This window comes from Myotis nattereri (assembly GCF_964212035.1).
Source record: "Myotis nattereri genome assembly, chromosome: 14".
In the NCBI taxonomy this organism is placed as follows: Eukaryota; Metazoa; Chordata; class Mammalia; order Chiroptera; family Vespertilionidae; genus Myotis; species Myotis nattereri.
Window position 1 is genome coordinate 58958667 of NC_138089.1, and position 60948 is coordinate 59019614.

Here is a 60948-nt window from a genome sequence, read left to right on the forward strand (position 1 = left end):
GGCAAACACATGTATAATTACATATTGTTTTTGTGATTAATCACCATGCTTTCATTATGTTCAATTTGTAACAATGAAAATACATCCTGCATGTCAGATATTTACATGACAATTCATAACAGTAGCAAAATTACAGTGACGAAGTAGCAACGAAAATAATTTTATGGTTGGGGGTCACCACAACGTGAGGAACTGTATTAAAGGGTCGCGGCATTAGGAAGGTTGAGAACCACTGCAGCCTACCCGGTGCTGCTTCCCCACTGACCAATCGGGGCTGCAGAATCCCCCAGCGGGGGCCGTGCAAGGGCAGAGTGGGGGGGGGGGGACAAGGGTCACTGGGGTTGTAAATCGGACAACTTGGACAGAGGAGGGAGGGGAAACGTGGGGTTCAGGGCCAGAGTCTGGAGCAGCATCCACCCCACCCAGCTCGCTTTCAAGATTGACGGAGGGCTTCCTGGAGGAGGCGGGGCTGGATTGCTCCAGGATGGAGTGGTCCTTGGGGTGATGTGCAGGGGACCGGATGCGGGGCCTCGCAGAGGGAGGAGCAGAAGCGGAAGGAGGCCCAGCTGTGGCACTTTCTAGTCCGAGATGAAGGGACTTAACCTGATACGCAGAAGGAACAGAGCTGGATGGAACCTGCACACTCCTCAACCCTGAGACCTGGGGTGGGGGCGCGGGGTCGGGGTGGAAGCACAGGGCCTGACACATAATTAGGGTTTGACACATATTAGTGATTTTTATTTTTCACTGTGGGCTGTCCAAAGTCCCTTGCTGGCTACCCTGGGCACCGGCTGGGTGGCTCGGACTCCAGCCCAAAGTTGGCTGTGCCTCTTTGGAGTGTCCCGCAGGCCACACCTGCAGGGTAGAGCTTGGCAAGCCTCTCTCAGGAATGCCAGTCTAGCCACCTTGCTCCACACCCTTCCCAGCTTCACTGAGGCTGCGTTGGTCTGGGCCTGCGCCAGGCTCAGAGGGGCTCTCCTCCACGCTCCGGAAAAGGACTCTCCAGCTTACTCAGCGCTCAGTGGGGCATTAACGAGAGGGTTAGAGCCCAGCGTGACAGTGGCCAAGCTGTGACCAGGCACTCATTCCCGCTCCCTGAGTCGCAGCGAAGGCCCCGGGGCCCGAGTGACACTGGGACCAGTGCAGGGGCCCAGGATGAAGGCTTTGGCCTGGGAGTTCAAGGCCCCGCTCTGACCCATCCTGCTGTGGGGCCCTGGGCAGTGCCCATCCGCTGGAGCGAGTCAAGGAAAAAGGTCAGCATTTGGACTCAGGCCCAGCCGGTGTGGCTCAGTGGTTGAGCGTCAACCTATGGACAGGGAGTCAGGGTTCAATTCCCAGTCAGGGCACATACAGGAGTTGTAAACTCGATTCCCAGTATGGGGTGTGCAGGAGGCAGCCCATCAGTGATTCTCTCTCATCACTGATGTTTCTCTTTCTCCCTCTCCCTTGCTCTCTGAGGTCAATAAAAATATATTTTTAAAAAAACACACACATTTGGACTCAGATCCAAGTACAGCTAGAAGTGAATGCAGGATAAAGATGGTGTTGAATGCTTTGCCCACCTCTGGGCCTCACTTTCCTCATCTGGGCTGTGGGATCATAACCCCTCTTCTGAGAGATCGGTCCCTGTTCTGAGAGATCGGAGGCAACGCTGAGCAGAGAGAGCTGGGGGGGTGGGGAGAGGGGGCTGGACCCGGCTCTGGCTCTGGCTCGGCCTCGGGCCGCCACCACCCCTCTCAGCTCGGTTTCCTCGTTGTCAAGCTCTCCCAGCCCTGGCACTTGTGGTTGGCAGGAGGGTCAGGTGAAGTCATGGATTTCACAGGCTTATTGTTTACACCAACAGGTCTCCAGGCCTCTGGGAGTTTCCTGTTTGATGGAGAGAAAGGTTGGGAAACAAAGAACTAGGATGTTGGAAACAAGTCCAGATGGAGGAGGAGGCTATTTCTTCAGTGACTCTAAAGGAGGGGCATCCCGGCTGCCAGGAAGTTTCCAGAGGGGTGTGCTGCCCGGAAGGGGGGCTGCAGGGTTGGGGAGCGGGTGGGTGAGGCCCGGAGTGGGAAAGGCCCCGGCGTCCCTTCCCTGTCCCGGGGGCGGTGTGACTCAGCCCCACAGCTGGCTGCAGGCGCCTTGGGGCCCGGAGGTCAGCCTAGGAGGTCCTGAAAGAGCCACAGAGCTTCCCCCCTCCCCAGGGCACGGGTGGACATGCCCACTCACGGGCCACACCCCTTCGGTTCTGACCCAGGAATCTGCGTTTTTGGTTTTTGGTGGTTTTTTAAAAATAATTTTTTTATTTTCAGAGAGGAAGGGAGAGGGAGAGAGAGATAGAAGCATCAATAATGAGAGAGAATCATTGATCGGCTGCCTCCTGCACGCCCCCCCACTGGGGGTGGAGCCCACAACCCAGGCCTGTGCCCTGACCGGGAATTGAACCGTGACCTCCTGATTCATAGGTTGATGCTCAACCCCTGAGCCCCGCCGGCCTGGCAGACGCTGCGCTTTAAGCAGGCCTCTCTCCTGCTAATGGGGGACGGGTACCTTGGGGTCACATTTAGGAAAGTGGTGTCCACTTGGAGAGCAGGAGAGGCAGCCGTGAGTTAGTCCTGGTGAGGCCGCCTTCTGCCTCTGGGATTGCGGGCAAATCACCCCGCGCCCTAAGCTTCGGTTTTTGCAAACGCCCTGAGTCAGGGTGGGCCCCATTCTGGCAGAGTTGTGAGCCCTCTACGGCAGCGGTTCTCAACCTGTGGGTCGCGACCCCTTTGGGAGTCCAACGACCCTTTCACAGGGGTCACCTAAGACCATTGGAAAACACAGATATAATTACGTATTGTTTTGTGATTAATCACTATGCTTTAATTATGTTTAATTTGTAACAATGAAATTGGGGGTCACCACAACATGAGGAACTGTATTAAAGGGGCGCGACATCAGGAAGGTTGAGAACCACTGCTGTACGGGCTTCATTCAGGCTTCTCTTACCCTCTCCCTCCTCCCTTTTCCCTTCCTTCCCTCCAGCCCTCCCTCCCTTTCCTCCCCTTCACTGGCCGCCGCCTCCTCAGAGCTGCAGTGCAAACTCATCTTATCACCCTGCGCTGGGCAGGGAAGGCCACGCTGCTGGACCCAGGCAAGGCCAGGCCCCATCTGGGGATGACACTGGGCCTGGCCTCCCCCTCTGCCCGCTCCAGTCTGCGTCATCTGCACCGTCCGTCCGTCAGGGCTGTTGCGCACAGCACCCCCCCAGCAGTCAAGGAGGACCGCAGACGTCAACCCCAGCCCGGATTCCATTCCGCCCCTTCTGGGACCAGGGGTTATTTTTAGCAGGCCCCGCTGTGAGGGTCAAGCAGCCGGGGGGCCTTGGGCAAGCTCACTGCTTTCCTCTGGGCCTCACCCTGCAGCCTTCCCCTCAGGGAGGCCTGGGTGGACATGGGACGTCTCCAAGACGGACACACCTCCCTCCCATGCTGCTGATGCTCCATATGGCTTTGGCCTCGGGCCAGCCCAGAGCCCCACCTGCTACCAACAATGTGATCATCAACCAAGGCCAAGCCTTCATTTCTTTTGTTTTTTAATATATTTTTATTGATTTCAGAGAGGAAGGGAGAGAGAGGTAGAAACATTAATGATGAGAGAGAATAATGGATCGGCTGCCTCCTGCACACCCCCTCCTGGGGATCGAACCCAAAACCCGGGCATGTGCCCTGACCAGGAATTGAACCGTGACCTCCTAGTTCATTGGTTGACACTCACCACTGAACCACACCGGCCAGGCCTGAATGCAGATCTTCTCTAGCTCTCACTGCCCCGTGAGTAGCTCCGGAGGTTCTGCAAGTGGAGGCAGGCTTGTGTCCGTGCGCGATTAACACCTACAACCAGCAAAGGAGATTTTCCTTGAGGATGTGGTGGGCGACATGCATTCAGCTGAAGGCCTCAAGCCAAACCGCCTCCAGGAAAGGACTCACCCGGACCAAGGCTCCAGCCTCCCGGCCCTTCCAGCCTCCACAATCATGTGAGCCCATTCCTAAAATACCCCTTAAAATCGGTTCTGGCCCGACCGGCATGGCTCAGGGGCTGAGCATCGACCTATGAATCAGGAGGTCACAGTTCGATTCCCAGGCAGGGCACATGCCCGGGTTGTGGGCTCCATCCCCAGTGGGGACTTGCAGGAGGCAGCCGATCCATGATTCTCTCTCATCATTGATGTTTCTATCTCTCCCTTCCTCTCTGAAATCAACAAAAAAAATATATTTTTAAAAAAATCAGTTCTCTTTCTCTGCAGAACTCTGGCTGATGCACTTTCTGTGCTGGAGGTGGGAGGTGGGCGTGGGGACCCTGAGACCTGGCGCTGGGCTGGGTGGGACCAGCACCGGAAGCGCAGGCAGGTGGTGTTAGCAGTGGCACCAGTGGGTGGAGGATGGATGCGGGAGCTGGGGCTTGGAAGTGACGCGTCCACGTTGAGGCAGAGCTGGAGTCGGCATTAGAGCTGCTCGCCCACCCTCCTCTCTCCGTGTCTCCTTGCCCGGCCACCCACCCCCTTGCCCTTGCCCTTGCCCTTGCCCTTGCCCAGACCCTCGGGTCCAGGTAGCCAAGGGGCCCCTGGCGCTCCCTCTCTCCAGGGTGCCCTCTGGGCCTAAAGCCCTGGAGCCGGGGTGGGGGAGGTGAGGCCAGAGCTGCGCTGGGGCCCCACTGGGACTGAGTTAACAGTTTCTTGTGCAAGACTCGGGCTTGTGACACGCCAACGTTCCCAGCCTCCGCGCCGCTGCGGTCTGGAGAACCTTGTGAGTGAAATCAGCCGGACCGATGGCCAAACAGCCACCCACACCTGGGGGAGCCTTCCCCACCCGCCCCCACCCCGCCCTGCACACCGCAGGCCCATCCCTGCAGCACTGGGCCCGGGCAGCAGGTGACCTGGTGAGGGGCAGCCACAGGGGCCAGGCCTTCTTCCCACTTTTCAAGGCAAGCCTCGCGTCCCGGTTCTTATGTGAGCACTTTGCATTCTGACTGTGTGGTTTGTTTTTTTTTTTAATAAGGAAAGCATATTTGAATAGATAATATTTGTACATGATAAAAACGCAAATCATATGTATGGCAGGGTAAACAAAGAAGTTCCCCTCATCTGGGTCTTGTTAGGTTAGGTGGCTCAGGAGGCGGCGCAAGAAATAGAGTCCAGTGAATCAGAAAAGAAAGGAAAGGAAAAGGTTTATTCTGCGTCCCCGGGAGACCCACGTACCCCAAGGACAGGGCACGTGGATTCACGCCAACAGGGAGGGGGGCGCTTTTTTTATACTGCGGTTGGGTGAGGGGCGGGGACATGAGCTGAGGAATTCTCTGCTGCAGGGAATGGGCGGAATATTCAGGACGAAGTTCTTAGCCACCTAACCTAACAGGTCTTTCCCAAGACAACCCTGCCGGCAGTTCTCCAGGCCCTTCCAGAAAGATCTCACTCATTACCTCGGGGTGGGTGGGGAGGGAGCTGAAGCCCTGCAAGCCCCCACGGGAGCCGCAGGGGCTGGTGTAGCTGGTGGGGGACCGTGAAGGGCAGCATCAGGCAGCTGGGCCAGCGGAGGAGCCCTGAGAGCCAGCCGAGAGAGGGACCCTGTTCTGCGGGTTTGGGATTGGGGGACAGCTCTGAAGCCTTGGGGCTCCCCCCAGCCGAGGCAGACCCCAGGCTTCAGGCAGGGTGACTGCCAGGCCCAGCCATGGGGGCCTGGGGTGGGGGCGGGGGAGCACAGCCGCGACATTTACCCAACCTCTGGCTCCCTGCAGCGGCCTGGTTGTGACACCAGCTCAGAGCTTCCCTCCAGCTAACGGCCGCCAGCCCCCCCCCCCCCCCAGCACCGGGTTCCTCTTTTCTGAGCCACCCATGTCGGGGTCCGTTGGGACTTTGCCTTCATCACTCTGACCTCGGGGGCTGGCGGGGGTCAGCAGCGCTGCTGGCTCACGGGAGGTGCCCTGAGCGTTTGAGGAAGGAAGGGGCGAGTGGACAGATGCGCAGGTGCGTGCACCCGTGAACGAGCGCTCACTGGGGTGACTGCACCCAGGCTCCCTGCACCGTGAATGCATATGCGGGCGGGCAGGGGGATGTCTCAGGCCCAGCGATGAGATGAGGCCGGCTGTGGGCAGGCTATCAGCGAAGTGGCAGGTGTGGGAAGCGGGAAGCAGAGGGCTGGTCAGCACACACCCACAGATGGGCAGGAATCCGAGCGAAGTCACTTCCGGCGCCGGCTGCTTGGGCACCGGTGGGAGCCTGCCCCAGGGAGGTCGGGGAGCGCCCACATCCGGGCACCCCACCACTGCTCCTCCTCCGTGTCCAGGCTCTCGTGGGCCGCCCCGGGGTCTGCGCAGCCTCCTCCACGCCTCCGTCCGTGCTCACCCCGGGGCTGCCGTCTCTGATCCCGGGCCTGGTCTGTGGACGGGGAGTGGGGGCGTGTGTCAGCACCCCACGGAGGCCCGTGCAGCTGCGCTGGGGTGGGGGCTCCGGGATGTGGTGGCACATCCCCCCCAACCCCCCCCCAGATTCCTCCTGCCCCCGTCCTCCGCTGCCTCCAGTGGTCAGCCATGGGAAGATGACAGGGATGTCCTCTGTCTGGGTAACACATGTGGAACATTGTCCCCCGCCCGCCGTGCCTCACAGAGAGAGAGCTGCTGACAGCTCTGACATGACCACTCCCGTTTAGGAGTTCCTTCGGCCAAGTTTCTGCTCACAGTCCTGGGCGCACACACTGGATGCTCCTCATTCACCCCTGGCCCCAGGCCCACAGGTGCCGGAGTCACCAACACCTCCTTGTGCACAGCCCATGCCCAGCAACACAGCAACACTCACACTCACAGCCGCCTGTAGCTGCAGTCACCGGGCTGCAGGTGGGCCACAAGGACGGTCATACACGGTGTCACACCCATGTGCAGGGTCACCCCTCATCCTTACTGCCAACCCCCCAACCAAGTGCTCACTAGCTTCCTGGGATGGGGCCTCCCTGCCGAGGTCGGGGCTGTTCTGAGCCCTGACGGTCCCGCCCTCCGCCCCCTGGTCTGTAGCCATCCTGCTCCAGGTGCCCGCTGAACTACCCACTGACCAGTGTGAGTCCAGAGAGTTCCCTGGGCATTACAGTCGAGCTGTGTGACTATACAGTCCCTTCTTCTCTCAGGGCCTCAGTTTCCCCGCCTGTCTAATGGGGGTGCAGACCTGTGGCTCCAAGTGTTTTTCTGGCACTTAGGATGGGGACAGATAGCTACACTCCTGTGGCCTCTCTGGCACTTCCTGGGCCCCGGGCTCCTGGGAGCAGGGCCATCTGGCCCCTGAGTCTCTATTCCGCCTTCTGGCTGGATGCCCCTTGCTGCTGACTGGGCCCCCAGCAAGGTTTCCTGGGAGCGAAGCCCAACCCAGCGATGCTTGAGGCCTCCAGGGGCCCTGAGCCGGGCCTGATGCCTGGCTGTCGGCAGGGTCAGAGGAGGGGCTGTCCAGCTTGGAGACCAGGCCTGCAGGACTGGCCGCCAGGGACCCACCCATGCCTCCAAGCAACACATTAGCCAAAAGAGCCTTCTGGAGAAACAGCCAGTAACTGCCGGAGGCCAGCTCAGGGGGCCCCCCCTCTCCCCTTCTTGTTCCTGATCCCCCCAGACTCCTGGGGTCCCAGGGCAGTTCAGGAGCGAGTCTGTCCCCCAGACCTCAGGAAAGGTCAACGGGTTTACATATCACCCCAGTCCAGTCAGTGCACTGGAGCTCCGTGCACTCCCCGTAGGGCAGTGGAATGGTGGCTTCCTGCCAGGTGGAATTTGGGGTGGGGGAGGGACGGGATGGGGGAAGAGGAAACCAGCCAAAGTGTGACCGAGTGGCCTTTGTCGTGCAGGGTGTTAACAGGTGATCTCTGAAAATAAATGCTCTGCGTCGGGCAAGGGGAGCGGATTATATAATCAGCTGGCGAGCAGCGGTGAACCTGTCTGGTTGGCAAGTCGGGCAGAGCCTTTCACAGGCCCTGTGATACCAGGGCCTTAGGGGTGCAGGGGGAGGGGAGGGCCAAGGATATGAGCTCATTTCCCACCCTCCACCCAGCTCTCTCCGCCCTGCCCCAGGTGGTGCCAGTGACCCCTGAGAGCTCTGAGCCCCATCCCAGGGTTCCAGACTCAGCAGGGCCCCAAGAACCTGCATTTCTCCAAGTTCTCAGGGCTGCCTGCCGGGACCACACACAGCGAACTCTTCATCTTATCGCCAGCAGCAAGAGGGAGCTTTTATTTTGTTAACGTAAAAAAACATTGAAACCTATAAAGAATTTTTGTGAGTTTATTTGAGCCAAACTGTCCACATATGCCGGGAAGCAGAACCTCAACGAATTGAGATAATGCTCCGGAGAATGGCGGGTTACATCTGTATTTATACATTGCAATCAAAGGAAAGGGATGTAGGTGGGCTACATGAAATCCATTGGTGATAGACTAGAGAGGCGGGAGAAAGCAAAGCCGGGGAACCCCTGGGATTGGATAAAAAAGTAAAATGATGGACACATACTTAGGTGGGTGCAGGAACAATTAACATAATAGTGAAAGAATCTGTGGTAGCTGTCTGGCCCCCAGCACATTAGGTTGCGCCCCAAGGGGTGTAGAAAAAGGGAAGTTACAAGTTACCCAGACATTTCACAGGGATGTTATCATAGATGCAAAAAGACAGACAGGCTCAGTTACGGTACAGGTTGACCTTGTCAGGGAAGATACCGGCCTAGGATGTAACTGCCCACCATCACTGCTTTTAGTTAAAGTTTAATTTCAGACCATCCTTTGTGGTGACTTTGAAGTGTGGTAGCAACCATCTCAGGTAGAAACTGTAATTTGACTCTAACCCTGCTGTTTGGCTTAACAATAGAAAAGTTATTTTGATTTTCTGAATTGTTTACATCATCCCATTCGATTGAATGACTGTCCCATTGATTGTTATCTCACTGGTTTTGGAAAGCACATTCTTCTGTACCTGGGAAACAGGACAGCACAATTATCCTAAATTGTCTTAGTGGACACAGATAATGCGTTCCAGTTGACTCAGTGGTCCCAAGACCAGGACAGCGCAATTACTCTAAATTGCCTCGATGGCTCTAGATAATGAATTCCTGACAACTCAGTGGTCTCGAGACCCGAGGGCTCTAGATAACGTGTTCCTGTCAACCCAGCGGTCCCAGATAATGTGTTTCTATCAACTCAGTGATCTGGAGACCCAAAACTGTAATTAACATGCTTAATTCTGCTTCTGTAAACTGCTTTTTTGCGAACCAGGTTCCTCATTCCAAACCCTGGGATGTAATCAATACCTTTGTGATTTTTGCCTATATAAACCTGGTTTTTCAACCATCTTGTTACTGTGAGATTTGGGAATGACCCCTCATAGTCCCGGATTGCAATAAATGTGACTCTTTAATTCGACTTCTTGAGGCGTCCTTCTGTGATTCGCGGGGTACGTTACAACAACTTTAGGCCTCTGAGTTTGTAAGACCGCCATGCAGGCCTCCCCTGAGCTTGTCAGGTCAGCATGTGGCCCCTTTCGTCCACTATTTATTTATTTATTGTTTCAGAGAGGAAGGGAGAGGGAGAGAGAGATAGAAACCTCAATGATGAGAGAAAAACATTGATCGACTGCCTCCTACACGCCCCCCACTAGGGATTGAGCCCGCAACCCGGGCATGTGCCCTGACTGGGAATCAAACTGACCTGGTCCGTAGGTCGATGCGCAATCACTAAGCCACGCTGGCTGGGGCTGGGCCAGAGCGAGTTTTTTTTTGTTGTTTTTTTTTTTTTTTTTAATATATATTTTATTGATTTTTTACAGAGAGGATGGGAGAGAGATAGTTAGAAACATCGATGAGAGAGAAACATCGATCAGCTGCCTCCTGCACATCTCCTACTGGGGATGTGCCCGCAACCCAGGTACATGCCCTTGACCGGAATCAAACCTGGGACCTTTCAGTCCGCAGGCCAACGCTCTATCCACTGAGCCAAACCGGTTTTGGCCAGAGCGAGTTTTTAAAGCAAAACCTGCCTGGCGTTCCTCTGCTCAAAGCCCTCCTGCTGCTCCCTCTCGCTGGGTAGGAGCCACGGGAGTCTGCAAGGCCCACCCACCCAGAGGACACCCAACACTTGCTTCTTCTGTCCCTTACACCCACCCAGCAGATCGCCAGCTCAGTCCTTGTGGTTGCTGTCCCCTCTACCCTGTGATGCTTCTGCCCCCGGTCTTGTGGGCAAGCCCGGCCTCCTACACCCTCCCTTCTCTCCCCAACCCGCCCTGCCAGCCCTGCCCTCCCGGAGGCCCTGCATCCAGACCGCTGAGGCCAGGGCCATGCCATCTTGTTCGCAGTGCTTGGCAAAGGTGGGAGAGGGAGATTTAGGGGTGCCCTTAAATGAAAGGAGCCTGGAGCCGCCCAGGGGCCTCCAGCGGGCCTGGAGCTTGGGCCTCCCAACCAGCCAGGCCTGAGCAGCTGGGGATCCTCACAGGGGGGCACAGAGTGGGGCTCTCTGGCCCGATGCCAGGTCTGGTGCCTGGGTGAGGGTGTGGAGGGGGGAAGGTGCCCGGGCAGAGCCCGGTGAGCAGCGGGGCTCTGGCCCTGGCTCCATGAGGCTTATCAGTGCCGACCTGTACCCTGTCCTGTGAGCACTCGATGTTGCTGACGCAAACCCAGAGGTCATGGTGGTGCAGGTAAGCTCCGCTCAGCCAGCTGCCCGCGTGACCCCGATGAGCTCAGAGGGTGTCTCGTGGCAGGGCCTGGCCTAGGGGTGACCCCCCTGGGCAACCCGGGGAAGGAGGGTTATCCCAGGCATGTCTGACTGTCAGGGGCACAGGAGTTATGGGGAGGGTGAGAGAGTGGCAGACCCTCTCTGACGTCCTCCTCTGAGAGGTGGGGGTGGCTGGCCAGCATCTGTACTGGGGTCCCCAGGCCTGATTCTGGGTCCTGCTTCCCCCCATCATGGCTGTGATGGCTGTACTCCGCCCCCCCGCCCCCCGCCCCCCACCCCCGCTGTCATGCCAAGGTCGTGGGTTTGAGCAGCCTTGGAGGTGGGGCCTATCGGCGAACGGCCATGATGTCAGTGGTGACCTTGTTCAGCATTCCCAAGGAATTTTCTGACGCGCACAGCTTTGTCGTTGGGGTCCTCCTGCCCGGGGGCTGCCCGGGAGCCCTGGACCCTGCACTGACAGCTCTGCCTGGCAGGGGCCTGCAGCCTGGGCCCCTGGGTCCCCTGCACCACCACGACCTCTGTGTTTGCGTCAGCTCAGAGGGTCCCCAGGTGTAACTCCTTGAGCGGGGTTTGACTTCCTGTGAACTCCTATCTACACATGTGTGTACGTGTATGTGGGCACCTGCAGGGAAAGTCCGCCACCCTGAGCTCCACAACCTCCCCCCACCTGCCCTTCTCTTCGTCTTCTTCTGTTTTAAAATATATTTTTATTGATTCCAGAGAGGAAGGGAGAGGGAGAGAGAAACATCAATGGTGAGAGAGAATTATTGATTGGCTGCCTCCTGCACGCCCTCTACTGGAGATCGAGCCCACAACCCCGGCATATGCCCTCGACTGGAATCAAATCAGGGGGCCTTCAGTCCGCAGGCCTACGCTCTATCCACTGAGCAAACCGGCCAGGGCCATATATGGCCTTTCTTACGTTGAGGTGTGGCTCTCCACCTTGCTGCGAGTTTTTATCCTAAACAGAGGCTGGATTTTGTCCGATGCTTCTTCTGCATCTATTGATAGGATCATGTGGTTTTTACCTTCATTTTGTTGGTGTGAGTCACTCCCCACACCAGCAGACCTGGTCCCACCGCTCCATCTGGGAGGGGTCTCCATGGCTCACCTCCGCCCTCGGAGGGGACGGGTGGCCCCTGCCCTTCGAGACTGGTCTGCATGCATGTTGTCTACCTTGGGCCTCACCATCCAGCCTTCCTCCTGAGCCCACCTGCCTGGACCCTGCTCCCCAGACACGATACGTTAGTCCTGTCGCCAGGCCTTTGCCTGGGCTGCTCCCTGCCTGGGAGCTGCCTCTCTCCGTCAACCTACACCTGTGCGCCTGGTGTGCTGAGGTCAGACCTCTGCTCCCTCAAAAAAGCTTTCTGTGACCTTCACCTCTCCCCCTTCCCTCCAGCGGGGAGCGAGTCCTGCCCATCACAGGCCCCACTGCAATCTATGGACAATCCTGTCATGACTCATTCATTTACTTGGCAAATATGTCCTGCGCCCTGCTCTGTCCAGGCCCTGTCCTGGGTGCAGCCATGTGCTCGCATCTGTTCCCCAGAGCTGCCGTTCTCAGGGGAGAAGTCCGCGAACCGACAGCCCAGCGTGTCCGGTGGCGATCTGTCGCTGGTGCAAGATAAAGCAGGGACAGGGGAAGGCGGTGGCATTTTCAGGAAGGGGTCGGGGAAGGCTGCACTGAGGAGGTGATGTTCGAACACAGTCCCGCTGGAAGCGATGGGTTGAGCTGAGTGGACGCTGGGACTATGGCCAGTGCAAGAGGCCTGAGATGGGAGTGTGCGGGCACCTTCTGTCCAGAGGACGGTGAGGACACCGCGGGGTGGGGGTGGGGGGCGGAGGCAGGGAGCGTGGGCCAGGTCTTCAGAGCGGAGGTGTGTGAGGCGGCTGAGGGCCCGTCAGGAGTCACCTGGATTCAGGGCCGCCCAACATCAGCTCTGGCTGACATAGCAGCGCATGGAATCCTTCCCCCGCTGTGGAGGGTTGTTGTGACTGATTTACAATTGAGGACACGGAGGCTGGAGCAGTGGTTCTCAACCTTCTGGCCCTTTAAATACAGTTCCTCATGTTGTGACCCAACCATAAAATTATTTTCGTTGCTACTTTCTAACTGTAATGTTGCTACTGTGATGAATCATCATGTAAATATCTGATATGCAGGATGGTCTTAGGCGACCCCTGTGAAAGGGTCGTTCGTCCGCTAAAGGGGTCGCGACCCACAGGTTGAGAACCGCTGGGCTGGAGGCTGGGAAGGGTGGGGTGACTCCTGCTAGATCACCCAGCCTAGAGGAGGCAGGGCCTGGACTCACCCTTAGGTCTGCCGGAGCCGGGCCCAGGCCTGCGCTGCCCTGCCCCCTGCAGGTGGTGCGGCCTGAGAGCAACAGACGCGGGAGGGGCGGGGGTGGGCTGGGCCACGTGGGCGGTGTCATCCCTGGCTTTCCTCCTGCTTTCTGGGCCCCACCCCCTGGTCGCCTTGGCCCTTGGGCAAGGCCTCTAGGAGTGATGACAGGGAAGGAGGCTCTCCTACTGGAGACTGACTGTGGGTTTTGTACCAGGACAGAGACCTCCCTGCCACAAGGGCGCTTGAAAAGAAGCTGTCTTCCAGGCCCCCCTCCCCATGGAGGTCCCTCCACATTGAGGTTCCTCCAACATGGAGCCCCCCCCAACGCGGAGTCCTTAGTCAGAAATGGAGTCCAGTCTGATGGAGGAGGCATGGGGTGGTGCTCAGTCAAAAAGTGGAGGCACCTCCTCAAAAAATTAAAAGTGGAACTCCCATTTGACCCAGTGATGCCACTTCTGGGAATATAGACCAAGAAATCAGAAACACCAATCAGAAAGGATACGTGCACCCCTTTGTTCATAGCAGCACAATTCACCATAGCTAAGATTTGGAAACAGCCCAAATGTCCATCAGCAGATGAGTGGATTAGAAAACCGTGGTACATCTACACAATGGAATACTACGCTGCTGTAAAAAAGAAGAAATTCTTACCATTTGCAACAGGATGGATGGACCTGGAGAGCATTATGCTAAGCGAAATAAGCCAGTCAGAGAAAGATAAATATCACATGATCTCACTCATTTGTGGAATATAGTGAACAACGTAAACTGATGAACAAAAATAGAGCCAGAGGAAAAAAATATTTTAGAAGTAATCCTGTTATTTGCAGATTTTTAATATTTCCTACAACTTTTTTTAATTAAATCTTTATTGTTCAGATTATTACAGTTGTTCCTCTTTTCCCCCCCATAGCTCCCCTCCACCCGGTTCCCACCCCACCCTCTGCCCTCAGACTCCCCCACTGTCCTCATCCATAGGTGCACGATTTTTGTCCAGTCTCTTCTGGCATCCCCCACACCCCTTTCCCCCCCAAGAATAGTCAGTCCACTCCCTTTCTATGCCCCTGTTTCTATTATAATCACCAGTTTATTCTGTTCATCAGATTATTTATTCACTTGATTTTTAGATTCACTTGTTGATAGATGTGTATTTGTTGTTCATAATTCGTATCTTTACCTTTTTCTTCTTCTTACTCTTCTTAAAGGATACCTTTCAGCATTTCATATAATCCTGGTTTGGTGGTGATGAACTCCTTTAGCTATTCCTTATCTATGAAGCTCATTATCTGACCTTCAATTCTGAATGATAGCTTTGCTGGATAAAGTAATCTTAGTTGTAGGTTCTTGGCATTCATCACTTTGAATATTTCTTGCCACTCCCTTCTGGCCTGCAAAGTTTCTGTTGAGAAATCAGCTGACAGTCGTATGGGTATTCCCTTGTAGGTAACTGACTCTTTTTCTCTTGCTGCTTTTAAGATTCTCTCTTTGTCTTTTGCTCTTGGCATTTTAATTATGATGTGTCTTGGTGTGGTCCTCTTTGGATTCCTTTTGTTTGGGGTTCTCTGCGCTTCCTGGACTTGTAAGTCTATTTCTTTCATCAGGTAGGGGAAGTTTTCTGTCATGATTTCTTCAAATAGGTTTTTTGTTTTTTTTTAAAATATATTTTTCACGGAGAGGAAGGGAGAGAGATAGAGTTAGAAACATCGATGAGAGAGAAACATTGATCAGCTGCCTCCTGCACATCCCCCACCGGGGATGTGCCTGCAACCCAGGTACATGCCCTTTACCGGAATCGAACCCGGGACCTCTCAGTCCGCAGGCTGACGCCCTATCCACTGAGCCAAACCGGTTTCGGCATTCAAATAGGTTTTCAATATCTTGCTCTCTCTCTTCTTCTGGCACCCCTATAATTCAGATGTTGGTACGCTTGAAGGTGTCCCAGAGGCTCCTTACACTATCTTCCTATTTTTGGATTCTTTTTTCATTTTGCTTTTCCGGTTGGGTGTTTTTTGCTTCTTCGTATTTCAAATCTTTGACTTGATTCTTGCTATTTCCTACAACTTTTGTGATATTATACTGTTAGTATAGTTTTGGTAATATTTAAAATCTTTTTTTTTCTTGAAATATTAATGTTTACTGCATGTGATATTATAAAATAGTTTTTCTTGAAATAGTGTTTATTGCATCTAACATTATTATATTTAAAATCATTTTTTCTTGAAATATTAATGTTTAATGCATGTAAATGGCTAATTCTTTTGTAAAAAAAAAAAAAAAAAAGAAGAAGAAGCAGAGGCACCAATCCTGGCCAATGCAGGGCGTGCCAGTGGCGGATCCTGCGTTGTCTGTGTGATGTTGGCAGAGTCAACCTCTGCATTTTTTGGAGAATAAATGAGCAAGAGAGGGTGGGGCGGCCCTGCTCCTCCACCCTGATGAGCAAGGACAGAAGGTGGTGGGACTCAGAAAATCTCCCGGTGCCTCTCCTCTGAGCAGGCCTGACGTTTGGAAAGCATCTTCCAGAAGGGTTCCCCGAAATTCAGCTTTGCAGGTTACAAGCTCCTGTAGGTGAGGGTGCTCCAGGGCGTGGACGTCATCCTTTGAATAGTGAACCACTTCAGGGTGTGAGTGATACTAAACGTGTTTTAAGGAGAATGCCATCGCATCTCAGTAAAATGAGCCTGGACATTTCCAGCACCCAGGCCCCAATTCCATGCCCCATCACAGTGAAGACTGGACCCCATGTGGCTCCGTTTCTTGTGTCTGGCCCTCGATCTTCCAGGTCCAAAGGAGACCTATTCCCCCACAGTCCAGCTCCGTGCACGTGCCAGTTTCTTTCTTTTTTTTTTTTTAAAATATATTTTATTGATTTTTTACAGAGAAGAAGGGAGAGGGATAGAGAGCCAGAAACATCGATGAGAGAGATCGATCAGCTGCCTTCTGCACGCCCCCGAGTGGGGATGTGCCCGCAACCAAGGTACATGCCCTTGACCGGAATCGAACCTGGGACCCCTGAGTCCGCAGTCCAACGCTCTATCCACAGAGCCAAACCGGTTCGGCATGCCAGTTTCTGAATGTATTGCATCGGGCTCTGGTTTGCAGGCCCAGTAAACACCATCTTAGGCCTCGGATGTGGTCAGAAACAATCAGGGCCTGGCTAGGTCCTAATCAGTGCCGGGATCTGGCCACGCCGGCCTGCCCAGAGGAAGTGATGGAAGTGTGAACAAAGGGGCTAAGTCATGAGCCTGACAAGCTATGGGGGAGGAAGGGCAACATGGAAGTCCTGACCACTTCAGCAACGGAACGAACCACACAGGATGGTCTGACCATAAATTCCCACCCGGGCAGGCCAGGGCAGGTAGTCACGTCCCAGGCCTACAGCTTCCTGAGCAAATGTCAGTCTTGGCCTTAAGTGAGCCTTTCCCTTGTTCTTATGCATCTAGGATAATAGACCTTTGAAATTATTTTTTTTAAATTTTATTTATTGATTTTAGAGAGAGAAAGGGGAACACCAATTTGTTGGTGACTTATTTATGCATTCATTGGTTGCTTCTTTTTTACATGTAAATATTTTTATTGAATTTTAGAGAGAGGGGAAGAAAGAGAAGCATCCACGTGAGAGCGGAACATCCATCAGCTGCCTCCTGCACGTCCCCTACAGAGAACTGAGCCCACAACCCGGGCATGTGCCCTGGGGCAATGGCACCAGCAACCTTTTGGTGCACAGGATGCCGCTCCAACCTACTGAGCCACCTGGCCAGGGCTTCAGAGTAATTTTCTTTTCCAGATCTCTGGAAGGCACAACTGCAGGTACCGGAGCACGGGCCCACCCGCCCTGCCATCTCGTGGCCTGCACACCATCCCCATTTACTGGGAAAGTGAATTACCTGTCCTGTACCCACCAATGTCAAAGAAGTGTGTGCTTCTGCATTTTCCTTTTTACCCAGTCCCAGAGATTTCCCTACTTTGCTTTCTCCCGCTTCTTTCATCTACCTCCAATGGAGTTCAGGTAACGTCTTCTCCTTTGACTCTGATGTATAAGCTAATCTAGCCGCAGTACTGCCATTCTCCGAGCATTTCCTCCATCCGCTGAGATTGTGCTTCCAGGCACGTCCTGGAACCTGGTGGCTCAAATAAACTCATAAACCTTTTCTGTAGGCGGGGCATTGTTGCGTCTGGAGAGGTTTCCTGAATCTTGCAGAACATCCCGTCCAGGTCAGTTCCAGGTGGGGAGATGCCGGCAGTGCGGAGCGGTAGGAAGGCCTGGCTTCCCCACAGCAGAAAGCGGGCAGCAACGGCCTCTGGCGGCCAGGCCCCTGGCCTGTCTCCGTCCCTTTTGAGCATGTAATTAATTTACAAAGGGCTTCGCAGGGCTGAAGAGTCCAGACAGGGCCAGGCGCACCACACTCCCTCACATTACAAGTGGGGAAACCGAGGCCCACAGAGCGCAGGTATTCCGCCCCCAGGTCACACACGAAGCACGGGGTGCACTGAGTACGGAACCCGGGTCTCTCCACTCCACGGGTGAGATTCCAAGCGACCGCTGTGTTTGTTAAATCGGCATTTGTTTTCAGCGCGTTCGGAGGAGCGAACCATTAAGGAATTCCCGGAGGGCGAAGAATTGGCTCTTAATAAGGTGCTGAGTGAAAACGCAGCCTACTTAGCGCTTTAGGAGGGTAAACAGACCAGAACTCACTTCCGGGATTCTTCCGGCTTTCGCCGCCGGTGGTTAATCCCGGGCTCTCAATCCCGCCCTCAAGGCATCTTGGGAAATGTAGTCCCAGTTTCCTCCAGACGTCAGGTGGCGGCCGTCTTGGAACTGCATTTCCCAGCAAGCTGTGCTCGCCGGCTCGGTAACCGGGCTACGGGCGGGTGGGGCGAACGCCTCGGCCAGGGCTTTGGAAATTCTCAGGGAGGATGAGCGTCAGTGGCCAGAGGCCTTGGGCGGCGCCGTCCACAGGCCGCCTGGCCTGGCAAAGGTTGGGGCGGAGGCCGTGGAGCCGGCCCTACAGCTCTGCTTCCGGTAGGGGAGCAAATAGCCGAGGCGCTGCGTCTCCTTTAACCGCGGTGGGCGGGGCGAAGGGACGCGACCGGCGTTGCTATTGGCGGCGGTTGGGGGCGCGGAAACTGAACGCGCCGCAACGGCAGCGGCTGCCTTCTCGGGCTCCTGCGGCGCCTCGGGCGCCCTGGGCCCCGCCATGGCCGCGCCCTGTGCGGTAAGTGCTTGCTGGCGGCAGCCGCCGGGCCTTCGTCTCCGCGCACGGACCATGGGTACCTGGCGGGGGCACTGGCTGTGGGGAACGAGGGCCTCCGGGCTCCGAGCCCGTCTCCACGGCCCCGGTTTCCCGCCTGCAGGGCGCGCTGGGTCGGGGCGCCTCCTGCGTGCCAGGCCCTGTGCGGGCGGCCGGGCGAACGTTCCCGCGGAGGCCAGAGGGGTTGTTTCGAACTTGCTGGCCCCCCGCTGGGTCGAGAGTCCGGGAGGCTGGGTGGTGGCCTGTTGGTCCTCGTGGGCACCTGGGGACTTACTTGAGCCGAGGGCCCCCGCATTTTGATCCCTAATCTAGTGCTCTCCCCGCAAGACCCCGCCCCGTCCCCAGTGAATACAAACCACCTTCGGGGGGATGGACCACAGAGTCATGGGGGTGGGGGAGAGGGTGTTGGAGATGCCAGGGGCCCCGGGTCAGGGGTGGGCCTGAACTTGTCTCTGCCCGCGGAGCCTAGAGGTGGGCACTGCCTTACGCTGGTTCTTCCCAGGGAGTCGGGTAGGGCAGTTGCGCTGTTGGGGGCCCTCCCCCAGCTGCCACTCCCTCTGTTGTTGAAAGGGGACGCGGGCAGGTGTGTTGGGGGCGGAGCTGGGCCCCGGGCCGTGGGGACCTTTGTTCTGGTTACAGCTCTGTCGGGTGGCGGTGACCCTGCTGGGCTCCCGGGTGGTACTTGGGGGTGAGGGGCGGTGGGGGGGGGGGGGAGGTGTTTACCTCAGTGCCGAGACGGGAGCTGCCCGGGAGGGAGAGGCTCCCACGTGGGCCTGCTCCACACTCCTGGTCGGATGATGCTCTGGGGGTCCTGACCGGGGGCCTGGCGCTGGGTGGGGTGGGGATGGTGGCTGCCACCAGGTGCCTTCTCGGGGTTGGGTTCACAGGCCGCTGCGCCGTGGGATTGAGCGCAAGGGGGTGCGATTCCTGGGATGCGGGGCTGCTGAAAGGCACCCGTTTTCTCTCTTTGGGTCTCAAAAAAAAAAAAAAATAACGATGAGACATTATTCACATACCATGAAATTCACCCTTCTAAAGTGTAAAACTCAGTGGTTTTTAGTGGCTTCACAGCGTTTATTATGCAACCATCATCACTGTCTCATTCCAGAACTTTTTTGTCAGCTCAGAAACCCCCATACCCAGTAAGCCGTCACCGCCTTCCTGTTTCGGGCTCTCCCCCAGCGCCTGGTAGACACTAACCTATTTTCTGTCTCCATTCTGCACATTGTGTATAAATGGAATCAGACAAAACGTGGCCTGTGTGCCTGGCTCTTTCACTAGGAATATGTTTTCTGGGTTCACCCGTGTTGTAGCGTGTAACGTGTGTCGGTGCTTCGTGCCTCCCATGGCTGAGTGACCTTCTGTCATGTGGGCAGACCCCATGTTGTTGACCCATTCGTCCAGTGAGGCATCCTGCCAGCGCTTCTCAACCTGTGGGTCGCAACCCCTTTGGGGGTCAAACGACCCTTTCACAGGGGTCGCCTAAGACCATCCTGCATATCAGATGTTTACATGACGATTCGTAACAGTAGCAACATGACAGTAATGAAGTAGCAGCGAAAATAATTTGATGGTTGGGGGTCACCACACCATGAGGAACTGTATTTAAAGGGCCAGAAGGTTGAGAACCACTGTGTTAGGCTGAAATGCTCGGAGCATTTGTGTGCCGGTGTTTGTGTGGGCGCCGTTCTCCGTTCTTTCAGGGGTTTGCCTTGAATTGCTGGGTCATTTGATAAATAAACTCCTTAATTTTTTTAGGAGCTGCCAAACTGCTGCTTACAGGGCTCATTTTTCTTGTGTTTTTTTTTAAAGATTTAAAAAAAGATTTTTTCTATTCTGGCTCTCACATTTTCATATGAATTTTAGGTCAACTTGTCAAATTCTGTAAAAAAAAAAAAAAGCCACCTGGGATTTTCATCGGGATTATGTCCAATCCGTGGAACAATTTGGGGGATATTACACCTTAAAAATATCAGGTTTCCCAAACTATGGGATATCTTTCCATTTACCTAATTGTTTTTTTTCCTAAATTTCTTTCAATAGTATTTTATACTTTTCACTGGATGCATCTTATACTTCTTTCGTTAAATTATTCCTATTTTACATCTTTAAAGTGTATCATAAATAGAATTGTTAGCTGACTTTTTCAGATTGTCCACTGGTAGGATACGGAAATACAATTGATTTTTATATGTTGATTTTGTATCCTACAACCTTACTGAACTTACTTGTCAGATCTGATGGTCTTCTAGTGGGTTCCTTAGGGTTTTATTTATGCAGGGCCCTGCTGTGAGTATTGTAACCACCCCGCCCCGCCTTCCCCCCCCCACCCCCCCACCCCCCGCCCACCCAGAAAGCCTCTTCCTCCTCCAGCTGTCCCACACTTGACCCTGGTCTCCCCAGGAGGACCCCTCGCTGGAGAGGCATTTTAAGGGCCACCGAGATGCAGTTACCTGTGTGGACTTCAGTCTCAACACGAAACATCTGGGTAAGAGGAGGCATCTTGTCCTGGGCACGAGCTGAGAAGGCCAGGCGTCCCCCGGGGGTGCGGCCTGGGGAGCAGGGCACTGTGAGGACCCACATGCTCCCTCTGGACCTGCGTCGCGCTTCGGGCAGCCCGCTCTCTGGGTGCTGGGCTTGGAGGTGTGAGCTCAGAGAGGCTGGGCGCCTTCCATAGAGTGAACACGGCCTTTGCGGGTGGGACTGGGATCTGTGGTCCCCCTCTTGGATCTGGCCTGTGGAGTGGGCCCACACAGCGGCTCCTTTTCCTCAGGCCCCCACTGAGTGTTGTCCACGGTGATGTGGGCGCGCCCAGGAGATGCCACCAGAGGGAAGGATGTGGAGCAGGCCCGGCACCCCCCCCCCCCCCCCCCCCCCGCCCTGTGCTGCAGCTGTGCCCGCGCGGGGCTTCGTGCGCTGCTGGCGTGGCTGTGTCTTGCTTGTTTCTTTGGGCGAGATTCCCTCTTCATCTCAGGGGCAAGCTCCCCGCCAGAGGCTGCTGGTCTTGGAAACTACAATCATTTTTGGTCCCTTTTGGGGACCTCCCTTGGCTTCTGAGTGGTCAAGGCCATTGGGTTGGACTTGCTTTCTAGTGCCCTCAGGGGGTGGGGTGTCTGGGAGACCTGCAGCCAGGGCTGGTGCAGGAAGGCGTCTCTGGTCCGGTTCCCATGCGGGCCTGCTTCACTCGCCTGGTCGGCATTCACTGGCGGTGTGGCCTGTTCCCGTGGGGCCAGGGGAGCTGCTGCTCTCCTGTCCCTGTCACCCCAAAGCCCTGCCGGAGACGCGAGGCCCAGCAGAGCCAAGGGTCAGGTGTCCCGCTCTCCCCAGCCAGCGGCTCCATGGACTCGTGCCTCATGGTCTGGCACATGAAGCCGCAGTCGCGTGCCTACCGCTTCGCGGGCCACAAGGACGCCATCACCTCTGTGAACTTCTCCCCTTCCGGACACCTGCTGGCCTCGGGCTCCCGCGACAAGACGGTGCGCCTCTGGGTACCCAATGTGTGAGTTCCGGACTGTGTGGTCCTTGTCTGAGCCTGGGCCCTGGGGCCAGCGCTGTCCCCACCCAGGTCCCTATTCTGGTCTGGACGGTCACCGTGGGACATCTCCCCACTCCCGAGGAGGTGCCATCAGAAGCTGAGGCTTCATGGGGGCCCTCCCATCAGGGTCGGGAGAGGAATTGGGGGCTGAGCCCGGCCATTGTGGAAACGACACGCCTGCTGCTGCTGCACGTGGGTGACGTGGGGGCTCTGGACGCTCAGGCCTGGGACTTAGGGACGGGCTCCCAAGGGGTAGGGCCAGCTTTGATGCCAGAGGCCCTCAGGTCGCTGATTCTGGATGCCTGTCCTCGCAGCAAAGGTGAGTCAACGGTGTTTCGTGCCCACACGGCCACAGTGAGGAGCGTCCATTTCTGCAGCGATGGCCAGTCCCTCGTGACAGCCTCCGACGACAAGACAGTCAAGGTGTGGTCGACCCATCGCCAGAAGTTCCTGTTCTCCCTGAGCCAGCACATCAACTGGGTTCGCTGTGCCAAGTGAGCGTCCTGCCCGAGACTCGGAGGCACCGGGGGTGGGGGGCACAGAGGGCCTGCCAGGTGCCAGCCAGCATTGTGACCTTGGGCACATTAGCCACTCTATAATCTTCCTGAACCTCAGCTTCCTTATCTAGGCGATGGAAACTACAGTACCTCTTCCACTGTAAGTTGTTGAACAGCTTCTCTGAGCTGATGAGTGACAAGTGAGTTATCTGGTTGTCATGGTGACCGACATCAGGGCTTAAACAGCCCAGGGCAAGATAACAGCTAAGACGTCAGCACTGCCACTGTCAGCACTGCCACTCTCCGCTTCCTCTGACTCCTCCTGGCAGCCCTGCGGGGGGTGGGGGTGTGGGGGTGTCACTCCAGTTGTGGATGAGGAAACAGGCTCAGAACAGGGCAGTATCTTGCCCCAGGGCACAGGGTGGGCGTGTGCAGAGCTGGGTTCAGCCCGTCCCTGGCACTGAGGTTGCCTCCTTTCCCAGGGGGGTCTGCTCCTCGGGTGGATTTTGTCCAGATCTGTGGGACGGGGCCAGGCGTCTTGCTGGCCTTCCCTTTGGTGTGGGGAGCGGTGCTGAGGGGTGGGGTGACCCTCAGGGCCTTTCAGAGGCCAAGGATTGCCAGCACATGTGTCTGCTTCAGCTTTTTCCTTCAACAGAGGTCTCCCCTATCAGGCCTCTGACCCAGTGGAGGAGGTTGGGGGTGTCTGCGACACTGGGAACCATGGTCAGGGACTGGCTGTGTTCTGGGGACCCCATGCAAGCTACATGTTCTCCAGGGCACCCGTTCCCTGTGCTGGGAGGTCCCTGAGGCTCTGAGGCCTCACCGTCAGGCTCCTGAGAAAGGAGGGGCCAGGCTAGCAGACAAGTGGCGGCGCCCCAGAACCCCCATGTTGTTGCTGGCAGCTGTGTGTTGCTGACCCACTCGGAGTCACAGAGACGGGACCTGGAGCACTGCGGGCTGTAGGCCACCTTCACACCAACAGCGCCAGCAGGCAGTGCGCACATCGCCCCTCCCGTGCCCGTGCCTGCCCCATCTCACAGAGGGGCTGCACGGCCCAGGGGCACTCGGGTCAGAGCGAGGCATGTAGCCTGCTGGTTCCTGGGGTCCGTAGTGGGCAGTGCAGGAGGGTGGCTGTGGGAGGTGGTGTGGCGCCCGTGGCGTCTGTCAGCCTGTGGTGTGTTTTGCCTCGCCTGATTCAGGTTCTCCCCCGACGGGCGGCTCATCGTGTCCGCCAGTGATGACAAGACTGTGAAGCTGTGGGACAAGACCAGCCGGGAGTGTGTGCACTCGTACTGCGAGCACGGCGGGTGAGTCCCCGCCGCCTCCGCCCGCGGTGCTGCAGAAAAGCAGGGCCTGGGCAGCCATCTCTGCCAAGCCCTGGCTCCAGCTTTCCTAGTGGCTGGCAGGTTCAGCCCCATCCCTACCAATAAGGGGGAAGCTTAACCCCTTGGGGCGAGCTCTACCCCAAGGCACGTCATTCTTGGGGCCCCTCTTCACTCTCTGCTCCTCAGAATTGTGACGTCTCTCTGAAAGCAGTTGAACCCACACCCTCCAAAAGCACGTAGGTGTGATGCCTGTGCGGTGGTGGCTTTATAAGTGAACGGGATCATGACCTTGTGGCGGGCGGTGGCTCTTCACACTGCATGTCATCGGGAGCGGGAGGGGCCTGCAGCTCAGCAGGACTCCCCTGTTCTGGGTTCCTAAATGCACCCGAGCTTCGGCCTCCTCAGTGAGAGCCCCGCTGAGAGCTGGCCACGCCACCCACCTGGGGTTCCGCCCGGGCACATTGAGGGCCCCAGGCCCTGCTGGCCTTCGCGTGCGCCTCTGCGGCAGGCCTGCCTGCCTCCAGCCCCGGCGAGGGCGCCCTCTGCCTCGGAGCCCCAGCAGCCGCTGACCTCCGGCCTGAAGGCTGCTTTCTTCCTCGTATTTAGATGTGGGTGCTGGGCCTTGTTCAGGTTTCTCTCACCGCTCCTCCTCGCTCCCCTTGGCCACCTGCTACAGAGACGTGGGGGGAGGGCTCTGGGACAGCATGAGCAGATGAGGGGGGGCGGCGCCAGCACAGGCCTCTGTGACGTGACAGCCCTGTCTCTCCAGCTTCGTCACCTACGTGGACTTCCACCCCAGTGGCACGTGCATTGCGGCCGCCGGCATGGACAACACGGTGAAGCTGTGGGACGTGCGGACCCACCGGCTCCTGCAGCACTATCAGCGTGAGTGTCCTGCGCCCGGAGCCTGCGGGCGGCCCTTTCGGTAGGAGGCGCCTGGTCCTCCAGGATCTCCGGGGCGGCAGCCTCGGCCAGGAGATGGACCATGGCACGGCCTGGTGTCCACCAAGCCCTTTGTCCCACTTATGAGGGCCGGATGGGGAGCCCTTGCTGGGTCAGGGCTCCTCTCTGGGGGCACCCCAGGCGCTGCCGGTGCCACTGCCTCCCCCTGTATTAGAGGCTCTGCCCTCCAGGGCCGCGCTGGCAGCCCTGGACCTGCACAGGGGACTAAGTTTAAAGTTCATGGGCTCACTTCCAGAATTCAAACCTGAACACGGGAAGGACACGTCTGGACAAGGTGTGGGCGTGGGGTTCAGAGCAACACCCCACAAGCCTTCCTCGCGGATTCTCGGATGCTTGAGGACAGCACTTTCTTGGGGTCATCAAAGTGACAGGCCTCCAAGAAGGGGGAGCGGGTGGTCTTAAAAGCACGTGGTGGAGGGGGCTCTGCACCCACGTCAGTGTCCTAGCTGCGTGACTTGGGTGGGTCGTGTCCCCTCTGGGCTTCCTGGGGCAACGATGGGGCCTCTCGCAGGTGGTGCTGGGAGGATAGAATGGGTCCATGGAAGAGCTTGGAAAGTGCCAGGCCTTAAGCGGGAGCCAGGGAAGTCCGAGTGACCATGACAATGATGCTGCTGATGCTGGGTCTCAGTCTGGAGTTAGGTCTGGTGTCCTTGCAGGCCAGCCTCCGTGGTCAACACCTGCAGTACCCTGCACGGCCACCAGGTGGCAGGGCCAGCCACAGGAATCGATTATTTTCTCCACAGAGCCCTGGGGTTTGTCACTGAGGATGCCCATTTCAGAGGCGTCTAGAACAGAACTGCAGCGGGGGTCTGCCCTCTACTTGGCGGCCACGCCTCTCCCCCCTCCAGGCTTAGAGGCCTTTCTTCTGCTCCAGGCGACGTTGGGGAAGGTGGGCTGGCACAGAGGAGCCCTGGACGGGGAGAGTGGGGAGGTGCCGGTTGTGCAGGCTGCCCCGTCTGTGAAGGGGTGGCCACAGTGCCCTCGGTACGGGGTCCTGAGGATGGTCATGCAGTGCTGGCAGCATGGCTGGGGAGGCCGGGCCCACCTCTGATGGGTCGAGCCTGGTGGTAGGGGCAGCAGTGGGCATCCATTGGGGAAGACCTTGAATGCCATGCACTGGCCCAGTTCCAAAGGTGCAGGCTGGCTGCAGCGCTGGAACCCGCGTCCCTGGAGTGAGGGATGAGAGGCACGTGAGGACCAGTGCTGAGAGCTGCGTGGCAGGAAGCAGTGAGCCTGGGTGGCAGGCAGGTGGGCTGCCCGTGCCCGATGTCCGAGTGGGGGCCGAGCATCAGTGGAGCAGGGTCAGGCCGGGCTGGGTTTGGAGCAGAGGTAGGAGCCAGTGCTGTGGGTGGAGGGGCCAGCTGGGCCCGGGGATCTAGCATGAAGAGAGCCGAGGCCCCATCCTGGGCCCCTGCAATTGTGGGGCCACGGAAGAAAAAGGCCCACAAAGCACCCAGAGGAAGGGGTGCGAGCCCCTCTCCCAGCAGGAGGGCTGAGGAGGCAGAGCCAGGGGAAGCAAGCGGGGTGTGCAGCGGGCGGTCAGGAGGGGGTGGCGCAGAGCAGTCGGGGAAGGTGGAGGGTGCTGTGGAGAGGTCCCTGGGTCCTAGGGAGCAGGCTTGGTGGTGGGGGTGGGGGAGGTCAGCGACTGGCAGGGCTGGGGACTCGGGTGGCCTCAGGGGCCCAGGCCCGAGGGACCCTGTGGGGAGGTTTCAGCCGGGCTCTGCTGCTGCCCTTCCCTCTTGTACCAGCGCCACTTGGGGAGCCCAGCATTGTGTCCCCTGCCGCCTACTGTGGGTCAGAGGCTCCGGGGAGCTTGGGGTACCCCGCAAACAACCGAATTCCCTTGGAGCTTTGGGCAGGGTACGTGGTGATGTTCACAGGGCAGCGAGCCCATCCCCCCACCCTAAGCGCCAGGAGAGCCTGGGGGTTGGGGGGCCACCCTCTGTGTTGCTGGAGGGACCTGGCCAAGCAGCCCCCAGACAGCCCCCGTGGCAGCACCTTCTCCCGAGAGGCTCTCTCCTGCCCAGAGGGAGGCTGATTCCCTAAGAGGGACTCCTGGTGCCTGGCAGCAGCCACCTGCGCGGTGCTGTCCCTGATGCCAAGGAAACCCTGGGGGAGGTTTTAAGAACACAGTGACAGCCAGGGCACCCCGGTGACGGGGGAACACTAGGCGCTCCTGAGTGGGCTTTGGGCCCGTGAGGATGTTGACTCTATTGGGAGAATTCCGTTCACGACACTGTGTGGCCAGCTGTCCCATGGTCATGCTCCCCGCAGGGCATGTCGGGCCGCCGGGTGGATGGCCCTTTGGCTGGAGGAGGGGGCTGGTGTGTTTGTCTCGGGCGAGGGGCTGTTGGCTGCAGCCGCTCTGGTTCCCAGCTCAGCAGGGAGTCGGCAGGTGCCGGGCCTGGGAGCGCCCGTCCTGCGGAGGTGGGCGAGGCCCATATGTGCAGCCCACACTAGCTGTTCAGACATGTGGCCCGCAGTCCCTGCCCCAGAGCCACAGTGTGCTTTGTGGCTTCCAGGCACGTGCAGGTCCATCACCCCGTGACAGGCTTGGGGGTCAGCAGAGCAGGGCTGCTCCCCGTCTCACAGGGGGCTTGCCCACGGCCAAGCAGCGCGAAGCTGTGAATCTGGGTCTGCGACTCAGGGCCCTGAGTCTGGCTTCTGTCCATCCCACGCTGGGCTCCTGGCACCAAGTTGATTCTAGTCATCGGCTTGCCCAGGCCACTGAGGGCTTGGCCTGCCCTCGCTGGAAGCGTGAGCTAGAGCTCCGAGTCCCCGTTCTCTGTCCCCTGGGCCTCAGCCCCCCCAGGTGTGGTCACGGGGTTTTACCGCAGCTGTGCAGCCAGCTGTGCCCCTTGGCTTGGCCTCTGAGACCGAAAGGGCTGGTCAGAGGCAGTGCAGTCTCCCCGCTCCAGCCAGCTTGTGGGCCCTTCCCCACCAGCCCTGTGAGGCGTCCACAGGACATTCACGGGTCGAGCAGCTGTCCTGGAAGGCCGATGGGGCTCCCCAGAGCTCCTCTGAGCGGGGCACCCCGGGCCAGCCTCGGTGGCCCTGATTGGCCCTGATGGCCCGTCCTCAAGCCTCAGCAGGGCCCCGGGGCCTCCCAGCCACGCCTGACGAGTGTCCCTTCCCCAGTGCACAGCGCTGCTGTGAACGCCCTCTCCTTCCACCCGTCGGGAAACTACCTGATCACAGCCTCCAGCGACTCGACCCTGAAGATCCTGGACCTCATGGAGGGCCGGCTTCTCTACACGCTCCATGGGCACCAGGTGAGGGCCTGCGCAGCGTGGAGTGGGGCCGATTGAGGCGGCAGTTTCTGTGGTCCCCTCGCTGCCTGGGCAGTGGGGTGAGACGCAGGAACGGGTTTGCTCCCATCAGACCTATGACCCCCATCAGAGTGCTGGGCCTGGCCTGCAGCTGAGTAGGGACTCGACTCGGGAGCTCAGTGGGGTGGGAGGGGCAGGTGGCATCTGGACGTGGTTGTCAGACACCACCTGGGCTGGTTGAGTGCCGCTGTCCCCTCAGGACCTCAGGCATTTCTGTCCCACTGGAGTGGCGCCTGGAGCCGCTGCCCTGCTGGCCTCGGGGTCTCTGGGGTCTCCAGGCTCTTCAGGCACCACTGCCCTGGGAGACTCAAACAGCAAGCGGGAGGGAGACCTGCACATCCGTGTGGGAGCACCTGGGCTCGCGGGCGGCTGTGCGGGAACTCCTGGGCTCCAGGGTGGCTGTGCGGGCGGCTGTGCGGGAACTCCTGGGCTCCAGGGCGGCTGTGCGGGCGGCTGTGCGGGAACTCCTGGGCTCCAGGGTGGCTGTGTGGGGTGGTTGTGCGGGCGGCTGTGCGGGAACTCCTGGCTTCCAGGGTGGCTGTGTGGGGGCGACTGTGTGGGGTGGCTGTGCGGGCGGCTGTGCGGGAACTCCTGGGCTCCAGGGTGGCTGTGTGGGGCAACTGTGTGGGGTGGGCTCCATACCTGAGTGGGGTTTTGCCCGGGATCTGCAGGTCTGCTTGCAGTGCCCCTAGTAGCCCCACCCATCAGGTCTCCTTCCCCAGGGCCTGAGTCCCAGAGGCCAGGCCTGGTATCCGAGGGCCCCGGGCTGGCTGGGGGTGCAGTGCCCTCTCTGAGCTCTGCAGTCTTCTTGTGCCACCTGCCTGGGCCCTGCCAGAGAACAGGAGGAAAGGGAGTCCCTGTTCCTTGCTGTGTCCAGGACAGACGTGGGGCCAGGACTGCCCAGGAGCCTCCTCCCCCAGCTCCCCTCGCTGCAGCAGGAAAAGCCCGAGAGGGAGGGCTCCCACCCACCGCGCTGCCCTCCGAAGCCGTGTCCCCGAGCCAGGCCCTGGAGCCGTGTGGCACGCGGGGAGGCAGTGCCCTTGAAATCGAGGCTTATTTTTCTGTATTTTCTGAAGCATCTCATTTGGTTTAGGTCCCAGAGCTATTTGGGAGAGGGTGGTGGGCGGGGTGTGGGTGGAGTTAAATCTGGTGTTTGTGGCTGTGCAGTTGGTGTTCGTGTCGCTGTGGAGTGACTGAGTGGCACAGGGACCAGTGGCATATGGTTCCACGCGCCCCAGCTGGCCCACGGTGCGGGCAGGCAGCCGTCGCTGAGCCCGGACCCCACCCAGGGCTGCTGTCTGTGCTCGGAAGCTTGGTCGTGGTGCAATCACAGGCTCAGATACAGACCCACCGATGTTCCTGCAGCGTGTGCACACGGCCTCGCTGGGCTGGGCAGTGGCCACCAGGGGCCTGGCCTGCGGGGGGTGAGGCCGCAGTGTGACTGGCCTGGGGCATGTGGGCCGCCTGGGCTGCTCCAGTGGGAGGGGGGTCACACCTCCTGGCTTGGATAACCAAGCGGGGGAACAGCCCTGGCTGGTTTCCCTACAGACCCGAGGGTTGCAGGTTCAGTCCCTGGCCCCAGTCGGGGCAAGTGTGGGAGACAACCAGTCAATATGGCTCTCACCTCTCTGTCTCCCTCCCTCCCTGCTTCTCTTCTCCCCCCACCTGCCCCCCGTCTCTTTCCCTTCTCTCTCTAAAAATCGATGGGAAAAATATCCTCTTGGTGAGGATTAAAAAAGGGGGCGGCGGGACAGCTCATTAGTTTCAACATCACCCAGCTGTCGGCCTGGCCTCTGTCACCGGCCTGCAGCCCACGGTGAGGCCGGGAGCGGATGTTCTTGCCATGGCCAGGGGAGAGCCTCTGCGTTCTAGGGCAGCTGCTCCGCCCAGAGGTCCTCCTTGCTGACAGGGCCACCCCGGGACACACAGCCACTAAGCAGACGCTGGCGAGCCAGTGCCGGAGCCTCCCGGGGGGTCGGTAGGAGGAGGGTCTGAGTGCGGGTCGGAGGCCAGAGCACCCGCCGCCCGGGCCGGGATCAGTCGCTGCCTCTCGGGCTGCTGGCCTCCGTGGGAAGTGGGGACAGTGGTGCCAGCCCAGCGTGGCTGCCAGGGTGGGCTGTCCTGCTCATTCCGCAGTCTGTGACCTGCCTTTGTCCTGGCAGAGGTCTTAGGGTGGCACTCATGCCCGGGTTGGGGAGCGAGGCCGAATGAGGCCTTCAGCCCTTTGTCCCGTGGCTGCGGTCGCTCAGCTCCAGGTTTCTTGCGGTGCTTCTGGAATCTAGGTGACCTTTGCGTGTGTGCTTTCTCTCTTGTTTGCAGGGTCCGGCCACCACTGTCGCCTTCTCCAGGACAGGGGAGTACTTCGCTTCTGGCGGCTCCGACGAGCAGGTGCGTAAGGAGCGGCCTGGGTCTCGCCGCTGCTGACCCACGGGCGGAGCTGTCCCACGGGTGGTGCTGACCCACGGGCGGAGCTGACCCACGGGCGGTGCTGACCCACGGGCGGTGCTGACCTATGGGCGGTGCTGTCCCACGGGTGGTGCTGATCCACGGGCGGTGCTGTCCCACGGGTGGTGCTGTCCCACGGGCGGTGCTGTCCCACGGGCGGTGCTGACCCACGGGCGGAGCTGTCCCACGGGCGGTGCTGACCCACGGGCGGTGCTGACCTATGGGCGGTGCTGTCCCACGGGCGGTGCTGTCCCACGGGCGGTGCCACGGGCGGTGCTGTCCCACGGGCGGTGCTGACCTATGGGCGGTGCTGATCCACGGGCGGTGCTGACCTATGGGCGGAGCTGATCCACGGGCGGTGCTGATCCACGGGCGGTGCTGACCCACGGGCGGTGCTGACCCACGGGCGGTGCTGACCCACGGGCGGCTGAGGCGGCTCGGGAGGCGGGGCCAGCGCTCCTGGTGGCTTTCAGTGGCCACCAAGGCCGGGGCTGGGGCGGGTGCTCAGACCCAGGGCCCTCACCTCCCCACAGCAGGTGCCGGCCCCGTGGCAGGGTCTCAGAACGCTCACCGCCCACACCAGCCTGGGGGCCTGGCTGCTGCCACGGAAGAGCTAAAGCAAAGCTTTAAACCACGTCTTTCTCCTGATCATGTGTGAATAATGAGGTCATTAGTGGGTGCTTACTGCGAGCCGGGCGCGGAGGCCATGTGGCCGGAGCTCTGCCTCACTTAGTCCGCACGGCAGCCTGTGGGCGGCCCGCTCATCCCCCATCCTGTGTGTGGCAAGGAAACAGTTTCAGCAGAGCTGGGGTGCCCTGGGGCCCCCACTCCGTGGTCGGCGCCCTTGCCTCCTGGCCCGCCTGCGTGCTGTTGGCGGGGGAGGGCGGGGGATGTCAGCATTTTCAGACTCCAAGGCTGCAGAGGGCACGTGTGAGGGGGGCCTGGCCTACTTGTCACCCTGTGAGCTGAGGCCCTGGGGTCCGGCCCAGGCCTGGCACCTGGGAGGCCTCGGGGGCCATTGATGACTCCGCCCGTGGGAAACCCCTCCAGGTTCCCGGGTGGCTGGCTGTCCAGGGAGGAAGGCGGCCATTCTGAGCCACTCCTCACCTGGTGGGTTGCCCAGGAGGCCTCTCTGATGCCAGCCTCAGCTCTGACCATTCAGCCACCCTCCCAGGGAGCCCAGCTCCAGCCCCGTGGACCGGTGTTGGTTGTGTCTCTGCCAGGAAATGGGGGTTGGTGCAGGGGGACTTCCAGCACAGCTCAGGTAGGGACGGCAGGCGTCTTCCCAGACCTGCACTAGTGCCTGTGCGAATCTCGAGGAGGAGGAAAGCAGAGGGGACCCCGAGCCTTCCCTGGGCGGGGAGGCCTGGCTCGTTGCATGGGAGGCAGGAAACCAGGCCAGTAAATTCACGGCACACGGCAAGTCCTGGTGAGGATGGCACCGGTCCAGGAGGCAGCCGGTAGCACTCAGGGCTTCTGTCCACACTGGCCCATTCCCGGGCAGCTGCTGCCTCCCTGGTCGGTTCTGAGAGCCTCAGGGTGACCTCTGCCAGCATCCCTTCCTGTCCTGGTGGCCCTTTTGCTGCTGGAATTGGCTCAGCAGTGGGTTGCCCGGGGCACGTTGAGTTTGCATCTTATGTGGATACTGTGGGCGCTGTCCTGGAAGTGGGCCTACCCGAGGGCAGCCACACGAGGCTGACACCCTCCAGCAGGGGGCGCCCTTGCTGCCCAGGAGCCTCTAGTCATGAAGGTCCTCGCAGTGAGAGGTGAGCTAGAGCGGGTGTTACCGACTTCTCCCTGGTGCCAGTGTCTGTGCTGAGCTGTGAGCCTCCTTGCAGCCCTTGAGGTGGGAACTGGGATCGTGCCCTTTTCACAGATGAGGAAACTGAGGCACAGAGGGTTGAGTCCCTTGCCTAGAGTTGGGTAGAACCGGGATCTTCACTCCCTGTGGTCCGGGCTGGAGTCCACATGCCCACCACTTCTCATGGCCGCAGGCCAGGCCACCGCCCTTGGAACCGCTGTTTTAGTGGGGAGACACGATGAGGAAAAGGGGCAGATTAAGCAGCGACGCTGGTGCCCTGAAGGAAGTCGGGGCCCTGGTGAGAATTAGCAGCGGCCAGGACGCCCAGGCAGGGGACCAGCAAGTGCAGAGGCCTCGTGGTGGCCCGCCCAGGTTCCCGCCAGGCCTGTCCAAAAGGCCTGCTCTCTGTGGAGGTGGGGCAGGTCCCAGAGTTGAGTTGGGGTGTCAGGTGGGGATCACTGTCCTGCTTCTGGCCCAGAGCTATGGGGGTGGCCTGTGGGCCCATCTTCTCCAGGAAGGAGTGGCGAGGGTGTCTCCCCTAATTCTGTGTGCTTGTCTCGGCAGGTGATGGTCTGGAAGAGCAACTTTGATGTTGTGGATTATGGAGACGTCGCGAAAGGGCAGAGGCCTCCGGCCGCGCTGGCCAGCTCCTCCAGGAACCTGGTAAGTGGCCTGCAGGCGGGTTTGAGCCTGGCGGCCTGGGTCTCGGTGAACTGCATTGGGCTCGGAGACGGTGGGGGTCAGAGGCTGGTCACGGACGGGACTAGTAAGACTTGTCATTTAGCGAATACACTTCAGCCCTCGTGGTGTTGCTTTGTTTCAGATCTGGGGTGAGCAGCCAAGCGGGAGGGCTGCAGAGCAGGCCGGCTGCTGGGGCCCGGGCCTGGGACTGGGCAGCCCACTTGGCAGGGTGTTGCCATGGCACCCACTCCTGTGGGGGTGAGGCCTGAGGCACGAGACCACGGCACCCCCGGTTCCTGGAGGGTGCGGGCTGAAGCCACAGCTGGGCCCTGTGGTTCTCACTTCCTTTTGTTTAAACCACGGAAAGGAAGTTCCTCAGCTACAAGCCATTTCAGCACCGTGGTTGGTAAGAGGGCATTCCGTGTTCCTGAGTTAAAATAGGCAATGCTATTTGGGGGAAACTGATAGCTGATAAGCCTCACTGAGTAAGGTGCATTCAGCTTTGGCTGAACCCACGCTGAAGCTGAGGTTGCGAGCCGGGGGGTCTCGGGCTCCAGTGGCCGCAGGCCGGGAGCTCCTCCTGGCCCTGGAGGCAGCGTGGCCTCTCCCACCCCCGGAAACTGGCCTGGACAACAGGAAGCAGCTTGTCCAAGGCCCAGCGAGCCAAGGCTGCCCAGAATAGAACCGGGAGGCCTGGTCCCTCCCGCCTTGGGCTCCGCTAGGGACCCCTCTTCCCACACTCCTGCCCTTCCCCGCCCAGCAAGGGAAGGACCCCACACCCCTCTTCTTGGACAAGCTGCGGGGCCTCTCGTCCTTCAGTCCTGGCTCAGAGATGAGATGGGCTCCCTTGCTTCCCAGAATGGTGGGGCCTGGTCATCTGGGAAGAGGCCTGTGGGCAGGGAGCCAGCAGGACACGGCAGGGTGGGCCTCCCCACGGGGGGCTCAAGTGGAGGGAAGCATGTGGGCTCTGGGTCTGAACCCTGCAGTGTGGTTCCAGGCAAAGCCCCCCTTCCCTGGCCTGGGTTTACGGTGAATAACAAACAGGACCTCTAGGAACTGGTGTTTTTCAGTGAAGATCTCGCTCCAGCCCACAGACCAGAGATTGTCCTTGCGCTTCCCGACGGTGGGCTCGGCTGCATGGGGTCAGGCCTAGTGAGTGGTGTGGCTGCCAGGGGCTTGGCTTCTCGGGAGCCCATGAGCACCATCGCTGTGCCCCCTTCCCCCCCAGCTCTCGGATCTGTGACCCCGCCCCCAGCTCTGCGTACTCCAGGCCTTGGCCCTGAAGCCGCATGAGTCACGCCCGGGCATTTGAGGACTGTAGGAAGCCCATCGGGCCAGGTGCTGGGTCTTGACTTCCTGACGGTGGGCTTGTTAGAGTGTGGCAGTTAGAAGCCAGGGAGGCAGACAGGGCGGGGCAGCCCCCCCGAGCCCGGGGCAGCCCCCCGGCCCGGACCCCCGCCCAGGACCTGGCTCTGAGGCGTTCAGCTCCTGTTGGAACCAAGGCCGTCTCTGAGCCTGCTCTGAACGGGGCCCTGTTCACTGTGGAGCTATTTTCAACCTCGGGGGAAATTCACAGCTTATTTTTAGGCGCTTTCCATGTTGAAAAGCAAAAGCCATTTCCCAGCCCTTCAGAATGTGAATAATGGGTCTCACTTTCTCCCTTTTCTTGGCCGAGTTGTGGTGAGGGTTTCTTTGCTGTGGTTGGGGAGCTCTCTCTGCTTGGGGGGCTGCAGAGGAAGGGCTGAGGGTGGGCAGGAAGTTGTGAGGCTGGAGCGAGGTTGGAGGGTTCCGAGCAGGAGGCCTCCGGAGGGGCTGTGGGGCCCGCGCGCATCCGTGCAGCCGGTCCTCGCCGCTCACGCCCTCCTGCTGTCTGCTTTGGGGCCTGTCCCTGAGGCCTAAGGACCACATGTCTTGGCTGACCGTGGCTTTGGCACCTGCCCCTCAAGTCCCAGCTGCCACAGGACTGATTCTGCCTCAACCACGGAAGCATTTAAAAATCACTTCGAGTAGCAAAGTCTCGTCTATTCCGATTTGTTCTCGCCCTCCCTCCACGCATCTCTGAGCCCATTATGCAACTGGGGAGGAAGGCTGTGGGCGGGGGGAGTATGGAATTCTGGGTAATTCAGGAAAACTGAACACCCACTCGGTAAGTGCTTGGGGCTGGCTGTCCTCCAGTGCAGACAGCAACCTCAACTTCTAGGGCGAGGCCCTGTCTCCTCACCTCACGTGGGGGAGGCCAGGCCCTCCCTGCTGACCTCCCACCCGGTGGCCCATGCCAGCGGCCGTGGCCCCGTGCCTGGCACCTGGCAAGGGCTCAGCATTAGCTATTTTTAAAATGTCCCTTTTCCTTCCTCCGTCCCATCAAGAGCGGATGACTCCTCCCCTCAGTCAGGGTGACTGTGTTCACACCTAGGGGAGACCCACAGGCCGCTGCTCCTCCTGCCCAGGACGCCTCCGGGCAGGTGCTGAGGACCGGGCCTCAGGCAGAGCCAGCCCTGGAGGAGGAGGCCTCCGCCTCCCTGAGGATGGTCTGTTTCTGCTTTGGCTCCTCTGGTTCTGAGGGTGGAGGCTCAGCCACGCCTGCACCCTCACTTCAGCTCCCGCGCTTTGTTTTGGGGTGCTGCACAGGGCTGGGCCTGACGTAGGGTTCTTGGGCCCGGACCTGCCTGTGCCGAGGCTCTGGGGTCCGAGGAGTTGGCGTCGAGGTGAGGGGAAGGCCCGCTTCCTGCTGCCGCGTAGACCTGCTTCCTCCGGGAGCGTGGTGGACGTGGGTCCCTTACTGACAACGGAGGGTTCTGGCTGGGGTTGCTGTCCATGGAGAGAAGTGGGTCTGAGGGAGCGCTTGGCAGGGAGGGGCGGTGGGTGTTGGGAGCAGGAATGAACCCCGGTTTACATGTCTTAGGAGCCGCTCCTTCCTCCCCGCACTCCTGTTCTCCGCGTTTCTCAGACTGTTCAAGGGGCTCTTGGCAGCAGGTGCGGCAGAGGGAGCCACGCGCACGGGCATCTTGGGAAAGTGTTGGTGTCACGGGCCCAGACTCCAGCACAGCACCTGCCTCTGCGCCTGGGCTCGGCCTCTGGGGCCGAGATGGGCCTCTTACGTGCTGGGCTCTGGCTGAGGAGCGGCCTGCCAGTGCCCTGGTCCCTGGGAACGCGAGCCTGGTGAGAAGCAGTGGCCCCCGCGCTTCAGCGCAAGTCCCCTTGGCGGCTTGTTAGAGCCCAGTCAGCTCAGTGAGGAGTCCGTCTCTAACAGGCGTCCACTGCCAGCCACGGCTGCTAGAAGGCAGCCTGCCCACTGTGACGTGATGCAGAGGCAGAGGGTGGGCAGGTCACTGGCACCTGAGTCTCCTTCCCTCCGTCCTCTCTCCCTGCCCCCCCCCCCCCCCCCGGCCTTCCTTCTGTCCTCCTCCATGCTACTTTTTCAGACCCAGAAACCTGAAGATGGAAGAACGGATCCACAAGTGGAAGAGCCCCGGTTGCTTAAGTCTCACTGATTCTTTGGGCCGTCTTCCTGTTCCCCATCCTTTCCAGGTGGCACCTCCTCCGTGCAGTCTTCCCAGGATGGCCAGCAGCTGGGAATCCACCCCACCCCACCCCCAGGCACTCTGCTCGCTGGGGCGGCCCCTCTCTCTGGAGGCAGTGACTCACAAGCCTCCCTCGTGTCCTGGGGGCGGGCGCTCGCTCTCCTGTGGTGCCCAGCACGTGTCTGGAACAGGATGGTCAGGACGTCAGTTCCGTGGACACGGGCCTGAGGGCAGCGTGGGGCAGCGTGAGGCTAGGGGCGGCTCTGGCTCTATCCTTTGGCATTTTGAGGGTCCCCTGACTGAATGAACTTTCTTGCCTGGTTTGTTGGGGAGGGGGTGGCATGGGGTGGTCTGGGCAATGGAGGGTGGTGGAATATGCGTTTCTGGAAGTTTCCGTCCTTTTCGTTGTCAGTGGGGATAAGCCCTTTGCAGCTTCTGTCTTCCAGATTGGATGGCAGGCTGGCCCGTGTGGTGTAGGGTGCTGGGTAATTCTCGTGTTCATGTTCTCACTGGTTACCATGGAAAAATCAGAGTAGACAGTTTCCATGGAGATTATCTTTAACTTAGTTTCTTGGAAGGTGCAGACATGGCTGCGGGTTCACTGGACGCTCAGGTGCCCTCGGGGCTTTCTCTGTGGCCATGTCTGGGCTGCTCTGAACACGCGTGGATTCGGGCAGATCTGCCTCCTGTGCTTGAAGAGGCCAGGACGAGCGGGGGTGACCCTGTGCCTCAGCTTCCTCTTGGGGATCCCACTGCGCCAGCTCAGCTCTGCAACCATTCAGATTGCCCGGGAGCCTTTTTTATTTTTATCAAAACAAAGCAAAAAACCACATTGTGGAGATTCCTGAGCGAGCACAGTGGAGAGAGCAGTGTTAGGAACCCCATGCACCCATCTCTAGCTGCAGCACTTCACCATGCATTTCGTCACCTCCCGCGTTTTAGGAGAGTTGCAGTATTTTCATTTGGTCCCAGATAGATTATTTTACCCCAAATAAAGGCATTTCTTGGTTATATAACTGCAGTGCTCTTATCACCTCCAACAAAATTACTAATTCCTTAGGACCAGGGCCTAGTCCATATTCACATTTTCACATTGTGTCACATAGGAGGTGGGAGACCTCGAGAACACCCGCTCCCTCCCCACCGAGGTCGTGGTGGTCAGAGATGCGCTGTCCTGGCTTAGGGCGTGGTTGGGCTGGGGGCTGGGGAAGCTTCAGGGTCCCCCCCCCCACCCCCCTAACCCCGTCCTCCAGGACAGTTGTGACTGTGAGCCCCAGGAGCCCTTGTTCTAGCGAAGATGTGCCCGCAGGTGGCCAGCTCCTGCCAGCTGTCGACGGGGGCGGCATCCGCTGGGGGCGCTGTTTCTCTTCGCTGCCTGCGGGGGAGGATGGAGAGGTGATGTAACCTGAGTTCACCCAGCTTTGTGCTGCTTTATTTTCTAGGACAGGGAGGCTGTGAGACCCGGGGATGCCCTCCAGCAGCGGGAGCGAGGCTCTGGCTCCTCTGCGGCCCACGTCTCTGCAGGGGAGGCAGGGCCAGTGGGTTATCTGTCTTGGCAGGCTTTGCTCGCGTCCTGAGATGCTGCACAAAATAGGAATTGCCAAGCTTGGGAGCAATGCCCGGTGTGGTCAGTGCCTCTATCCGCTCTCCATTGAACTAAGTGCAAGGAGGGTTTAAAATAGCCAGCCTTTGTTCCCGAGGTTTTAACAGTTCAACTCCAGCAGTTCCACTGAGCTGTCTTCAAGTGGGTCTATGAATAAATGCCACTGCTCCCCTCTGTCCCCGAGAGCTCCCCTCGGCGTCTCCCAGAGAGGCCGCTCTGCTGCTCATCTTCGCGAGACGCCTCCTCTGCGGGCAGCCGCACATTCCCGTCCAGAGCCACAGACCCTGAATGAACCACACGGAGGTGTGACCCAGCAGGGGGTCACCGCAGAGGTCAGCGCCCCTGTCAGGTCAGCGCCATGCAGAGCCAGGCCTGTTGGCACGAGCCGCCTCCGTGGTGTCCCTGGCAACCACGCATAACCTCACCCCACTTGTGAGAAAACGCCAGGCAGACCCAGATGAAGGCACATGGGGCCATACAGCTGATCAGTACTCTCCCAAAGCGCCAAGGTCACAGGACAAGGTCACGGAGGAACTGACATTGCGGCAGGCGGAGGAGAAGCCGCTGAGCGCAGCCTGAGGGCCTGGTCGGGTTCTGGGCCAGCGGGATCCAAGGACGTTCGTAGGAAAGCTGGGGGAGTCCAGTGGGGCCCTCGGTTTGGCTGATGCCATTGACCCGGTGTTGATTTCCTAGGTGACCATTGTCCTGATGGTTATGTGAGATGTTAATACGGGGGACACCTGCCCAGCCAGCATGGCTCAGTGGCTGAGCATTAGCCTATGAACCAGGAGGTCACGGTTCTATTCCTGGTCGGAACACATGCCCGAGTTGTGGGCTCAATCCCCAGTAGGGTGTGTGCAGGGGGCAGCCGATCAATGATTCTCTCTCATCGTTGACTTCTATTCTATCTCTTTCTCCCTCTCCCTCTGAAATCGATAAAAAAAATATTTTTTTTAAAAACTGGGGGAACCTAGGAGAAGAATAGATGACAATTCTTTACCACCTTTTGCAACTTTTTCCTAAGCCTAACATTAGTTTAAAGGGGTTTAATTTTTTAAAAAACCTACAGTCAACACATGGGCCTGATCAGAAGCCTTGAGCTCCTAGTGTGGCGGCCTCAGCCTCGATGGGGGACCGAGGTGCTTAGCGCCAGCGGCAAGGCCCTCGGGCATGTGTGTAACTGAGCCGCGCAAGGGCCGCCCTCACGGAACAGGTGGTGGTCCGCGGGAAGCACCCTGCACAGCTGTGCACTCACTCAGCCAGCAGGCTGGCTCCGGAGGACACGAGCAAGGTCGCCAAGCAAGTTGAAGGTTTAAAGAAACCAGAATCTGTCTTGGGTTCAGGGCTATGTTTAGAACCAGAAGTTTCCTCTTGTTGGACTCCAGGCCGGAACCTTAAATTATAGGGCAAACAAGGCTGCCGTAAATCTAGTCCACAAGTCTGTGGGGCTACAGCACCAGTGTTCCTTCAAGCTCGGAGTTGAGAAAAGAGCCGTGTGTTTTCCCGTGAGACGCTGGAGGTGAGGGGGAGCCCAAGTGAGTGCTCTGCACCCCGCTCCCTCGCCAGAGCCCGAGGAGTGAGCAGGGAGGCGGCCAAACGGGCGCCATTAACTTTCCATGAGGGCGATTGCCAAGGGCCTGGGCCCGGGGTGCCGACTGGGAAAGGCCTGGCCTCGAGCCTCTGTGCCCTCACTTAGACTGACGGTCGAAAGACTCCCTGGAAAAGGTCTCATCATGGGAGGGGTGTGTGTGTGTGTGTGTCCATGTCTTCCTGTTCTGCTTTGGAAAGAATGACCTGCTTTGGTGTTCTAAGTGGGCAGTGGCCAGGCTCTCCCCACCTGGTCTCTGAAGGAGGTGGCACCAGTGAGACGGCCCAGATCTCAGGCCTGGGCCCCTCCCTGTCCTCTCCGTGTCCCACACTCAAGCCGTGGACCTGTGCCTGGTACAGAGCTTGTTTCTGGAGCGGCCGGGCAGGGCAAGGTCCAGGGCGAGGGATTAAGAGAAGAGCCGTTTCTGCCTGGGGCAGGTGTTAATTACCACCCACCCGCCAGAGGGGTTCTGTCCGGTCAGCTCATGGCATCTCCATAGGGAGCTCCGGCCGCTCCTGGCTGCTGGCCAGGTGTGTGGCCCCTAAGCGGCTGAGGCCTGACACCCACAGACCAGAGAGCCCCTGCTGGGACCTCCTCCCGGGACACCTGCTCCCCTGATGACTGGGGAGGCGAGGCTTTGGGAACCAGAAGCTCTGAAGTGTGAGCTGGCTCTGCTTTGGGAAACTGTACCCCAGGCCCGTGTGGCCCTCACGGGCCTCCCCCTGCTCCTCAGCGTGGGCCTTGCCCACTGGTGCTGGCGTGTGAAGAGGTGATGGGCACTCGGTACAGAGTGGCAGTGGGCGGTGTCGTGTCCTGTCATGTGGCCGGCAGATCGGGCTCCCAGGGGCGTTTCAGTTGTAACTGCATTTTTTGAAAAGCCAGGCTTAGTAACATGTGAAGAATCACAGCCACCATGTTAAAAAGTGAGCACATAGGCATGTGATCACCACATGTCGGGGCTAGAGTGACTCCATCCCCAAAGTTCCCTTGTGCCTCCTGTGGCCCATCCACTGCCCCCTCTGCAGCCGCCGCAGCTCCTGCTGTCACAGGCCAGTGTGCGTTTCCAGCGCCGCGTACACAGGTCACACGGGTACGTCTCTGGGTCTGCTCCTTTCCCTTTTGAGAGTCACCTGTGTTGTTACCAGTATCGGCCACTCCTCTCTCTGCGGAGTAGCACACCCTCGCCTTCCTCTGCCTGTCGCTGCAGCTCCACAGGTGTGTGCACGTGGGTTCGTGTGATTTTAGTCGCGACAGGCGCCACCGGGCAAGGCCCCTCCTACCCTTTGACTTCAACAGGGCGCTGATGCAGTTTCCCTGATAGGGTGTCTTCCTGCTCTTGCCCATCTCATCTCTGCTTTATCGCCTGTTTGCTAAGCTCTTGGGGAAATGCCACGTCTGTGCTGGAGTGCAGGTGCGAGGCCATGCTCCCGGCGGGGCTGCAGGCCCTTCGCCTGGGAGGTGTCACCGCACAGGCACGCCGCTGGGGGCTTGGCTGTCGGAAGTGTGAGTGTTCGTGAAGGGCCTGTGCTGTGCTCAGCCCTGTGCCTGGCTGGCATTCTAGGGGGTCGGGGGGGAGTGACCCAGAATGTTAGACCCAGGGGCTGGGTGTAAGAGCAGCTGGGCCCATGGAAGCAAAACTGCCTGGTGTTCAGGAACTGCCTGTATTTGGGGTTCGGACCCCAGCTCTGTCATTTCCTGGGTGACTTAGAGCAAGTTATTCACCCTCCCTGAGCCTGCTTCCCCACCTGAGAAATACGGGTCCCGATGCCTGCTGTGAGGGGCCCTTGGACAGGTGGAATGAGGTGACGTGTGTGCATCGTGCCCCATCGCTGGCAAGTTCACAGCAGCGAGTGCCTCTTCCCGTGCAGGCGGCCTGCGCTCAGGCTGTGGTGTCTGCGGAGCGTGGACGGGAAGCAGAGACAGGCCGAGTCCCGCTGAAGGGGAGACGGGGACGGGGTAGCGTGGTCAGAGGAGAAGCCAGCTGCAGGACCTGGGACTTGGGAGTGAGGCTTGAGGCTGGCGCCTCCCCACAGCCATGTCCTGTCTGAGCCTCAGTTTCCTTTGTTGTGAAAGCTCGGAGTAGACGGGAACATGGTTCCCGCAGGCTGTCCCCCGACCCCAACAGGCCTGGGCCACCCCACCCGCTCCCGTCGTCCCCCCACCCCAACAGGCCTGGGCCATCCCACCCGCTCCCATCGTCCCCCCACTGTGCCTCCAGCAGCCAGTGCAGCCAGGTCTGGGCCATTCTGCAGAAACACTCAGAACTTCACTCCTCCCCACGCAGCGGAGTGCCGCCTGAGCGCTCCTCGAAGACACCAGCTGTCGGAGCAGGGGGACGGCTCCCACTCTTCCTCTCGCGGCCCTTCCCGAGGGAGCCACGGGCCTCGTGACGGGACTTGGGCCCCGGGCGAGGTGGCCCAGGCCTGTTGTGCCTGGAGATGAGCACTGCTCACAGCCCAGCCCAGAGGCAGGGTGGCCCCCATTTCACAGACAAGAAGGTGGAGGCCCCGTGGCCTGTCAGTATGAGCTCGCGTGTCGCCAGGCTCTTCCTGGAAAACCGCCTGGGTCTGAGGGCCGTGGCTGAGGTGAAGGCCCGTCGAGGCTTCTGGGATGAGGCCTGGCGTTCAGGTCTGAGTGCACCGACCCCCGGAGGCGGGAACGGCCCGGCCCGGCCCCGTGGGCTGAGGTCTCACTGCGGGCACGGCGCCCTCGCGGGCGTGCAGGTCGCGGGCGTTGGACACAGTGCCCCTCCGTTTTCAAGAATCCCCCCGGCTTGTGTCTCACATTTAAGTTTTCTTGAACCACCAGGGCCTGCATTTTCCAAGTTCAAATCCATATGCTCTCAAGAGTTTGTTATCTATGAGGTTAGGAGGCGTTCCTAATAAAGGAAAACACGCAGAAGGGGGAGGGGGTGGGGGGCCAGGTGTGCGGGAGCTCAGAGCGCTTCTGATCTGGGGTGCGGGGCTGCAAAGGGATGGAGGGGGGCTGCTCAGAGCAGGGAAGGGTTGTGGGCCCTCCCCACACAGACGCCCTCAGAGCTGGGTGTGAGGGTGCAGAGGCAGAGGGGAGCTGCGGGACGAGGCAGGCCCGCGCAGGGTGCCTTGTCGGGGGCTGGAGTTTGCTTCCTGAGGCGGCGGAGCCCTGGAGGACTGGCGAAGTGTCCTGACATGGCAGCGTTTGGATGCCCCCCGAGCCCAGCATGGCTGCCTCAGTGGGTTGCTGGGGCAGCCGAGAGGGTGAGCCTCATCGAGCACGTCCCTCCCACAGGGGGCAAGTCCACAGAGGGACTGTGGGTTCCCAGACTGCAGTGTCCGCGGGACAGTGGCTCGGGGCCACCCTGTGGACCGGCACGAGTCTCCTGAAGCCACTTGCCCGAGTGTGTGGGGTTGGGGATGGCGTCTTCCGCATTTGGGGTCTGAAGGATCTTCGGCAGAAACCCCAGTCCCGTCAGGAGCAGCCCAGGGCCTCCAGCACCTGAGGGCGCTCTCCGGCCCACCTGCTCCCCTCCTGCCCCTCAAGCCTCCTCGTTGGTGGTCGCTGCTCAGAAGGGGAGGCGACAGGGTGCGCCCGCGGTGGGGCCCCGCCTGTGGCCGGTCCTCCTGAGCACTGGGATTCGTTCCTCCGTTTGCTGGTGGTCCCAGCCCTTCGGACGGGCGACCCTCGCTCAGTGTTCCCTCCACGCTCAGCCAGGACTGAGGGCTCCCCTCCTTTCGTTGTCTTTAGCCGGAAGTGGACTTCCACGTCCCGGGCAGAGCCAGGAGCCAGGAGTCGGTGCAGAGCGCGCCGAGGGAGCCCGCCAGCACGCCGCAGGCGCTGACCAGCACGCTGGAGCACATCGTGGGCCAGCTGGACGTCCTCACCCAGGTAGGCCACGCCACCGCCACGTCCGCACTCGGCCGCAGTCAAGGTGGGGAGCCCCGGCTCTGGTTCGAACTGGCACTGCCCTTACCCTCGGAGCCACCTGGTGTGTCTGTGAGGGGCGTGGTCGTGGGCTCTGCCTCCCGTGTCCGTGGTGAGCATTGAAGGAGGTGAGCCCGTGGGAGGTGTTGGCCTGTGCCTGGCCCTGGCGCGCTGTGGCACTGACCACCCTCATCATAGGACAGACGCGGGCCTGCCCTGTGGAGCGTGCGTGGGTCCGGCAGCTCCTAACAGCCTGTAGGGCAGTAGCATCGGTACAGGCCCTGACGAGGTGGCGGCCAGCAGTGCAGAGGCCAGCGGGGCAGCTCATCCTGGGGAGCAGCGTCCTGGCCGAGGGAGCAGCCCGCCTGCAGGCTGGGGGCCCTGAGCACGTCCAGGCCACGAGCCAAGCCCCGTGTGGCAGGTGTGGGTCAGATAGGGGTGGGGGTGGACAAGGCAAGGTTTAAAGGACCAAGCTCAGGCCCCTTCCCCCCTTGGCTTCGGGTGCAGACCCCTCTCTCTTGGTTCAGCTTGGGTAGAGTGAGGGTGTGGGAGGGACGCAAAGGACCCTTGAGTCTGTGACGAAATGGACACAGGGCCACGGCCTCATTCCTGCCTCTGGGCCTGGAGCGAGGGAGGAAGCCCCCTTGTGTCATGGCCCCCAGCGTGTCCCAGTGTCCCAGCTGGACTGCACACCTGGACCCATGGAAGGAAGGGCAGGAGGGCAAGGCTGGTGTCGGTGGCGTCGGTGGGTGGGCGGGCCTGCGCTCATCGTCAGACATCTGGAGCCGGTAAGCCTGAGAAGGCCCGTGCCCGGAGGGGAGCAGGCGCTGAGACTGAACAGGCCCCGACCTGTCCTGTCAGAGCTGCGCTGCCACGTGCTCCCTGCAGCCTCGTCGAGGGAGCGGCCGGGACTCCATTAGGACCTCGGAGGACAGACTTCGGAACTTCGAAGTCTGAGAAGATGGTTAAAAATAGTGCCCTTGGATCCAGAGGAGTAAAATGCTAAAAATGCTCCCGTCGCAGTTTTTGGGGTGCGCGTGGAAGGCTCGTTACGTGTTGGCAGTTGGAATGGTCGTAATTGAGAAGCTGGCTCCGGGAGTTGGCGAGGGTGGCCCGTTTGCTTCGAGACACCATGACCCCCCTCCCCACCCCCATGGTCCTGGCCGTTCCCTATTTGATGGGCTACTCAGGCGAGGCGTCTCGTCCACACTGGTGGAAGGTGGCCAAGCTCAGTCCTCCAGGTGTGCCCAGACCAGCTTGTTGGGAAGGGATAGCGTGAGTCATCCACCCCCTGCCCCCGATGGTCCCCATGTCGTGTGTGTGCGCGCGCGCGCGTGCGTGTGTGTGCGTGCATGTGCGTGCAGACTCTGCCTCACTTGCAGGCGGCAGGGTCACAGGCAGGGTGGTGGGTGCTGTTTGCACAGGAGCGGCCTCCACATGAGCACATGTGGCCACCTGCCCGGCCGTCCTCCCTCCCCCACGGATAGGGCTCCCTCCCTCAGTCAGGAGAGACTCCTCTGTCAGAGCTGCTCCCGGGAGCAGGGACTCGGCGTCTGACTCCAGCAGGTCCCAGCCCTGTCTCTTTGTGGCAGTTTATCCGCAGGCTCCCCTGGCTTTGCACATGCAGAAGCGCTGGGGGCTGGGTGGCAGCTCTGGCTTCCATCGTCTGCGTCGTGACAGAAAGCCCCCCTCCCAGACAAGCTGCAGCGCAACGGCCCCGCCCTCCTGATGGGCTGGTGATGGCTGCTGTTACCTCTGGGGCCTGGGAATGGTCAGGCATCTCTGAGATTCTCCTGTGCGCCCCAGCAGGCCTGGGGCTGGGGAGGGAGGAGGGGAGCGGGGACTCCAGGAGATTCGCTCTCACTCTCCTGGGGACCCCATGCCCTCCAAGGAAGGGCCAAGCCCAGGCATGGGAAGGGGCTGTGTGAGTACTGTGGTGAGACAGGCAGCCCTAAGCGGGCCTGCATGGCTCTGAGCTGGTCCGGGAGACAGCTGCGGGCGGGCCTGCCGCCTTCCCGCTCTGCAGAGGGCTGTCCAGGCTGGCCTGACCCACAGTAGCCACAGCTGGTGGAGAAGCAGCAGAAGGGAGCTTTGAACGTGGGAGGACATGGCATTTGGGAGAGCTGTCGGGGCCCAGCTGGTGTGTCCAGAAAACTGGCCACGGGAGGCCGTTTCCCGCCAGTGGTTCACGGGGTCACAGCCTGGCCTGTCTGCTGCGCCACCTCTCCCAGGTCCAAGGAGCCACCACGTGTGTCTCTGACTCAGGACCGTTGTGTTTTATGAGGTCCTGGAAAATGAAGCCTCGATACGGATGGTTGGACAGGTCAGCCTCTGAAGAAATAGATGCAGAGGTGGCCACGGCCAAGGTTCCCACATGCGCAGCCCTGCTGGGACTCGCCTTGGCGTCAGAGCACAGCAGAGCCTGTGGCTGAGCAGTGACCAGTGCCCCCCACCCTGGGGCCTGCCCATCAGGCACTTGGCTCCCTGGGGGCCTGCGTGCGGCTGACACAGAGAGGAGCTTGAATGCAGCCAGTGTCGGTGGCATGGGGCTCAGGTCCTCCTGGTGCACAGCGCCCCACGGGTCCCGGAGCATCCAGTTTTCTAGGGTGGGGGGAGTGAACCCACTTTTTATAGCTTCTCCTGTGGGGATGATGTGGAAAAGCCTGTGTTTATTTAAAAGGAGTTGCTGTAAGGCCATGAGGAAGGTAAATTAGTCAAGGTTCCCTAATCCCGTGGCTAATCCGCAATAGAAGATGGCGTCTCACTGCTTCCCGCAGAGCTGACCTCCGCAGAGGTGGGGCAGGGATGCAGGCATGCAGAGAAGCCCTGTGCCCTGAGATCACGTGGGGCTCCAGGGACAGGTTCGTTGTGTGTTGTTAGCAGCAGACTGTGGGGCAAAGGGGCCCGTTAAAAAGACAGTTGTTGAGCCCAGAGAGATGAGGAGGAATTGCTTTAGAGGAGGAATCGGTTTTCTGTGCAGCAGCTGTGAGATCCTGGGCAAGGGAGCGTGTCAGGCGTCAGCACGCGGGGAGTCTCCACTCCTTCCCTGGGAAGTGGAGGCCTCGGAGCATTTAGTCCTCAAGTCAGTTCTGAGGTGGGAGGGGAGGAACTGGACTCCTGCCCCCCGGGGTGCACCCCCTTCCTGCGGAGGCCAGGAGTTTCCTCCCTCCCAGGCCAGCTGGCGGGGCCCCTCCAGCCCGCCAGGTCCCAGACCCCAGCTGGGGGCGTATTCTTCCCCAGCCAGGCGAAGCCGACGAGGGCTGCCCTTGGGCCTGGGCAGCTGGTTCAGGGCCTGCCCTGTGTCCCCAGGGCTCAGGCACTCAGCACTCAGCACTCAGCGTGCACCTATCGTGGAGGGAGCTGGGCCAGTGGGGAGCAAGGAAACCCGCCCTGTGCTGCCGCCATCAGGCAGCGGCCGGAGGCTGGAGGGCTGGCCTTTGCCCCTGGGCTGGAGACCATAGTGGCCCGGCTGAGGCTGAGGCAGTGGGCCAGCCCTGCTCGTGCACGCGCACAAGCACAGACACGCAGTGAGCGGCGGAGCCGGAGCAGCCGGAGCCGGGCAGGCGCTGGGCCCAGCAGCCCCTTTGTTTTGATAGCTCACTGGGCCCCCCAGCAGAGAGAGCCCCTTTTATTGCATCTGTTTTAGATTTTTAGAATCCTAGTGAAGTCAAGCCATGCTGCAGGGGAGATTAATTCCACATTTTCCCATTTTTGCAATGAAACCAGAGGAAAGTTCGGCATTCTGTGTGGCATAGTCGAGACGGGCGTTGAGCCAGTGACTGGCCCCAGGGTGTTTCTCTGGCCTCGCACCAGTGCCTGGTGATGCGGCTGAGTGTGCCCTCTCCTTGAGACCCAGGACACCTGGGACCCTCTGTCCCCCTGGGTGCACCCCCTTCTGGCTCCTGTGTTGGGGGGCTAGGAGGAGCACACATCAACTGCAAGCCTGGAAATGATTAAAGGGAACTTTCCGTCACAGAAGCAGCCAGACCACACGTGCCCCAGTGGTTCCAGCCCTCCCAGGCCTGACCACAAGCTGGCGTGTTCCGGGCCTCATCACGCCCCATCGGGGCCCAGAGCTCCCCCAAGAGCCCAGCTCAGCCATGGCCCTCGTGAGGTTAAGAGGTGGGGGAGCCATGTTGCAGCCCTGTGCCCAGCCTGGCACAGACAAGTGCCACGTAAATATTGGCTGTTAGTAAAGGATCACAGTGCCCTACGAGTGGACAGATGAGGGATCTGAAGCCGAGTCCACTCAGCAAGTTAGTGGTCAGGTTCAGATTCGAACCCTGGCTCTATAGTTCTGGAACCTGTGGCTCGCCAGACATGACTCGATGGGGACTAGGAGACACCCTGACAGCACTTCCCAAGGACCCACCGCCGCACTACACCCGGGATGTGCTGGGAGGTGCAGCAAGCTCCTGTGGCTGGGGCTGCGACCTGCAGGGCTTCTCGGGCAGGGGGACTGGAGTAGGGTCCAGGTGGGCGGGATTTGGGCAGGAAGAACACAGCCACAGGCAGCACAGGCCTTGAGTGCCAGGTGAATGCCACCATCCGAATGCCAGAGCTTTCAGAAGGGCAAGGACATGGCAGAGCAATGTGGAGGCCCCAGGAATCACCAGGAAGGCGAGGTGTCAGGATGGGGACTGGGGGCCGCCTGGGGCAGGAGGAGCCAGCTGGGGCAGAGGTGTCCTGCCGGACACGGCGGCCAGAGGGTCTTGAATGGGGTCTGACCGTGGTATTGTTTTCACCCCCGTCAGCCCCTGCTGAGCTCCCCATCTCCCTGGCCTCTGCCCAGCTACTGCCTCTGCCCAACACACTTCTCTCAATCTGGGCTTCTGCCCACACGTGGCCCTGGCACCTTCCAGGGCAGTCTCGGTTCCCCTCACCACTGTGCCCCCGGCCCAGCAGGTGCCTGTGGACGGAGGTGCATGTGGACGGAGGGCGGCCCTGTGCCTCTATCGTCATCCGGCCCAGCCGCCCTGTCCGCCTCTGTGTCGCCTGTGCCCATGCTCCGGGAGGGCACTTGGTCCATAGAACCAGTGCTAATCTAAGGGTCTCGGCGGTTCCCACGCAGGGCCCTGCTTGGAGCAGGGTGTGGGCGCGGAGAAGTCCCGAGGTGGCGGGATTAGGCGTCAGGGGGAGCTGGGAGCCAGGCTGCACCCGCAGAAGCATTTTGTCAGGCCCTGGCCAGAGATCTGGGAGACGCAGACAGAGTGGCTGGCTGACCATCATTCTGTCCTCCTTCCTGTGTGAGTCCTGGGGGAGCAGCCCTGCCACAGCCAGCCCAGACAGGACCAATCCTGTGGCCGCGCCAGGGCCTGGGAGCCATGGGAGCCAGTCGCTGCTGCACGTGGCAGGCACCTGAGAGGCGGGTGGGGTGGGTGACGTCGGGGCCCGTGGGTGGTCCGTGGCCCCTCAGGCTTTTGTAGAAGTGACGGCTCCAGTTCTCCCACTACATCCGCTCGTGGGGGACACGCAGGAGGTGATGGCCGTGGCTGTGGGAGGAGGAGCAGCTGCTGGAAGGACCTGGCTTGGAGGGCACGCCCTTGGTCAGCGTGGAAGTGCCTGTTCACTCACTGCCGAGGGTGGGACTGGGCAGCCTGGTCATCCCAGGCCAAGCCCCTTCCCCAGAGCTCACTCCGGAGCCAGCGCTCCAAAAACTGGCCACCGGCCTGCAGGACACCGTCCTCCCTGGCTCCGCCTGCTCAGACCTGAGCTGGTCGGAGCTCTCCTTCCAGGGCTGCCAGCGGGGCATCCGCCCCAGAGCAGGAGGTCATGCCAGGGGCCCAGGCTCTCCTCGGAGCCCAGTTCCCATGGCCAGACTGACACCCTGCACCCCAAACAGCCATTCATGAAAAGGGGGTGAGAAAGAGGCCTGAACAGGAAGTGGAAGTGAGAACTGAGCAAGAGCTGCCAGAGGATGAGGACAGACCCACCTCCAGAGGAAGCCGGCGGGCGAGAGGCAGTGGGGGCTGGGAAACAGGCCCAGAGGAGGCGGGGCACGAAGGGAAGGCGGCCCAGCCCAGGGAGAGCGCCACGGCGGCTGGACAGGGACAGGGTGGCATAAAGGGCCTTGGCCGCTCCCTCTCCCGACTGGGGTCCTCCTCAGGGCACACCTGACTCCCTCCCTACACCCCAGGAGCCCAGGGAGAATCCTGGCGACAGCCACGCCCCTGAGCCCCTCACAGCTCGGCCCTGCACCCCACGGGGCCTCCCAGCACCTGATGTCCAGAGTCGCCCACACACACCTGAGTCCCTGTCACACACGCCAGGAGTGGCAGCTCGCCCTCAGTTACTTGGAGGCCAACAGAGACCCACACCCAGGCCCTGGCCCGCACAGGGCATCCGGACTGGCCAATGTGAGCCGTTGGTGGGTGTGGGGGACTGTGGGAGCAGGGCTCCCCTGTTCTGAGTCCCAGAGCCCCGAGGACCCTGAGCCCGTCGGGGCAGACTCCTGGAAACTCCATGGCCAGAGAGAAGAGGCCGAGAGGCCCGGAGCAGGGTCCGCCGGACCCCTGCCTTGCGCTTCCCACTCGGGAGTCGGGCCTGATGCCGACAGCCGCTGAGGACGGGCGTTGTGGCAGCTGCTTTGGGCCTCGCTGTGGCTCTTTGGGGACTAACAGTAAACAGTTATTTTTGTGCTGCACTCGGAGGCCCTTCAGGTGTCAGAGGAAGCGTCTGACGCACCTTGAGCTGTGAGGGAGGAGCCCGGGGCCTGGTAACGCCGCCCCAAAGCGGACAGAGGACAGCGCTCCCCTCAGACGTCCTGGCAGCCTCTCCCAGGATTTCCCTGGGGGTCATGCTGGACACCCCTGGCTCATGATCTTGGTTTTGGTCCCCACTGCCTCCCTCAGTACCCCCCCACCTTTGTGGCCCGGCATCCACTGCCTCCACGTGTGCAAAGTGGGTCCGTGTAGGGAGGGCCAGGGAAGGAGAGGCAGGCTGGCTCCCCGGTGTGGCCTGGAGTCGGGGCTGTCGGAAAAAGTCTGGATGAAGAATGATTCTGAAGCTTGGCTCACTGAGTGTCTCAGCAGCCAGTGGAAACTTGAGGAATGCGGGTTGGTCTGGACCAGCCGGGGGCTGTTTCCGCCACATTTACGAGATGCAGACCCTCCCCCGCCGCCGCTCGGAGCGAGTGACGCCTCAGTTCAGCTCTGCCTCTCAGGGTCGCCTCACAGTCCACGGCAGCGCTTCTCAGGCCTGCCCTGCGGCCGGGGGTGCGGGCCCCTGAGGCCCGGGGTGCGGGCCCTGGGAGGATTCACAGCAGCCTGAGTGGGACGCTCCCTCCCAGAGGTCTCGGCGCTTCATTAAGCGAAGGGACTGGACCAAGGCCCAGTGCCTCTCGGAGCCCTCGGGGAAGGTGGCGAAACCTCTTGGGAAAGCCACAAACAGGGAAAATTCATAGAAAGTCCTGCTTCTTATCTGACCCATTTCGATGCCTGCCCGCAGTAGACTGGCCAGTGCTGGGTGTGGGCTTGGCACGCACAGGCTCTCTCAGTGGGGGCGCAGACGTGGCCGGCCGGGGTCGGGGTCGGGCTGAGCAGGGCTGGGTGCGGTGACAGGTGGGGCAGGCCCTCTGGGGAGCACACCGGCACTCAGACCCACTGTCCCTCTGCCGACACTCCTGAGCCAGAGTGGGTCCGTGAGTCTTATTTTTTTATTTCTAGAGAGAGAGGAAGGGAAAGATACATATAAACATCCATCGGCTGCCTCCTGCACGGCCCCCCTGGGGATGGAGCCTGCAACCTGGGCATGTGCCCTGACCAGGAATTGAATGGGCGACCTCCTGGTTCATGGGTTGATGCTCAACCACTGAGCCACGCCAGCCGGGCCACGTCTGCAAGACTGGCCCTGGCCCACGAAGGACGCGCAGCCCCAGCAGCTGTGGGCGCTGGAGGCCAGCCATCGTGCCAGGCATGCTGGGAGCAAGGGCTGAGCCTCCGGAAGCCGTCGTGGTGACAGGCCTTGTGGGCCAAGCCAACAGCTGGCCCCGTGCTGTCACCTCAGGCTCCAGGACTGCTGTGAGCTCAGCGCCACCCTCCCGTCATCGCGGAGCAAACGGCTCAGAGATGAGTTAGAGCCTCCCCAAGGCGGCCCCTTCCTGCACTGGTCCCGGGCCTGAGGGGTGGGTGGCCCCGGTGCGGGAGCCTTCGTTTGTGGGCACCGGGCCCTCACCTTTGGAATGAAGGTGGTGGCTGGTGTCCGGTTGTTCATGGACAGCTGGTCCCAGTGAGGCGGTGGCTCTGCCCCAGACTCCAGTCTAAACGCCAGGCACCAGGGCCAGGGATTCCTGCCCTTGGTTGTCTGGGGAGTGACAAGGGCTGTGGGGCCCGCTCCCTCCTTTCCCTCGCGTGTCTTGCCCGGCCCACAACATCAGAGAACAGCCATCCAGAGCCGGGAGGGGTGGGCAGGAGGGCAGGACCCTGGGTGGGCAGAGCGGACAGCTGGCCAGGACAGCGGCGGGGTTGGCTGTGGGGTCCCGGTCAGCCGGTGGCTGCGCCCCCTGAGCCTGCTCCCTGTTGTCTTGCAGACGGTCTGCATCCTGGAGCAGCGGCTGACGCTGACGGAGGACAAGCTGAAGCAGTGCCTGGAGAACCAGCAGCTAATCATGCAGAGAGTGACACCGTGATCTGATCGGGGGTGGAATCAGGAGCCGGTTGATTCGGGGGATGGTGGGCCGGGGTTTGTACTGTGGGACTCGGGTAAACAAATGGGGTTCAGCTGCAGGAATCAGGTCCGCCCAAGCCCAGGGTCGTGCCTCTGCCCGCCCTGCTGCCCGCCCTGGAGGCCCCGCCTGGCCATGGACGCCCATCGACCCGGCGCAGTGCCCAGGCATGAGGGACACGTCGGGTCCGTGGAGGAGCCACTGGAAATGTTTGCCGCTTCGGAGTTGCGTCCTGAGAGCCCAGCTCCCTGAGGAGTGGCCCCAAGCCCCCCGGCTCCCTCGGCTTACGGGGCCTTGTCCTCTCTGCCATGTGCCCACTGTTCCCGCCATCAGCCCAGGCGTGGTGGATCCTGGGTGGGTGAGCCTGAGTCTTCTCTGACTCGGACGGACGCCTGTGCGGGCCCATCTGACGCAGCGGGTCCAGGGACAAGCACGCTGGCCTCGCGGTGGCTTTGATTTCTCCCTCTGTGTGCACCAGGGCAAATGAATCTGAAAATTAAAACGGACTTTATTGAGGTTGTTGAAGAAATGGCTCATTCTAAGTAAGGCCTCAGCCCCCCCATCCCAGGGCCCAGACGGCAAAAATGGCCCTGGGGCGTCCCTGCAGGAGTCCCTCTGAGGCCAGAACACCCTTGTTTGCCGCCGTTCCGGGTGCTGGGGAGCAAGGACAGTGGGAGACCCTGCACACCACCCCTCCCCGGCTGCCCCCCAGCTTCCTGCCCCCACCTCAGGCACCTGATTCCCATTGGCTCCCAGGGTTTCCAGAGGCCCCGCCCTCTGCCTCTGTGGGAAAGCCGGGCCAGTGTTTCCTGTGCCTGATGTCCATGCCTTCAGCACTGGGCTTGGGGCCCAGCCAGCCCGGGAGGGTTTCATCCTCCCACACCCCTGCCCTTGGTGGGGTGGGGGTGTCAGAGCCACTGAGCTAGTGAGGTCCAGGTGGGAGCTGAGCGACAAGATGAGGCAGCTGCCGCCTCCAGCTGAGTGGGGAGCCGAGGCTGGCTCTGGCTCCAGCCAGCTCTGCCCCTGCCTTTGGCCGGCTGTGTGACCTCCACGTGACAGCATGACCTCTCTGAGCCTCAGGTTCTTGTGGTAAGTGGCGGTGATGAGCCCCCTGCAGGTGGCTACAAGCTGGGTGCTGCCTCACCGGCCTGGCAGGTGCTGTGGGAGGCCCCCACCCCACCCCCACCGGCCCCAGTAGGATGGGCTACTGTTATGAGGTGCTCCTGCAAGCAGTGGGTGGGGAGGAGGCTGGGGTCCTGGGGGGGGCGGGTGACCTGCCAGTGGGCAGGTCAGAGCCTTCAGCCGTGCGGCGGTCACGGCCTCCCCATCCCTGGAGGCTTTCGCAGGGAGTCTGGGCAACCCCAAGTCTGCTCAGAGGACACGCAGTGTGGGGCCAGCCTTGTCATCCCCTCCATGTGGCTGTCCTGACCCTGACGAGCCCACTGCTCTCCACATAGCAGCCTGAGTCTGTGAGATTAAAACACACTAAAAAGAAAGCTTGTGGGACAGCTCATGACATCCCTGCTTGATGCCTTCCAGCAGCCTCAGCACCCACCACAGCCATGACACCTCCTGGATCCCCACCCCCGTCTCCAACCACCGGCCACTCCCCTCATGTCCCTCCAGCCACAGCAGGCCAGTTCCAACCTCAGGGCCTTTGCACCTGCCATTCCCACTGCCAAGAATGCTCTGACCTCACCAGTTTGTGCTTCGGCCTCCTGCGCATAACATGGGGTGCCAGGAAGATTTGCTCAATTTGCACAAAGTTCTACGAGCAGGCTTTGTCCCTGCTGGGCTCCGGACCACGACCTGGGAGGCAGCTGAGGTGGGGCTGAAGGGCAGGGCCCCAGCTTCAGAGTCCTGTCGGCTACAAGGCCCACTCCAGGCTGACAGGTCATGTCACCAGAAACACGGGGCTCCTTCGAGGGCAACCCATTGTCCCCCATGAGGCCCTCAGGCTCCACTTCCTAACCGCCCCTGAGCAACCCACCCCACACGCCAGCCTGGCGCCCGCACAGCCTTTCCCTAAGGAGGCTTCAGATGCCAGGCCAATCTGGGTGCCCATGCACGGCCCCACTGGACAGAGAGGGAGGATGGGGCCACCAGCCCACAAGCCAGACCTCCCTGCCCACCAGCTAGCGGGGCGGGCAGGCAAAGGTGTGGGTTAGGGCTGGCAGAGCCAGTGGCCTCGGTGACGCTGAGCTCTGGTAATGGGGGGGCAGCCAGTGAATATGAATGAGCCATGGCTGCTGGCAGACAGGCTGTGCCAGGGCCGCCTCATGCCATGGGCCCTCCCACCCGCCTCCTACAGTCCTGCCCCTAATGGCCCAGAACCCAGCCAAGCGGAGCCAGGGATGGGGAGGGCTCTTCTGCCTGAAGGAGAGGCCTGGGCCTTCTAAGGGGTCTCCCCACACCAAGCAGACCACTGGGGCCTTCTGGGGGGCTGGGGGGCTGGGGTCAGCCTTGGAGGGGGCGGACTTCTAGAGAGAAAGTCTTCGGGCTCTTGCCTCCTTTGCCCTTTCCTCTCCCTTCGTCCTCCGTCTTCCTCCTCCAAAGCACATGTTTCCAATCCCGGCCCCTCCCCCTCCTCCTCCCAGCCCCTTCCCATTTCCTCCGGAGGCATCCGCTGCATGTGGAACTCATTAGGAGGCTCTCGGGCTCATAACCCAGCTCGCCTGGACATGGGGAGGGCCCTGTCCACAGCCCCCAAGTGGAGAGCGGGGGTGGGCACGACCACGAGCTGGCTGGGGACGCCCGGCCAGGGTCCGGCTCCTCTCTCCCCTCTGCAGCCTGCTCTGCAGCACCCGGTTAATCGTGCCCCCTCCCCGGGGCCAGGCAGAACAGCCGAGCCCACTGGGCAGCTGGGCCCCTTGTGAAAAGCAGACCTCGGGCCGCTACAGCCAGAGAAGGCTGTGGGGTTCTGAGCGGCTTTTCATCTGAAAATGCAGAGGGGAGTCCAGAGAAGAGAAATTTGGCGTGAACAGCTACCGGGCAACGTAAGGCCACTTTCCCTGAAGAACACGCTGAGGGCACGGGCCCATGCGCTGAGCTGGGAGCAGAGGTTGTGGGAGAACCGCTGCTGTGGTCAGCAGAGTCAGGGAAACGCCAGATGAACAAAATAAAGGCAGCGATGAGCCTGCAGCACTTGTCAGAGCCTTTACCACACTCCTGCACTGTGCGGCCGGGGCCACAGAGTTCATGGTGGTTCCCAGACATCTGACCACATGAGCCTTTTCGTCGAGGCGTACCTGGCAGGCCGGGGTTCCACGGATCCCACTTTGGACAACGCCGTAGGAAGGGCCCTGAGGAGGCAGGAAGCCTGGGTCAGAGCCTGGAGGGAAGGCTCCCTGAGGTCAGAGAAGGGGGTTTTCTGCTGCGTCCGAGCAAAGGGTGGGGATGGAATGGGGTGACAGCGAAGGGAGGGAGGCAGGGCTGGTGAGGCCACGGTTGGAGGTAGAGCCACACTTAACCACGCAGGGCCCGGTGACGGAGGTCCTCCCTCCCCTCCCTCCGCGGGCAGGCGTGGGCACAGGCAGAGGCACGAGGCTGTGAGCAGAGCCTTGCCCCACGGGGGGACCTGCACGGGCAGGCCCAGGTGTTGGGAGTGTCCCTGCACCGCCCCCACCACGACAGCCGCAGATGGGCAGCTGCTGTCGTGTCTGCGTGTCCGTCCCCGTCGGGCCAGCCTCTCCTCAGAGCCCACCTGCCCACACTCCCTGGCCTGCCCGTGGGGGGCGGGGGGGGGTCATTGCCGGCCTCAGGGCCCTCTCTCCACTGTCCAGGCACAAGAGGGGTGAGCCAGGGGATATGTGCTCGGCCCAGGGCTGGGCCCCTCACCTGGTGTGTTTCCTCCTGCCTCACGCAAGTCTTTTTTTTTTTTTTTTTTTTAAATATATTTGTAATGATTTCAGAGAGGAAGGGAGAGGGAGAGAGAGAGAGAAACATCAATGATGAGAGAGAATCATGGATCAGCTGTCTCCTGCACGCCCCTCACAGGACTGAGCCCACAACCAGGGCATGTGCCCTGACCGGGAATCGAACCGTGACCTCCTGGTTCATAGGTCAGCGCTCAACCCCTGAGCCATGGACGCTGGACATCACGGAATTCTTGAATGATATAGAGGCGGAAACTGAGGCCCGAAGGGGACGGCAGTGACCAGTCAGTATTGGCACCAAGTCTCTAGGTCAAGCGCCCCAATCTCCACCCAGCCCCCCACATCTCACCCAGCCCTGTTCCAGCACACACAGCACTCGGTCATCTGAGGGCCATGTAGGACTGTCCCGCTATGTCCAGTGCAGGCCTGGCAAGTGGCAGCACTTGTCCTCATCTGGTGCAGGTGACCAGGCCAAGGCCACCTGCCACCTGCTGTGCAGGGGGGTGGGGCTCTGAGCCCAGTACCTTAAGCCAAGGAGCCCGTCCCCCCGACAGCCCCGTGTAGAACCTGCCTGCGGCCCTGCACCCTGGGAGTTAGGTAGGCGAGGTATTGCCCCCCCTCTGGGGATGGAGAGGCCAAGGCACCTCCAGGGGCCACCCGATTCCATAGCAGGCCGTCGGCTGTGTCCCCAGCTCTGTGGGGGATCCAGCCCGCTCCCCAGCCTGAGCTCCTGGGCTGGGCCTGGGCCTGGTGGTTGGGAGGGAGGGGGCTGAGGTTCCTGGAAGATTTCTAGGGAGGACTCTACCTCGGGCCAAACTGCCCTCTCCTTTCCGCACCCCTCCAGCCCTGGGCTCTGCGCTGCCCTGAGGGCTCAGGCCAGGGGCCGCCCCATCTGGAGACAGGGGTGGGGGGGGGGCAGGGCAGTGCTATCCTCTGATGGGAGACAGCGTAAGCCAGGGCTAGGGTCTCAGGCAGAGCTGGCCCCGGCCCCTGAGTCAGAGTTCATTGGTCCCCCCCTCTCGCTCCCAGGAGACCCTTGTCCTTGAAGGAAGGGGGTCTCCCAGGTCGTGGGGCCCCTGTGGCAAGAATAGGGCTGGGTGGGGCCAGGCCAGGAAGGAGGGTCCCCAGACTTCCCTGGTGCTGCGGGCTACCCGCCTGGGAACGGGAAAGCCGCACACCAGGCAGGTGCTAGGCCGCTGGCACTGACCGGGAAACCTGGGCAGGGCGGGGCGCTGAGGCCTCAACCCAGCGACCTCACCCCTGGACCAGGCACCCGCTCCCAGGACGTTTCCCAGCCTCATCACAGCCACATGGTTACCATCACTGTCCCCATCGATGCCTCAGCCCTCCGAGGAGGGATTCCTGAAAAACAGGGCTGTGTGGGCTGTGGGTGAGGATCAGACAGGCCTGGGCAGCAGGCAGACGCTAATGAGGCAATTAGGCCTGGCAGCGACAGAGAGACCGACCCGCACCCGCCTCTCGGCCCGCCCTAAGCAGGCCCAGCCCAGGCCCTGGCACATCCGCCCGCCAGGTGCCCGGGAATTCCCAGCCTCACAAGTTGGACGGGCTTTACTGTGGGAGCTGCTGGCCCTCCTGATCCAAAACCATAGGCTGGTTGGGCAAAGACAGAACTACAGAACCAGGCCCTCCCCCAGCCACCCAGCCCCTTGCCATTTTCCTGGCTGGCATGTCTGCCTGCCATGCCCTCAGGCCTACCACCCCCACCCCTGCTTCAGCCACCGGGGACCCAGCCCCTTTCTGGCAAAAGGGGGCGTGGGGGTGGGTGTCAGGAGGATCAGAAGCTTGGAACAGGAGGCCTGAACGACCTGGTGGCCAGACGGGCAGGCAGCTGAGGACCCCTGCTCCCCAAAGCCCAGGCCTCCGTCCTCAGAGTCCCTGTGGGCTCATGGGGTGCTGCCCAGAGGCCTGCAGCGGGGAGGGGATGTAAGGTCACAGGGCTCTGGCCTTCACCTGGGGTCTGGGGGCGGGAAGCTGCCCACCTGGCTTGCCTGGTCCTTTTCCTTCTCTCCGCCTTCCTCTGAGTCCCCGGGAAACTGGACCCAGCTCAGCGGCTCCGGGGGCTTCTCTGACCCGCCATGGCCTCAGTGCCAGTAAGTGAGGCTCCCGGCAGAGTCAGAGCCCCCACCCAGCCCAGCCCCTCCTCCGGGTGGCGTGTGCAGGACCGGAACCCAGGCCTGGGACTCCAGGGCCCCTGGGTCCACCTGGGGGTGGGAGTTTGGGCTCAGTCTGAGCGCGAGGAGGAGGGTCCGGGATGGAGAGGAGAGCCCTCGCTGGTGGGGCCTCTGGCAACAGGGCATCCGTCTCATTGCCGAGTCCAGGCAGGTCATGCAGGCCAGGCTGAGGTCCGCGGGGGAGCGCAAGTGAGGGGCTGCAGAACCACCCGCACCTTAAATCTCAGGACCATGTGCGGACGAGAGCCTAGGAGGCTGCAGTCCTGGGGGACGGGTGGGTGAGGGAAGGACTGAAAGGCAGTCAGAGGAACAAGCTAGGAGGGTTCGAGAGAGGGACCGCTGCGTGCAAAGGCCTGAAGAGAGCAGGCAGGACCACGGAGGGGCTGGGCTGGGCAGCGATCCATCAGAGGAGCCCCAGGTGGGGAGAGGCAGGGCAGACCAAGGGCCATGCTGGCCACAGAGGGGACTCTGCGGGGACCCACGCGAGGCTTTGGAGCGGGGCGGGCCAGGTCTGATTTGCATTCTCCCCGATCCCTCCGGCTGCCCTGAGCGCGGACTGTGAGGATGGAGCCGTGAGCGGAGAGGAGGCTGGGAGAGGGTCCGGGAGAGGTAAGGGGCCTGGGCTGCGTAGAGACCTGGGAGAGAAGGGCTTGCACCTGGGCCCCGGGACTGGGAAGGGCTTTGACAGACAGCCCCTAAGCTGTGCACGCCCAGCCCCTCATTATGCGTGCGTGACTGCCCTACCCCCAGTGTGCCCCCCCAGCCATGGTGGCGGGACATGGGAACAGCTAGTAGAGCCAGGGGCTCCCTGCGGCCGTGCCAAGGCCTCCTCCTGCAGGGGCCACAGCGAGAGCCAGCGCCGGGTTCTCGGCCTGGGGCCCGGCCCCCTGCCACAGCTTGATTTATAACCATGGGGCCTCAGTTTCCCCGTCTGTCAAAGGTGGTCACAGCCCTCCCAGGGCTGATGGGAGCATGACGTGAGACAGTCAGGTGTGTGCCTGCCCAGGACGCCCAGAGCCTGTGGTGGGAAGTTCAGAGCTGGGAACCCTGGGCGGGCGGCGCATCACCCTCCCCCAGGCCTCCTCCCACTCGCTGTGTTTATGTTTCCTTCCCATCACCTGGGCCACCACCATGACTCAGCCAGGCCCAGTGGGTAAGTGAGTAACCGGCTTGGGCTGGAGCCAGGTCCTGGGGCTAGACAATTTCCCTTCCTGGGGCTCAGCGTTCCCATCTGTAGAGCAGACGAGCCCCGCTCTGCCACCTCCCTGGGGAAACTGGGGTGAAGGCAGGGCGGAGGAGGTGGGCACTGCGACGCAGGGTGTGGCCTTGGCGCCAGGACAGAAACCAGGCCGCTTGACATCAGTCCCAAGTCAGCCCGTGCTCTGCTCGCAAGACTTACCTGCCAGGCGCCCCACCCAGTGGGGCCCCGGCCCCCTTAGGGGAACCTGTACCGACAGGAGCTTGAAGTGGAGGGAGGGTGGGGCACGAGGCCGCCTGGGTGCCCCGCCCCAGCCCCCTGCAGGCCGAACTGCCCTCACGTGGGTAGAGAGGGTGGCACAGGGGCCCCACGGGGAGGATGAGGTCAGCGGGGCAGTGTGCGGTGCCCCTGAGCTGACGCTGATTTCGGAGGTGGGGGCAGGGAGTGAGGAAGTGGGGGAGGCGGGTGCTGAGTCCGGGGCGCAGCAGGCAGCAGGTCAGGGTGACGTGAGCTGGGGGTGGGGTCAGAGAGGCCTTGGCTGGTCTGGCTATGAATTGAGGCCTTAGCACGTGGGTCTGAAATCCCTTGTCTACCACAGTCCATCAACTGGTCATGCCTACTTAGAAGGGTTTGGAAGCCGGCAGATGGCTCAGCAAGGGAGAAAGTGCTGGGATTGACTAGTGATGTCTGCAGGGACAAAGCTTTGCAGAGTGGTGGCTGGGAGAGCGGCCGTGGGGGAACGCACGCGGGGAGGTAGACCAAGGGCCTGGGGTCGCTGCTGGTGAGGAGCTGGGAGAGGGAGCAGTGAGGTTGGTCTGTCCCGCTCTGAGGTCCACGCACTGTCCCACACCTCCCTGGCCCAGGGCAGGTGCTTGGGGAAGGTCTGCACACATGGAGGGGGCTGTCTTCATTCTTCCCTCTTTGCCTCCCCCAGGCAGCCGGGGGAGCCCTCAATCTCCTGGCCCTGGCGGCCCTCCTGCCAGGTCCTGTTCTTTGATTTTTCTTGGCGAGATCCTCTCTCCCACCTGCTCCCCAGGGCCCCCAGTCTGGGTCTCAGGCAGGGCTCCCATGGCCCCCCCACCATGGAGCTGCCCGGGGCAGAGGCTGGCATCATGGGCTGGAGGGCCCAGCCTCAGCCCCAGCCCCTGCTCTGCACTCACCGTGGGAGGGGAAATGGCGCCTCTCGGAAAGCTGCCCTCCGGGAAGCAAGCAGGAGCTCACCCTCACTGAGTGCTGGCCTCTTAGGGTAGGAGGGCAAGGACTGACCGACCCTTCTCCCCTCCTCTCCTCTTCCTCCTCCTCCCCTTCCTCTTCCTCCTGCTCCTCCTCCAGTATATGCCATTCAAAACATGGTGCCCATCTCTGAGAGATCCGTGGACAACAGTGGGAAAAGGAGTGTCTGTTTCTAAGATGCTTAAACTATCGGTGACACAGCTCCGGGTCACTAAAGCATGCAGACGTGTCTGGGGTGTACATCTCAGCTCACATCAAACATCCCACCATTACAGCCAGGCCTCGCCCACCTGCATGGTCCTT

General features: G+C 60.7%; 1 protein-coding gene across 3 annotated transcripts; it reads left to right on the plus strand.

Annotated features, from left to right (window-relative positions):
* The first annotated feature begins 17909 nt into the window (after positions 1 to 17909).
* On the plus strand, positions 17910 to 52662 carry POC1A (POC1 centriolar protein A). 3 transcript variants are annotated; one of them, XM_081106510.1, is made up of 11 exons: positions 17910 to 18261; positions 20701 to 20785; positions 21625 to 21796; positions 22147 to 22326; positions 23529 to 23636; positions 24424 to 24539; positions 27756 to 27889; positions 30266 to 30334; positions 32757 to 32855; positions 43309 to 43449; positions 52013 to 52662. In XM_081106510.1, exons 1-11 carry the CDS (start codon positions 18244 to 18246, stop codon positions 52109 to 52111), a joined length of 1221 nt encoding a protein of 406 aa, XP_080962636.1. In that variant the 5' UTR covers positions 17910 to 18243; the 3' UTR covers positions 52112 to 52662. The 3 variants fall into 3 exon arrangements, with proteins under 3 accessions (XP_080962636.1, XP_080962637.1, XP_080962638.1); XM_081106511.1 differs by having other exon boundaries at positions 17910 to 18068; XM_081106512.1 differs by lacking the exon at positions 17910 to 18261 and having other exon boundaries at positions 20708 to 20785; positions 21629 to 21796.
* Positions 52663 to 60948: the final 8286 nt, after the last annotated feature.

Coding starts and splice junctions, on each gene's coding strand:
- POC1A (XM_081106510.1), top strand. Junction 20,786..21,624: donor TCTCAACACGAAACATCTGG/GTAAGAGGAGGC, acceptor CGCTCTCCCCAG/CCAGCGGCTCCATGGACTCG. Junction 32,856..43,308: donor CCAGCTCCTCCAGGAACCTG/GTAAGTGGCCTG, acceptor CGTTGTCTTTAG/CCGGAAGTGGACTTCCACGT.